Below are 72,089 nucleotides of genomic sequence, written 5' to 3'. Positions count from 1 at the left end.
AAACCCTTCCATCTGTTTCTTCCGTATTATGTCAAAGGAAAGCTTCCAACTTCTTGTGTTGTTGTTTTTTTTGAAAGGGCTGTGCCTAGTTCCCTATAAATAACTACAGATTAACATTTGGTGTGTTAAAATGTGCAGATGCTTATTCATGACTTGGAAACAAAGTCCATGTGTTTAAAGTAAAAATGGATGATGGAAGCCTGAACTCGCTGACAGCAGAGGAATGATTAAGCAAAAGTAGGACTGCAGCAGATATTTTTAGTGGAACTATGTCAATACGCCTTTTTAGCTTTTCCTCTTTTTCAGAACTGTAAAACTGTGGGCTGGAACACCCTTGTTTTGTGGGTTGTTGGGAGCAGAAGTCCAGAATCTGTCATCCTGATATTCTGGGTGCATTTCCAAAAGACGTCTGCAGTTGCCCCTGTCAGAGCGTTCCCCCCTGCTTCAAAAGTGACAGCATCATACGTTCTTAACTATGTTAGTTAGATAAGCACCATAAGCATAACTTACCCTTTGGGTGAATTTTACAGGTGCATATTTCCCCTGACTTCATATAAGAATGTAAAACCACAGGCTTAATGTTAAGTTGTGGGTGAACATATCAGACGACACAGCGATTCTTCAAACAGCTCTTGTTTATTCACAGGCCAGAACAGAACTGAACTGAAGGGTTCAGTCAGCCTGCTTATATAGAGCTCCAGTACAATGTAACTGTAACAATTTTCTAAAACTATCCAATCACTGAACGTCATTTTCGATCCCTTATTTGTATAACTATCTACAGTATCCCCCTGCTGGCCCAGGGTGAGAACTTCAGTGCATAACACTTAAGATATGAGATCACAGGTCTGCCATCATTTGACTTATGCCAAAAGAAAGGAGTTTAGGGCTTCCTGGACTTCTCACTGGTTTGTGAATTTGGTCTCCTTCAACTGCCCAAATCTCAAATAGCTATGAAAACTAGCCAGAAATCTAGGAAGTCCCCAACATCTCCCTTTGGCATGGTGGCATGCTTTTGCCAGTCTCTTGTTCAAAGTAAAACAAATTGAAATGGATCCATCAAAGTAAGAGTGAGATTGCAGTTCCTCGGACAAGAAAATTGCATATTCTAGAAAGAGAAGAAAGGGGAAAAATAAAATTGCCTGTGCCAATTATCTGGGACTCAGGGGAGGGGGGGGGAAAGAGAAATTTAACACACACAAACCCCCATTTTCAATTTGCTTCTTGTTAATTTTAAAGTATGAGTCTGAATCTATGTGCATGCTAAAATGTTGTTCTTATGATAGAATGCATGACCAAGTCTTTGGGGTGGGAGAAGGGAGCACATCACACAGTTCTCGATTTCCTCATCACCTGGTTCAGACATCACATTAAGCCACAATTAAAGTAAATTGGCTTAATGGGAGCAAGCAGTGGGTGCACACTGCTGAAGCTGCAAGCACTTGGCTTCTCCTCTACTGCTGCTGTGCTGCCATGGTTTAGCTTGTCATATTGTCGAAACCCAGGCACATGACCCATCTTCTCTCCAAAGAAGGTTTGTTCTTGGATTGGCATTCATGATTGGGGGTGGAGGGGAGAGAAGTCACAAGCCTGGGTTCAGTCAACATGACCAGCTGGATTATGTCTAGTTTTCTAGCAGCACTGCAAGAGAAGGAACAAAGCACCTGCAGTTTCTTCACATTAAACCATAGTTTAATAAACCATAGTTAAAATAATGTGGTAGGTGAACCAGGCCATCATGTGTATCTGCTAGCTACAGCAGCATTGGGGGGGGGGGCTGTTCACATGAGGGATTTGATATCCCTCTCATCATTTTGTCAGCAACACCAAAAGAGCTCTTCTTATTTAATGGAGACCTCTGCTTTGCGTCAATGGCTCCGAGAGAGAGAGAGAGAGAGAGAGAGAGAGAGAGAGAGAGAGAACGAACAAATAAATACCATTGTCGGTGTTCCACAAGATCTCCAAAATAAGCTACACTTCCCTCACTTTCTATGGGAAGGCTGTGCTTTGTATTATTTTGAAACATAACTTCCTACTAGACAGTTCACAAGGTGTAAAGCTGCTTCCTGAGACTCCAGCCATGGCGATCGTCAGTAATTTCACCCTTGCGTCAGAATACAACGTTGCTCAGCAAAGGCAAAATAAAAACACGGTCTGATGTGTCCATTTGTTCAATCGTCCATTCGCTTCTCCTGTAACGTATGAAGAAACAATATACAGGTCTCTATTTTTGTCAAACCAGAAGATCACCCTGAAATATCAATGAAAGACGGAAGTTCAGAGTCAACATAAAGGTTGGCATTTTTCTAACGGCAGAACATATTCGATTCTGCTTTGTTCCTTTGCCTGCTGTCATGGAAACCTGTGGGCATGGAGAATGACTAATGAGGTGCAGGCTAAGAGGAGAAAGTGCCTCCACCAAACAGGGCTTAGAGGAGACTGGTAATGTACGGATAATGACAGAAGTATAGTCATTCCCTGGTTCGTTTGTAAAGGATGCAAAACAGCCCACAAGAAGACAACGACTTATGCCAGAATCTTCCAAGCACTTAGAGCAGCATATTTGCATTAGAAAGTGCCTCAAAATTCTGTGATAGGAATAAAATATGAACATGCTTTATTCTCTTGGCAGAATCTGTTTGGTTCTTTGGTCCCTTAATCTTTTATAAATATACAGACCTGGTAAATGAGGAGGAGCAGGAAGAGAAGAGCAAGGCCTAGATTTGAGTTCATGGGTTAATAAAATTACCATAGTCTACTTGGTGAAAACAAATGGGGATAGATATACGGAAAGATAAATGGCCGTTGTTCCATATTGGATAATGCACATTGGGATGGCTCCATCTGATGTGCTTTCATCTGCACTGTGGGTGTAGCTGGAGAAGTGCAATTTGCATCTGCCTTAGAATCCAGCTGTGAATTTGCATCTCTTCCACTGGTGGAAGAGGGAACATAGATCAGTGGCGGACCAAATGCTTTGCATGACAAATGTTTCAAGGTTAATCCTGGAGCTTCCCGTTAGAAGGATCAGGTAGCTGGCAGAGACCTCTGCCTAAGTGCCACTCCCGCTAAGAGTAGACAGCTTGCAGCACCAGGCCACTTGCCCATCTAGTTCAGTATCCTCTTCTCAATAGTGGCCAACCAGGTGCCTGTGGGAAGTTTGCAAGCTCTTCTTGATGACTGAAAAGGTGAGGTGTATCCTGCCTTGGGTCTTGTTGCCCAATCATACCAAGCTGCTACTTAAGAAGGGGAGATAACCTGGGAGAGAAAACAATTTTCCAGGGGGGTAACTGACTGAAATCCCATACAAGCTTCTCTGGGAGCAAGTTGAATTGAACTTGGTGCGGGGGGGGGGGGGGCGGCCGCACCGGGCACAACATCTGGGGGTTAGGGTTAGGGTGCGCAAATCCATGGGTTAGGGGGTGCAAATTACTTGCCTTGCCCTGGGTGCTGACAACCCACGCTACGCCACTGCAAAGCCCTGAAGGTTAGTTATGTGACCACAGGCTCCAAAAAGCAATGGGAATTAGGAATCAGCAGGCAATTTAAGCCAGAAAGCCAATCACCTCTTAAGGAAGTGGTAGCTGGTAGGAATTTCTTTCCCCGCACCACAACCGCCCTGGGATCTTTAGATGAAAGGTGATATACAAATTCAATAAACAACAACAACAACTTGGAGTGGCCTAAGGGCAGGTTGTGTTTTTCTGCCTAGTCTTGCACTGACTGGACATAAAAAATATAGACTTAAAATTATATGACTGAAGATGGTCTGAAGATGGTCAATTCTCAGCGTACAAACAACTACCTTCTACCTTGTCAGGCCAACAATCCATCCAGCTCAGCATTGTTTACCTTGACTGTCAGTACCTCTCCAGGATTTCAGACATGGCAACTTTCCCAGCCCTACCAGACTGGTTAGTGCAGTCAGTAAAGCACGAGATTCATAATCTCAGGGTTGTGGGTTCGAGTCCCATGTTGGGCAGAAGATTCCTGCTTTGCAGGGGGTTGGACTAGATAACCCTCACTATCCCTTCAAACTCTATAAATATATGACAGGAATTGAACCTGGGACTTTCAGTGCGCAAAGCAAATACAGTGGTACCTCTGGTTGCAAACAGGATCCATTCCGGAGGCCCATTTGCAACATGAAAAGAACGCAACCCACAGCGGCACGTATGCATATGTGCGGGTTGCAATTCGCCGCTTCTGCGCATGCGCGCGATGTCATTTTGCACGTCTGCACATGTGTGAGTGGCAAAACCTGGAAGTAACCCTTTCTGGCACTTCCAAGTCGCTGTGGGACGTAACCTGAAAGTACGTAACATGAAGCGGACGTAGCAGGAGGTATGACTGTACTCTTGCACTGAGCTGCAACCTTTTCACTTTTTAAAGAAATTTTGGCAGGTTCTCCAGGGCATTAAGAGACATGACTTTGTTCTGAGAGAAATTCAGGTAAATTGTGGTTCAACCTTGCCTTTTGATGAGAAGGAAGGCTTGTGAACTTTGGAAGCTTGTTCCTGACATTTAGAAAGTCTGCTCCATCAAAAGCACCCTCTCACAAGTCTCCCCTCAGCTGCAGCAACATACCTCGAATGGCCTGGAGTGCTAAGCAGGTCGGTTTATGTATTTAGGAAAATTCACAAACCGCTTAATAAAGATAAATCTCTATAGGGTGTACCTGAAACAATATAAAATAATAAGCAGTCATGCTCAGATAAAATCAGCAAAATGGTGGGGGGGGGGAATACTAAATTATGCTAAGCAACTAACTTATGAGACCCGATGGTGAAGGTTGGGTAAGAAATTCAATTAAATAAATAAGAAGAGCCTGCTGGATCAGGCCAATAGCCCATCTTGTCCTTCCTGCTGTTCTCACAGCGACCAACCACACAACACAATATAAATAATATAACTGGATAGACTTACTTATATTATAATAAAAACTTGCCACTCCTTGGTTCTATTCAAACTAAGCCTGATCACAGTGAGGCTAAATCACTTTGAGATGTTTTTGGAGAAGCGATTCATAAATGGAGTCAAATAAATGAATAATTGTGTGGGGGGACATTGGAGCGTTCACACCCATCTTGCCCCCTACATGGCAAGGTTGGGTGGAAGGAAAGGTCTGCAGGAGGCTCCCATCTGCAGAATGTACTCTGTGACAGGGAGTCCTGAACTATCTGAGTTTCCAGTGAAGAGGAGTTTCCTGAGCATGCTCAGTCAAAGGTGCGCAGAAGCCACTTTCACATACTCTCCAAGTGTCCTGTTTCAAGCAAGACATCCCAGATTGATGGAAGCTGCCCCGGATTCCAACCCCCGGCTCCTGTGCTCTAGATGGGCATTTTTTGGGCTCCGCACTGTGGTGCAAATCAGTTGGCTCACGCCAGAGCATGAGACCAAAAATGGGGGAAACCCCTTACCTTGACTCTGCCACTCTTCTTCCTCTATCTGTCATGGTCTGCAGGGCTGGCGAAGGAAGACCAGGTGGACACCAGTGGGCAAAGGTAGGAGGGGGTAAGCAAGAGTGGGGGTGCCCCGATTTCCCCTCTTTAAATGATGGGGGTTAGGCTTTCAACACAAAGTAGGGGAGTGGTGATGTCGAAAATGTCCTTGGCTACAGTGAGGGTGGAGCCAACATACTGGGCCCTTGGACCTTACACCCATTTAGGTTTCACCTGATGAGGATGAATGATTGGTTAATGGGCAGGTTTTGGGGCTGGGCCTTGATTCATCAGCTGCAAGTGGGAGCATCCCAAATCTCTTCCGAAGAAGCTTAACTTGATCCAGTTGATAGCAGGCAGGAAGAATCATTTCCTGCTTTCTCTTGAAACTAAGGCTTTGGTTTCTTGCTAGGTTGCAGCTGGTCAGCTGATGCAGCCCCTCACAAGCTGAGAAGGCAGCCAATTAGCCCCCATGTGGGCGGGTGAACAGTTCCCCTTAAAGGAACCGCCTCTCACTGCAAACAGCCGAAATGTCTAGTGGGGTCATGTTTTCTGCTCCTTTTCATCTAGACAGTATTTTCTTCTAATGAGGGAATGTATAATTTATTGGGATCAGGGAGATGTTCTTCAATTTGAGTCTGCCGGTCTTCCTTGATGCTTGCTGGAACAGCTTCTGCCTAAAGCGCTCGCTCCACAGTTTCCCTCCGCCTTTCCACCTGGACCAGTTCCTCCTGTTGAAATTGATGAAATGAATGTCAGTATCCTACACGCCCCCCCCCCAATCCTCCGAGTTTGTCTCATCTTAAATGCGAGGGACCAAAAGCTTTTTTATTTCTATGAGCCTGCACGGATCTCCTGATCGAAGTGGAATTTGTTCTGGGAATAAAAACGCTTTGAAGACACTTTATTAATATATTAATGCACGTTTTTAAATGCAAGCGGATTGGCATTTCATCTTTCCATCTTTCGTTACATACCGTAATGTTGAGGCGTTGATTGGAATTTTAAATTGCTACTTAAAAATTAAGAGAGACGTTGACTAAGGAAATGCTTAAGCATGTTTAAAAGGTAAAGGATGGAGTCGAGCCCAGTAATAGTAGATCTCCCAGCCAGCCAGGCTATGCTCTGTGGGCCAAGGGTGTCTTGTAAGACTGTCAGCTCTGGACCCAAAGTCTGAAGCCAGTCAGGTGACCTGACAAGTCAGGGTGGCACATCAGTCATATAAAAATCTTTGCTGCCATTTATTCAGTCTGAGAAACCTGGAATACAGGGTGGCAAGCAACACAGGGGAGGGCCAAGGATCAAAGGTGGAACATCTACTTTGCATGAGGAACATCTCAGGTTCAATCTCCAGGTAGGGAAACCTTGAAGAGCCATTGTCAGTCTGGGCTAGATGAACCAACCGTCTGATTCAGTATAAAAGAGTTTCTGACATTCCTAACACCATCTTTCTGTCCTCGCCCCATCCATCTAGCCTTGCCTGCCTGCCTGTTCTAATATCTGACCACCAGCTCATCTTCCATCGGGTCATCTTGCTGCCTCTGGCTTTTCTGAACTTGTGCTGTATTCAGCTAACATTTATATATTATTTTATTTAACGGAATTGGTACACCACTTGATTGCAACAAAACCTTTACGTGGTTTACAAGAAATATTAAAAGTTACCGTTAAAACTTTCACTCAGAGTAGACCCTCTGGAATTAATGGACCTAAGTAAGTCATGACCATAAATTTCAGTGGGTCTAACTCTGAGCAAAAAGTTAGCTGACTAGAATCCCTTGTTTGCCTGGCCTCCAGGCAGACACCTGTGACCACATTGCCTGAATCTGGTCCATTCAACCCTCACCCACCCAGGTCAGAATTGAATCCCAGCCACAGCCTGTCATAAAGCTAATCTCCAGACCCCAAGCAGGGCAAGACACCAGAAGGCCACCATGTTTCTGATATCTTAGTTCCACCCTGACTTTTTGCCTCTGGCTCCTTTTCAAAACCATAAGCAGTATTCAAAACTACTGTTTTGAGGTCCCATCTGCACTATTCTTTTAAAGCAGTTTTATACCACTTTAAAATGCCATGGCTCCCCCCCCCCAAAAAAAATACTGGGAGTTGTAGTTTGTGAAGGGTGCTGAGAGTTGTTAAGAGACCACTATTCCTCTCGCAGAACTACAATTCCCAGAGTTCCCTGGGGAAAGGGATAGATTGTTAAACCACTCTGATGATTGTAGCTCTATGAGGAGAATAGAAGTCTCCTAAGGGACGCAGGTGGTGCTGTGGATTAAACCACAGAGCCTAGGGTTTGCCAATCAGAAGGTCAGCGATTCGAATCCCCCGACGGGGTGAGCTCCTGTTGCTCAGTCCCTGCTCCTGCCAACCTAGCAGTATGAAAGCACGCAGTGCAAGTAGATAAATAGGTACCACTCTGGCGGGAAGGTAAATGGTGTTTCCATGCACTGCTCTGGTTCGCCAGAAGCGGCTTAGTCATGCTGGCCACATGACCTGAAAGCTCCTCCCTCAGCCAGTAAAGCGAGATGAGCGCCGCAACCCCAGAGTCATCTGCGACTGGACCTAATGGTCAGGGGTCCCTTTACCTTTACGGATCTTCCACACCCTTCACAAACTACAGCTCCCACGATTCTATGGGGATGCCATGACTTTTATATGACTTTGCACTGCTTTAAGTGTATAAGACAGATGGTGCCTGTGACTGTATTGTTGTGCCTCAGTTTTTGCCTTCCTAAGGTAGCACAGCAAAGTGCTTTCAGTTGCCTGAAGCAGAAGCCAACAAGCTTATTAAGGAGATACCTGTGGTTTTCTGCCACCTCTCTAACTTTGCTCCAGTCTGTCTCAGACATGATCCATTTGCCCAAAATTTAAACAGTTTTGTCTTGAATTTGGATGTTTACAGTTTGATAAGCACGTATGGTGAGCAGTAATGGGCAGACAGACACTTGTGTGTGCCTTTTCCAGTCAATCATTGCTAATCATTGGTTGTTTGGTATATTCCTGTGAAGATCTAGCACATCTCCCTTCTACAAAGCAGTTTGGGTGACCTCTGGCAACAAGCAATGCTCACTCCCATCCCACTATTATGCTGTATATCTAAGAGTAGGAAAGGAGAAAGCTTTCTATTTGTGAAGCATTGCCTGAGGGAACTGCCGTCTAGGTTTTATTGCTTCGCCAAGAACAGGAATGAGGCATGAATACAGCATATACACGTTTGATTTCATATCACTGCAGATGTGGTATGAATGTCATAGATATGAAGCAAAAGAATTTCTCGCAAGTACTGACTTTTTAAATATATGCTTTCCTCTCTGGCCTCCCTCTTGTTGTCTCTCCACACTCACACACAGTAGTATTTCGTTTTGCCAGCTTTTTCATTGACTTGCAGAGGAGTGGAATCAAAATGAAATGTATTCACGCCTTGGTTCTGGTTTACTGGTTATAAATTCTATTGTGATCATGCATTTAACTTTAAAGATGTGACTGTAGCTGGTTTGAGCTAAAATAGGCTGTGCTGCAAATCCAAGTACCAGTACAGTCCATATCTATTTTATGTCCACATAGGAATTATTCTTGGCCAAAGTATATTCAACTGGGCATCTGATCTCTGCAATCTTTCCCTTCCTCCTAGAAATCCTTTATCCTTTTGCTGACCTACTGCTCTGACCACACAGCTCAGGTAGGAATGGAAATGAAATCTGGTGAACTCAGGTTCTGAATAGAACTCAGCAGGTCCAATTCACTTGTGGTTGTTTTGGGAATTGACTGCTCTGCCAGATTCCCTATATGGGGTGGTCCAACAGCAAGTGGCTACCACAGAGGGCTTCTCCTGCCATTTGCACCTTGAAGAATGGATAAAATTTCACCCTCTGATGCGATCCTCTGATGCCATCACTTCCGTGTGTGCGTGTTCCATTTGTTTCAAGGTATAAACGGTGGCAGGAGTCCTGTGTGCTAGCTACTCATCCTCATCAACTGGAAAGCTCTCAGATCACCCCATCAAAAGTGAGATGAGCGCCGCAACCCCAGAGTCAGTCACGACTGGACCTAATGGTCAGGGGTCCCTTTACCTTTACCTCTGGCATGTGGCCCCCGAAAGGTTGCCTAAAACTCAGGAAGGAATCCTAACTTTCTATGCACTGTTAGAATTATTACTTTTTTTAAAAGAAGAAGAAGAAGGATTGGGGAGGTGAAGGTGGATTTTTTGATCAGGTTTTATTTTAAGACTGAAGAGTCCCATGAGATATCAATACATACTGAGCCAACATCAAAAGTTGCTGGAAGATGTTGCAGACAGATGCAGATTTGAGTCTCACTTCCAGTTTTCACTACTTCCTTTGGCTAAAGTTCCAAAGAAAAGGGGCCCCAACAGAAGTCGTATTATTATTATTATTATTATTATTATTATTATTATTATTGCACATTCATGCTGATTTGTGCTCATGACACTAATAAGGTGGTCACACATGATGTTTAAGATAATTTTTTTTGTTAATTTTCCTGCATTAAATGTGCATTCTATAGTTACCCTTCTTTGTAATGTTTTATTTTGAAATCTTTAAGAAATCTTCAAACTCTACCTAAATGTATTTCAGCAAAGACCCAAAAGAAATGGCAAAAAATTATTCATCAGGGCAAGAGACCTAGATTGTGACTAATTGTATTGCATCAACATTCCCAGAGAGGGGGTCTGGGTCTACCACATTTGCAAAGATACCATGATGCAGCCCATATACAAAATGTCATTAGTATGATATACCATGGAAAATAGAAGATATGGATACAATTGGAATCTGAAGACCTGTGCAACACAGAATACCAGGCATCCCTTTTCAGATTCATAACAAAACTATCTTGGAAATGATAACAAACCCATTTACGAAAAAGCAGAACTGAAGATCTGGCAAGCCTGGATATCAAAATTAACACCACCTTGAATCACCATTGATTCCTCCTTCTACACACTTGATAGAAAACTGATGGATATGAAATGGAAAGAAAAAGGCTTGTACGGATTGATTCACTTTTATGAAAATGACATTTCTCTCACAGCAGCACAAATCATGGAAAGAATGGAGGGATGTAACGTGAATTGGCTATTAATCTTTTAGGTGATACAGTTAAATCTCAAGCAGCTGACACCATTGAAAAACTGATTCCGAATATGACTGAACACCCCCCAAATACTATCAGTTTTATACAAAATACTCATTGACTAATCCAGCCATGATTAAACCAACCACCGTTGTATCATCTGCTGTCAGGACTGCCGCTAGGTCCCAGCTCACAGAGGACCAACGCCCAGTGGATATTATATACAAAAGTCTTTATTGAAGTTTAGTTTCCATTTCCAAGCTCTGGGCGCGCAGGCCCACGTCTTAACGCTAGACCGGCTAAGTCCCCTCTGACTCACTGCTCCACCCACACCAGTTTAAGATTCTAGCCTGGCTCCACCTCTTGCGCTGCTCTTTCCTGCGTTGGGTCCTTCTGCCCTCTGGGGTTCCCTCCTTCCTGGACTCCTCTGACGCGGAGCCTCCTGAGTCTTGCCCCTCCCTCCGGCGGGCTTTAGGACCTGGCTCCCTTCCCGGGCTCCCCGCTGTGCCGCGCTCCTGTACATTTGAACTTGGCGCGCGCGCCCAGCCGGTGACTTTCCTTCTGACCGTTTCCCCGCTTCCTGATGTGGGTGTTGCCAAACCTGACTCCTCTCCTCCCTCTGGTGGTGAGGACACTGGTCCCGACTCCTGGGACTCCCCCTCCCCACTGCGCTCTGGTGGAGACGCTGGCCCTGATCTCCAGCTGCTGTTCAGAGACTCCCCGCTGGCCCCTCCCTCTTGAGGTTTCTCCCTTGGAATCTCCCTTGCTCTGGCCACCGGCGCTCCCTTCTGTGAGTCCTCCGATTCGCTAGAGAGGCTTGTGGAATAACTCTGGCCACTGTCACTGCCTGCGCCCCCCTCGTACTCCTCCTCCTCACTCTCCATTTGCTCCCCCTCCTGTGTCTCTCCTTCTGAACCCCTGACATCCATCCCCCCCTCGAAGCCCCCCCTTCCCCCCTCCCCCTCTTCCGGTGCGGGTTCCGGGTGCTCCATTGTTGTAGGGGTGAGTCCAGGATACAGCTCGTCCCCTGAGGCTTGCAACCATCGAGATAAGTCCGGGAAGTCCCCCATGGGCTCGTCGACGACGACCTCCTCCGCTTCCATCTCCTGCGCGGTGTGCTCGAAATCTGCGCTCGACCCCAAATCACCCAAGAGCCCTCCTCCCCCTGTTGTTTGATGGGGGTCCACCTCCCAGGGCCCCTTCGGCATGTCTCTGCGCCAGCCCACCTCGGGTTGGTCCTCCCACCAATAAGATCCCCCCGTGCCAAAACCTGAAAGTGATCCCTCTGGAGAGCTGCCTCCCGGAGCCGAGTCCTCAGCTGACGAGAAACCCCGGAAAGTGCTGGCCGAGAGTGTGGGTGTGAACAAACAATCCTCGAAAAAGCCCGCCGGCATAGGCTTGTGCGGGAAAAGTGTGTGGAATTCTTCCTTGAGCAACTGCTCTTCCACTGCGTAATCCGGCACCCACCTGTTGGCGCTGGCCGGGGTGTCCTCCGTGGCGAGAAGATATTCAATCCCGTCCTCCCCCCACCTTGAGTCTAAAATCTCAGTGGCTTCATTAAGTGGCTCCCCTTTCGGCGACCCCCCTTTTTTGGGCGCTTCTCTGAGCGGGTCTGGCGCCTTCCCCGGTGCTTGAAACCTGTGGGGCTCTCTGTAGGGCGTGAGCACTGATCTATGAAAGACCGGGTGCATTCTGGAACCCTCCGGGAGTGTCAACCGGAAGGCCACTGGGTTGATCTGCGCCTCTACTTGGTAAGGCCCTAGCTGCTTGTGCCCTAGTTTCTTCTTGGCTAACGATCTGGCTGGAACTGCTTGTGCTGCCAACCAGACCCAGTCTCCCACCTGGATGTCCTCCCCAACCCTCCTGTGTCGATCTGCCTGCACTTTGTAAGCCTGTTTTGCCAACTCTAACTGCCTCCTGAGCTGCTCGTGGATCTCCTGCAACTCCGCTGCCACTTCCTCTGCTCCCTGTGGCTCCCCCTCCCGCACTGTGTCCAGACCCGGGAAGGTTCTGGGATGCCTCCCGTAGTTGGCAAAAAATGGGGTCACCCCCGTGGACCCGTGCTTCGTGTTGTTGTAGGCAAACTCGGCCAACGGTAGATAGTCCACCCAGGTCGATGGCTGCTGGTTCGCGTAGCATCTCAGGTACTGCTGCATGATGGCGTTGACCCTTTCCGCCTGCCCGTTAGTTTGCGGGTGTCTCGCCGACGCCAGGCTGACCTTGACGTTCAGGAATCCCATCAGCTTTTGCCAGAAGTTGGAGATGAACTGGCGCCCCCGGTCGGACAAAATAGACCGTGGTAGGCCGTGCACCTTGAACACGTGGTCTATGAACATCTTAGCGGTCTGCTCGGCCGTGGCCACCTTCGCGCACGGAATGAAGTGGGCCATCTTGGTGAACAGGTCCACTACCACGAGCACTGCCGTCTTGCCCCTTGAGCTGGGTAGATCTGTGACAAAGTCCAGGGCTACCCTCTCCCACGGTACGAACGGTGTCTGTAGCGGTTCCAACAGGCCCGCCGGCGGCTGGTGCACAGGCTTAGCCCTTTGGCAGGTGTCGCACCTATTGACATAGTCCGCGACATCCCCCCGCATCTTAGGCCACCAAAAGTCTCTGGCTACTAAGTCCACCGTCTTCTCCTTGCCGAAGTGCCCCGCGCTGGGCGCGTCGTGCAGCTGTTGCAGGACCTTCGCGCGGAGGCTGTCTCCTGGTACGTAGAGGACTCCCTTGCGTAGGAGCAGGCCGTCTCGCACTTGGAATTCGTCGCCCCTCGCCTTGCCACTGCACACCTCCTCCATCTTGGCTCGGGCGAACGCGTCTGTTCGCAGCGCGCGGCGCACCGCGTCCAGGTCCACCGTGGCTGACGCGCATGCCCACGCCTGTGGTGTGAAAATGTGCTTGGCCGCCGCCGGTGCCTCTGCCTCCAGATACTGCGGTTTTCTGGACAGCGCGTCCGCCAAGACGTTGCTGTTTCCTGGGATGTACTCAATTCTGAAGTCGAAATCTGCAAAGAACTCCGCCCAGCGGATGTGTCGCTGGTTCAGGAACCTCGCCGTGCGCCAGTACTCCAAGTTCTTATGGTCTGTGCGGACCTGCACCGTGTGCTTGGCTCCGACGAGGAAGTGCCGCCACGCCTTGAAGGCTGCATGTATGGCCAGCAACTCCCTGTCCCAAATGGTGTAGTTCTGCTCCGCTTTGCTGAGTTTTCTGGAGTAGAAAGCGCACGGCCTCCAGTCCCCCTGGTGGTCTTGCTGCAACAGAACGGCTCCCACGGCCCTGTCTGAGGCGTCCGTCTCCACTCTCATGGGCCTGCTGGGATTTACGTGCAGTAGGTTCTCTTCGGAAGCGAAGAGCTGCTTGAGCTTCTGAAAGGACTGCTCTGCCTGCTCCGTCCAGATGAACCTCTTCTTCTTGGAACTGAGGGTGTCGGTGATGGCCGCTGTCTGCATGGCGAAACCCTTGATGAACTTGCGATAAAAGTTGGCAAAACCGACAAACCTCTGTACTTCCTTCCTATTGCGTGGGCTCTTCCAATCCAGTACTGCACGTACCTTGGCACCGTCCATAGCCAGTCCCTTGTCGGACAGTTTGTAGCCCAAGAAATCCACCTCCGTCTTGTCGAACTGGCACTTCTCCAGCTTGGCGTACAGCCTGTGCTCCCGCAGCCTCTGCAGAACTTCCCTAACATCTCTCTCGTGAGCCTCCGGCGATTCCGAGAAGATTAGGATGTCATCCAGGAAGCAGACGCACTTCTTGTAGAGGAGACCCGCCAAGACATGATGCATGAAGGCTTGAAAGCAGTGGGAACCATTTTTTAATCCAAAAGGCATAACTCTGTATTCATAAGTGCCCAGCGGCGTAAACATGGTTGTTTTCCACTCGTCGCCTTCCCGTACGCGAATGAGATTGTACGCTCCGCGCAGATCCAACTTGGTAAAGATGCGACCCTTCCTCACCGTCGCCAGCAGGTCATCGATCTTGGGCATAGGGAATGCTGAGGGCTTGGTCTTGAGGTTCAAGAAGCGGAAATCAACGACCAGCCTCTTTTGGGGCGTGTCCCGCTTCTTTACAAAGAACACGGGACTGCCTCCTGCCGCCTTGGACTCCCGGATGAATCCCCGCTTCAGGTTGTGATCTATGAACTCCCTGAGCTCTTGCAATTCATCCTCAGACATGGAGTACAGTTTCCCCGTCGGGAGCGTCGCCCCGGGCAGGAGGTCGATCTTGCAGTCGTAGGGTCTGTGGGGTGGCAGCTTATCCGCCTCTTTCTCGCAGAAGACCTCCAAAAACTCCTTGTATTTGTTAGGCACCGCTTGCAACATGCCCAAGTTCAGCTGTGGTCCATCCTCGTGCCCCTCATCTTCCAAGTCCGCCAGGATGCAGTGTTCTGCGCAGTAAGAGGAGCCGAAGGTCAGTTGCCGCTGGTACCAAGCTAATGCCGGGCTGTGCCTATCCAGCCAACTCATTCCCAACACTATGGGCGTGTCTGACAGGCGGGTGACGTTGAAGCTGATGACCTCACGGTGGTTTCCAATGCGCATCACCATTGGCGGCGTCTGCTGTAGCACTTGCCCTCCCAGTAGCTCCCTGCCGTCCACTGTGACGACTTTCAGAGGTACCGCCGCTGGCAGAAGGGCTATGCCATGTTGCTGGAGGAACTGCATGTCTATAAAATCTGCATTGCTCCCCGAGTCTACGGTGATGGGAATTTCCACCAGTAGCCCATTGGGGAGCTGAAGGGATGCGGTGAGCTGCACTACTGGTTTGGGTGGGAGGGGGTCGGTGGGCTGTAAGATCCCTGGGGATTGCTTCACTGACTTGTCTGGCTGGTCCCCAGAGATGCCATCTCCAGCCAGACAGTGGAGTTTTCCTGCTGCGACTCCCTCTGCTGAATTGCGTCTGTTACTGTCGCTGCGGCTGCAGTATGCTTGTGAAACCGCTGGGGACACTCTTTTGCCATATGCTGAGCACTGTCGCAGATGTAGCACTTCCTGGTTCCTCTAGGAGGCTTCATCTTGACTGCTCCCGGAGTTAGGGCTCCGACTGTGGAGTGAGCCTTAGCACCACCTATCTCCATCGGCTCCTCTCCCCCTCCCAGCGGAGGCATGGATCGAGCGCGCGCCGCCTCCTTGGGGAAGGGAGGCAGTCCTTTCGCTGGCGTGCGTCCCAAATGCCCTTCCTCCCTGCCCCAAGGGCGTCCTTCCAACCGAACCCCAATGGAGAGTGCCCGTTCCACCACTTCCTTGGTGGTTTGGGGTCTTCCCCCCCTTGCGATCTCATCTTTCACAGCTCCGCTCAACCCCTCCCAGAACAGGTCTCTGACGGCAGGCGATTCTTTCTCCCAGGCTAGTACATTCACCAATCCGAAAAAACGTGCATGATATTGCCTCACAGTGGCTTTACCTTGTCTTAGTCCGTGAATCTCCCTCCTAGCGATATCCACATCAATCTCAGATAAAAAACACGCATCCATCACTTTAATGAAGGCAGCCGCATTTTGGAGGGCTGGATCCTTGTCTCTCCATAGATTGCGCAGCCACGATTTTGCCTCCCCCCGCAAATGCGAAATAATAAATCCCACTTTCTCTCCCTCATTTTTAAAGTCTTTGTCAAGCAGCTGCAATGTATAAATCACATCTGCTCTGAAGTTAGGATACTCCTGCAGGTCCCCATTGAAGTGAGATACCAGGCTCCCTCCTCTGTTTCCCAGCCCAATCCCTTCTGGTCTGGTGGCTGGTAGCTTCTGTGTACTTAGCACTTCTAACCTGGTTCGCAGATCCTGGCAGGCAGCAGCTGCTTCCTGTTCTTTCTTTCTGGAAGCCGCAATTTCTGCAGTCAACTGCGTCACTGCGTTTTGCAAACTCGCTATCCTCTCTTCGGTAGTCATTTCCCTGTTTTTCGTGAGCTCGCGAAGCACCAATCTTCACCCCTCGCTGCTTTCCCGCACTCCACGAGGTTGCAAAATTGGTGAAAATGGTGAGAGGGGACTTACTGTCAGGACTGCCGCTAGGTCCCAGCTCACAGAGGACCAACGCCCAGTGGATATTATATACAAAAGTCTTTATTGAAGTTTAGTTTCCATTTCCAAGCTCTGGGCGCGCAGGCCCACGTCTTAACGCTAGACCGGCTAAGTCCCCTCTGACTCACTGCTCCACCCACACCAGTTTAAGATTCTAGCCTGGCTCCACCTCTTGCGCTGCTCTTTCCTGCGTTGGGTCCTTCTGCCCTCTGGGGTTCCCTCCTTCCTGGACTCCTCTGACGCGGAGCCTCCTGAGTCTTGCCCCTCCCTCCGGCGGGCTTTAGGACCTGGCTCCCTTCCCGGGCTCCCCGCTGTGCCGCGCTCCTGTACATTTGAACTTGGCGCGCGCGCCCAGCCGGTGACTTTCCTTCTGACCGTTTCCCCGCTTCCTGATGTGGGTGTTGCCAAACCTGACTCCTCTCCTCCCTCTGGTGGTGAGGACACTGGTCCCGACTCCTGGGACTCCCCCTCCCCACTGCGCTCTGGTGGAGACGCTGGCCCTGATCTCCAGCTGCTGTTCAGAGACTCCCCGCTGGCCCCTCCCTCTTGAGGTTTCTCCCTTGGAATCTCCCTTGCTCTGGCCACCGGCGCTCCCTTCTGTGAGTCCTCCGATTCGCTAGAGAGGCTTGTGGAATAACTCTGGCCACTGTCACTGCCTGCGCCCCCCTCGTACTCCTCCTCCTCACTCTCCATTTGCTCCCCCTCCTGTGTCTCTCCTTCTGAACCCCTGACATCTGCGAACTTAATGATCTTATTACTGGGGTATTTGGGGGCACAGTCAGGTGTATAGAGCGTATATAAAAGCGGGCTCAACATGCACCCCTGCGGCGTCCCTGTATTCGTGATGAGATCCGCAGAGATGTGGGAACCCAACGTGACCCTTTGGGAATGGTTTGATAGAAAATCCAGTATCCACCTGCAAAAACATGGTGGAAGTCCCAGGTCTAATAATTTGGGCACCAATCTATGCGGAAGAACAGTGTTAAATGCAGAACTAAAGTCTACAAATAACAGCCTCGCGTAGTTCCCTTGCTTCTCCAAATGAGTCAGGACAGCATGTAAAGCCATTGCCACAGCATCCTCTGTGGATCTCTTTGCCTTGTACGCAAACTGGTAAGGGTCAAGTCCCACTGGCAGACAAGATAAGATGTGGTTCCTCACCAGTTTTTCGAAACATTTCATTATAATGGGTGTCAACGCCACAGGGCGAAAATCATTAAGACTGTCTATCTTAGATGTTTATGACCAGTCAGATGTTGGACTCCCTGCCACATTTGTCTAGTATCATGATTTCTCAGATGGTCCTCAATTTTTCCTCTGTACTCCGCTTTTGCTTTCCTGATACCCCTCTTCAAGTTCACTCTTTCTATAACATACAATACCCGGTTCCCAGTGATAAAAGCAGAGTTTCTGGCCTTCAATAATCTCCTAACCTCTCCCATCATCCAGGGCTTCCTATTCAGATACAACTTAACATACTTTTCCCTGGTGACATTTGCTGTGCAGAATCTAATATAATCCAGGACCGTTGATGTATAAGTTTCTATATCTTGATGGTTGAACATATTCCATTCGGTCTCCTGGAAACAGTCCTGCAGTTGCTGAGAGGCTCCCTCGGGCCACACTGTAACCATCTGTGTTTGTATCTGGCCTTGTTTCCTAAGGGGTGTGTATACTGGTGTCAGAAGCAGGGACACATGATCTGAACCACCGAGGTGCACCAAGGTCTTGACCTCATATGCCCGTCTAATGTTCGTATACACCTTGTCAAGAGTATTTTCTCCCCTTGTTGCAGACTCAATGTGCTGATGGAATTTTGGGAGTACTGCCCTCACATCTGTGTGATTGAAGTCCCCCGCAATAATGTGCACAGCCTCTGGGTATCTGCTCAAATTAGCATTGATGTTTTCATGCATACTACATTGGAAGTCGAACGGACTTCTGGAACAGATTCCATTCGACTTCCAAGGTACAACTGTACTGTGGCTATTCTACCACTGTGGTGAAATCTGATTCGGCAGTGAATCAGAATGTTGAATGTTTTACGTAGTTTTATAGTAGTTTTATGTAGTTTTTATGTAGTTTTATGTAGGTTTTCAATTTCATTGTTCTGCATGGGACAATGACAATAAAGATATTGTATATCGTATCGTATATTGTATATCATATATCGTATTGGACAATGCTCAGGAAAAGGACCTAGGTACAGAATAAAAGGAGCAGATTGGAGCAATCTATGAAGGGTCCCTTTTAAAATTAACATCAACCTGCATTAGAGAAAATGCTGGTAAGTTAATACATAGATGGCATCTAACACCTACAAGACTCAGCTATATAGACCAAGCATCCTCTTCAGCATACTGGAGACGGTTCAAAGTAACTGGCACAACTTACCATATGTGGTGGACATGTGAATTAGTGCAACCATTTAGGGAAAGGGTATTCACATAAGCAAAATTATGAACCACGATGTAAAATTCAGCCCATGTTTAAGTTTATTAACAATTTTCAAAGATTGCACAAGGAACTTAATCATTTTTCTTCTGGCAGTGGCATAATTACCTACAGGGTCTTCTCTGTGGTGGCACCATGATTACAGAATGTCCTCCCCTCTGTGCAGTGACTAATGAAAATGTTTATTTTTTTATGGCAACAGATAAAGACTTTGCTCTTTGCTCAGGCTGTTGTGGAAGTTTGATGCAAGACGCCTAACAGGGGACCCACCTGTAGTGAGACTGTTTAATACTTTTTACATGATGCTTTCACTTTTAAATTCTATCAGTCTTGGGTTTTGATTGTGTTGCATGGTTTATGTTTGTAATTACCTTTGGTGGACTAGAAATGGACAAAATAAATGAAAAAAGTTGAACTTGACTTGTCTAGTGCCTGAGACTTAGATTAAGTAGACCCAGTGGACTGCCAACCATTTTAATCCATCCAGTTTAGGCTCCCCAGAAAAAAGAGAGAGAGAGAGATAAGTGATACAAATTAAATCAGTATCTCCCTTGTGTTCTCCCCTCCAGATATTACAGTGAATGAAAAGCAAAAGTGCAAGTCATTCATCTACTCTGCTGCGTAACCCCTGAGGCCACTCTCGGTTATGAGTCAGAGCTTCGGGTCATGGAATGTTCCATTGCCAATCAATTTTCAAACCAAACAAGAAGTCAAGGCTCTGTGCACATGTTACAGGAAGTTAGAAGTTCTTAGGTTATGATGTTTTGTTTTAAGCTCTCCTTTCTTTTCAGAAGTTTGACGTCATGTACCAGTGAGTCACCGCTCTTAACAGGGTAGCAAGCAGTGACTGCCAGCGCTGTTTGCAGCTTCTGCTGTGTTAGTCATTCATGGAAGCCTTGGAGAAAGCTCAAGGGGAAAAGCTTGTGTGAAGAAGTAATTAAATTTCTATTTTCATTATAAGAACTCATTCGATTTAGGTGCAAAGCTGAATATGGAGAAGGAATCTTTCAGAGGACTCTTCTCTTCGCACCATTATTAATAGCTCCTAGAGGGACACAAATGAGAGCTCTCTGCTAAGCAGGTTACACATTTCGGATTTTATAGAAGCTCTTGTCCTTCTGCCTTTGACAGAAGACACCTTTGCCCAATTAGCACAGTTGTAATGATGTAAACAGGAGTGTTGACATTGGCTTTAGTGGAACAGAAGAAGCTGCTTTGTAATAGTGTTATGAAGATTCACCATTTCTTATTTTCTAGCCAGTCACTCTAGTCGGTTCTGCAATTTTCAACCTTTCCAAATGCATCCATTTGAAATTCTAAAGGCTTTCTCTGCCTTAAAAAAATAAAAAAATAAAGTTGTAAAATGAAGTGATATTTTTTTTTTTTTTTTTAAAACACCCCACAGAGAGCTGAGCCAGGTGATGCCCTTTGGGACTGAAAAGGTATAAAAGAAGCCCAGCTGAGATGACTAGGAAAGGTCTGGTCATGACCAAAATACATGGTAAGCCATCATTCCTCTCTGGGAAAGATTAAGAGCAATCTTTGGTTCTGCAAAATGTGCCATAGGATCTGTGAGGTGTGCGCCACACTCCATGTGATCTATTCATTTCTAAAGAAAATGTATTCAAGGTTGCAAGTGCAAAAAGTTATATCCTTAACCGCCTGTTCTGTGGACCTCATGCTATGGTCTCAGTGGGGCGTCTACCAAAGCCAGACAACTGCGGAATGAAACATAATACTTCAAGATGTATGTGATAGAAGATTGATTTCCTTTCTTTGGGGCACTTTACAAACCTGCTGAGGGCATTATCTAGCTGAAATCAGACGCACAGAACATAAGAAGACAACAACTGAATTATCAGAGGATCTAGCTCAGCTTGGAGAGAGCCTGTACTTTTAAGAGTCTGTTCTTTATGATCAACCAAAATCTACACAGCTGTCATTTAACCCTGCAGATCTACTCCTGTCCTCTGGGGTAGCAAAGAACAAGTCATTCCCCACTTCTGGGCATTTGAAGAGTATTGTTATAAGTTTGTGGGTGCCATACCTTTCTAACTCCTGAACCCAGCAAGTGTTCAGATATAAGCCAAGCTAGCTTCCTGATGAGATCACCTTGAATGATGAGCCATGAATAATATATATATCCTAAAGACACTACAGTCTCCACTGTGCCTCATTTCCAAAAGGAAACATGAACCCTGCGTAAGCCCCAGGAATCTCGCACCACTTGGAGATTGGGGTGTCATCCAACACTATTATTTGAATCTCTGGTCCAATAGATTGAAATAACAAAGGACATACAATTGCACCTTGGTTGTCGAACGCCCTGGAACTTGGACGATTTGGCCCCCAAACAATCAAAACCCGGAAGTGAGTGTTCTAGTTTCCAGACGTTCTTTTGGAAGCCAAACGTCTGACGGGGCTTCCGTGGCTTCTGATTGGCTGCAGGAGCTTCCTGCAGCCAATCAGAAGCTGTGATTTGGAAGTTGAATGGACTTCTGGAACAGATTCCATTCAACTTCCAAGGTACAACTGTACTGTGGCTTTCTACCACTGTGGTGAAATCTGATTCGGCAATGAATCAGATGGGATTTGGTTTGTTGTTTTGCTTTGTTTTTTATTTCGAGAACACAATAGGACTGCTTTTTTCTGAAAATGTAGCAAGTAACTGCAGCATCTGTAAAGAGCCACAGTGGTGTAATGGTCAGAGTGTTAGACCTGGACCAGAGAGACCCAGGTTCAAACTTTCCACTCAGCCATGAAGCTCACTGGGAGACATTTTGACGCACCTAATCTACCTCACAAGGTTGGGTAGCAAAAGTGTGTGGCAGTTCTGTAGGATTCTCAGGTTTGCTATTTGTAAAGTAGATGTTGTCTCCAAGCCTTAGCTCTTGTTAACTATTATGGGTTCACCCACACAGTTGTTTAATGCTGGTGGCAAGCTTATTGTAGCTCTGTTATTTCTCTGTTGTCCATATAATGTTCCATATAATCTCTGGTATGAGAGAGTAGAAAGTGTGGGAAGGCAGTGATTTAGAGAAGAACATCGTATGGACAATGGATAAGGCAATATTTTGTTTTGGCTAACTCTAAGCCAAAGCAGTGTTAAAAACATAAGCTCAGACAGTCATCCCTAACTTGGTGCCCTCCAGATGTTTTGGACTACAACTCCACTCATTTCTGACTTTTGGCCGTGCTGGCTGGGACTGATGCAGTTGGAGGATAGATGGCTGTAAAAAGCCTTTGTAGCTGTATTGGGTGTTTGGGTTAAAGTTAGGAAGCTTTCCAGAGCTTGGCCAGGCAGGTTCTGTGGTTGTACAGATGCTTTCTCCCAAGGTTTGGCAATCCTGCTGGATCCCAGCTCCCATCAACTCTGACCATTGATCACATTGGCTGTGGCTGATGGAGTCCAACAAGATATGGAGGGCCACAGGTCCCCCACTCCTGCCTTAAGCCTTAAAAACAAGCAAACCTTCGGTTATTTGCTTAGCTCTGTTTTAACTAAGAATCGTTTCCAAAGCTGAGGGGAGAAAACATGGTGTTGATTGTGTGTGCGGTATTCATTTAGTTTAAAATGCCATTTTTTAAAAAAACAATTTACTAGAGCGCAGCCAAGATTGTGAGTCAATTTAGAACTCTGGGTTGTCTGTGTGCAAATAATTGATTGGCCACCTTTCCAGCACTCAGTGAGAAATAAATGGAAGCAAAGCAATGCCAATGGCCAACAATGCCATACAGCAACAACAAAAGCAAAGCAAAGCAAAACAAAGCAAAGCAAAACACCAGTACAACAAACAGCTTCAAACAAAGAGAGAGATGCATTTGCAGTCCAAACACCAGGTAGACCAATGTAGAGGGGAAATGCATCTTGGAGCCATGGGGCAGTTCTGTATAAAGCTCTGCTGTGACAGACTAGCTCCATCAGGCTTCATTTCCTTCAGCTGTCATCTGGAGGGGCATCAGACCACCTCAGCAGGAAAGATAGGAAGCAGGGCTCATTCTATCAGCTCTGCTGAAAGCCCAACTCCATCAGGTACCTCCTGTCCAGAACTGAGCTGGCTGGTCATTATAGGAACATAATGTTTAGAAATTGGTGCCTGAGTTTGGAGTTCTATTTTCCTCTTCCCGCCCTGTCCCTTTCCCCTTGTGTGGTGGAGATTGTAAACCTGTGGGTAGGAACTGTCTTGTTTTGGCTGCCCATCCTTCATCAAGATAAGTTTTGGGAACAAAGAGGGAGATCTGGTGGTGGGGTGTGTGCCAAAATCAGTCATTATGAGTTGGGCCTAATCTCTGGGACTGTTTAGAAACTTCTTTGGCTGTTTCCCCTCACCACCAAGCTGGGGAACTTTGTTACTCAACCGCCAGCCACATTTCAAAATTTGGTGATGGCTGTATCTGAGATAGACTAAATTGGAGTGCTGTTATCTTTTAAGGCACACACCAAATGAAATAAAAGCAATAATGGCTTTTTGGTAAGTTCCAGTCACCCCCCTCTTAAAGGTGAACTTTGCAGCTATCATCGTCAGGAGTTATTTCATTAACTCTCTTTAGAAAATTTAATCAAAATGGAATCTAGTTACTTGGGCTTTTAAATAAAGTGGCTAAATGCATTTTGGGGCACTCAAACTTAAATGACTCATTTCCTTCAGCTAGTCATTGAGTCAGAGCTCATCTCAGGGCTTCACAAGTGCATGGAAATGAGCCTGGTGTTCTTTCACCGCATGAACTTCAATATACTCCCCACACACACTTCAACTGCATTCAGATAAACAGGCTGTCCTTCACCTTCACAACTTGAAGGAAGTATGGCTGAAACAATTGTACATGCCTTTTCATGTTTGGACACTAGCACTTAATAAACCTGCCAGACTAGGAGAAAGAAACTTGGATGGAAGGCAGGCTAAATCAGTGCTCACCTCCATCTCAGCTAATAGCCTTGTTCTCACATAAAATTAAACCATGGTTTCTTCAACTATGGTTTATTAAAGCATGGCTTAGCATTGTGTGAACCTTGACTAGTAGCTTAACTATGGTTTGTTTACTGCCAACAAACTATGATCTGCAGCCCTGGTTTGTTGTTGGCTTTTAAACCTTTGTTTGTTTTAACTATGGCTTGACATTATGTGTAAATCCAGGCACCCACCTGGACTTCTTAACTACTTTTTTTTTTTTAAAAAAACCATCTCACCCCAAACCAAACTATAAAGGCATGAAGGAAGGGCAGCTAAAGAAGAAACCAGACCTTGAAAAAATGATCCATGGTTTGTTTGATCATCTGTGGAACAGCTTCCAGTTAACTCACAGTTAACTCGCTTAAACAAACCATGGTTTACCATTACATGTGAACCAGGTCAGTGCCAGAATGACGACAGCATTCGCAAAACATGCAAGTCTTGTTCAGAAATTCGCCTCCTCAAACAATTAGGATTGCAGTTAGGATCACATGGTGAGGGAGGGGCTACACTAGCTTGCTCTGCCTCATTAGTCATTTCCCCTCTGCTTTGCTCCACTGCCCGCTACACACTGGGAGCAAAACATCTGCAGTGGGAAGGGTAGCCAATGTGGAGCCTTCCAGAGGTTGTGGGACTACAACTCCCATCAGCCCCATCTGGCATGGTCAATGGTCAGGGATGATGAGAGTTGTAGGGGAATGCCACATAGAGGGCACCTCATTGGCTAGGTTGGTGGGCATCCATCTGTCTCGGAAGACAATGGAAGAGTGTGCCTTTGGGAGTGAGGTCAAGCTGTTGGATGGTTGCTGTGGTTGTAGAGACTGATGCAGGAGAAACATGTTTTGTCGCAGTTGGGGCAGATGAAGACGTACAGTTGTGCTGCTGCAGATGCACCATGGTGTTTCTTCTCTGTGCTCCTCCCAGCGGTCATTTCTCCTCTGGTCACTGCTATGGATACACAACTTGACAGCCTGTCTCCAGGCACTGCGGTCGTCTGCAAAGGATTCCCGCATGAAGGGGTTGCTGTTGCCAGCCTTCACAACTCATTTGCAGCTTAGAGAAACCAAAATATCATAAGCCTTAAAGAACTATAAGCCATGAAAAGTATATGACAACATAAAAACTTCAGCAGCAGAGAATTAAAGTAGTATAACCAAACTCACAAGCAAAACCAGAGAATATTAAAAAGGAAACAAAAAATAGTTTTAAAAGACCTGGGAAAATCAACAGGTCTCCCAACTGATGCTGAAAAGGCCAAAGAATGGTCCCTGGGCAAGCAGTGCCTTCCTGTGCTTTTCAGACTCTGGATGCTTACAAAGTTGCTGTTTTCAGGTGGGATTCTACCACACTGGTAAATTCGTGTTGTGAAATTAAAACTGATTTGGAGCCCTTGCACACCAAACCCACTTTCTCGTAAGATTGGACTTTTCACGATTTATTTATTTATTTGCAGTATTTCCAGCCCGCTCTTCGTTTAATGTTTTCAATCCTAGTGCAGGAAACAAAGTAATAAAAATAAACAGAGAAAAACAATATACAGAAAATTACACAATCCTAGAAACAGGTCCAATAAACAACAATTCTATCATAAAGTAAGCACGAGAAACTACAGCAATAAAAATTCCAATTTAACCAAATAACGACATCAAAATAAACAAAAACACAATCTGGAAGCAACTTCTGTTCTCACTGAGGTGGAAAACCTGTGTCTGAGTGGGACCTCTACATGTTTCATGATACTACCCCCCATCCCGGTTATCTCCGTACAGGAAATTAGGTGTCACTGAGAAGGTTAACCTACAACCCTTCTTCCTGACATGCCTGTGACAATTACCTGTGAAGGTAATTTCTTTTTCTCTTTTCAAAATGGAGCATCAGGTCACATCCATTTGTGACCTTTCTATCAGTGCTCACCTGTGTGAAATGGCATAGCTCAGACACTGGTTTATTCTTGCCTCAGTGGGAACATGGCCTTGGGGTCACCTTGAAATCAAGTTCATGCACCTCTTTCTTTTTTTTAAATACATTTTTATTAATTTTAACATACAAATTATAAAACGTACCACACAAATTATTACAAATACACTCTTTTTGGACTTCCATCAGCCCCTCCAATGATCTTCCATCTTCACCTCTTTTTATGCATTACTTAATTTTATATTGTCTTTACCTCACTTAACTTATCATCACCCCTTTTCCATTTTTACAATATTTCCTAAAATACTCCTCACAGAACTTCTTGCAAACCTGCAAACGTCGTCTGATCATCACAAATACTTTTCATATAGTTCGTAAATTTACTCCAGTCTTCTGTGAATTTCTGGTCCCGCCGGTTTCGGATCCTTCCTGTTAATTTGTCTAATTCTGCATAGTCCATCAACTTCATCCTCCATTCTTCCTCCAATCGTTGGCAATTCTTCTTGCTTCCATTTTTGGGCTAATAGTATTCTAGCTACTGTTAATGCAAAGTTTGTGCACCTCTTTCTTTGGTGAACCAGAACATCATGGTGTCCCTTCCAGAGGTGGATTTAGGAAAGTGTGAGTGGTTTGCTCACGCTGGGCTCTGAGCTGAGGGGACGGCGCAACAGTTACGTGGAACTGAAGGCGAGAGGTGAGGGGGTCTGAATTTTGGCATCACACTGAGTGCTGCTGAAATGTGAAAGCCCAAAGTCCACCACTGTCCCTTCCTGGCTGTCAGACTCCAGGGAATTCTCCCCCCCCCCCCATGGCCACAAGAAGTAGAGAAAAACAAAGAGTTCTTACTAATGAATTTATTCAATCTTCATGGCAAAAGGCAAGGAATGCAGTCTGCCTCCCATTAATAGCGTTACTCCAACTGAGCTCCTCCCGCCTCCTTTCCTAGCAACAGCACTTCCCCTTTACGGTGGATGCCAGGGGCTAATTGTCTCTGAATCCTTTGCTCTTGTATCCTCAATGAATGGCGAGTTCTGGGAGAAGGGTGTGTGTGTCAGACATACTATCCAGTGATAACACCTCCCAACTCTTCTGTTTGCCTGTCTCTGAGCTGTGACCTTCCTCCAACCACTGCTTTAATTCAATACTGCCTTCCTTTCCTCTGGAAGCTCCAGGAGAAGAGCGGGAGCGACTTCCACCATTCCTCCTCAATCTCTCCCCCTTTCAGTCCAGTTCCTGGAAGGCAGTAATAGGGAGGCAAGTGGGCAGGAAGGCCTTTTAGCCTGGGCATCAGGCTCAAGGGGGAGTTCAAATTTAGACATTTGGACACTATTTGCAGGGTGTCCATGGCTTGGCTTTTGAGAAACAGTACTTATTGGGAACCACTGAGCACAAAGCCCACCAATGTTATGTTCTTAGGCTATTTCACAATAGAGGGAAATTTCCCAATTTGTTCATTCGTCTCCTACCCACCACTCTCGATTCCTCTTTGGAATCCACAACTTTTTGCTGTCTCATATTTAAATTATAGCCATTTCTCATTATACGCAGGATCTTGAATTCTCACCCCATCCTTCTGAAATGAAAAGCGGAGGAATCAAAGTCAGGTGCCTCATTAGCAACCGGCTGTGTTTCCGGCGCATCATCTTTTATGTAAGGGAATGTGGCATCCCTCAAGGCGCCCAGATTGGTGGTGAGTATCAAGGAGGAGGAGCTCCTTTAGTAAACAACTTGCTCGCAGCCCAGATTGTGCTATACTTGGCTGCATTCTTGATGAATAAGAGCTCAAGTGGCACATCTCAAGAGAAGTCATAAGCAGGAAACAGCCACAAAATGAGAATAATAATTTTGCGATGATGATTCGCTCTTATTCCATAGATGTGCACCTTTCTCTGATGTTAAGACCAGCATCGATACCTGCTAGCCACAGTGACCATGTTCTGCCTGGGCTGTTGGAGTCAGCATGTCATTGAATAGAAGTGGTTGGAAGTCACAAGTGGAGAGAGGTCTGTTCTTCTCAGGTCCTTCTTTGCAGGATTCCCATAGACATCTGGATGGCCTATAAGAACTGGCTGCTGGACTTGATGTGCCTTTTATAGGATCCAGCAGTGCTTTTCTTAACCCACAACTCATTGAAAAAATAATGAATGCCCCAAGTTCTTCCCTCCCTCCCTCCCTCCCTCCCTCCCTCCCTCCCTTCCCTCACCCCAACACCTTCCCTACTTCTCTCTCTCCTGCCATCTACTCTCCCTACCTGTGCTGTGGCTCCCCTCTTGTGGATTTTCCTCTTTCCTATGGATGTAGTCTTCCGTGGGGCCATTGGGCCAGAGGAGGAATCAGTTCTGCTCACAGCCTCAGGCAACAAAACTCCCCTCACCTGCCCATGTCCTTTTCGGGGACCAGCTTAAGATAAAGTATGAGCAAGGGTTGTGGCTCGGTGGTAGAGAATCTGCTTAGCACGCAGAAGGTCCCATGTTCAATCATTGGCATCTCCAGGTAGGACTGGGAATGTCCTCTGCATGAAACTCCTTTGAGCTGCTGCCAGGAAGTGGCAGCAATATTGAGCTGGATGAACTAATATGCTGACTCATCCCCTTCTCCTTGTGCCCTCCATCTTTCCCAACAACAGGGTCTTTTCCAGGGAGTCTTCTCTTCTCATGAGGTGGCCAAAGTATTGGAGCCTCAGCTTCACGATCTGTTCTTCCAGTGAGCACTCAGGGCTGATTTCCTTCAGAATGGAGAGGTTTGATCTTCTTTCAGTCCATGGGACTCTCAAGAGTCTCCTCCAGCACCATAATTCAAAAGCATCAATTCTTCGGCGATCAGCCTTCTTTATGGCCCAGCTCTCACTTCCATACATCACTACTGGGAAAACCATAGCTTTAACTATACAGACTTTTGTTGGCAAGGTGATGTCTTTGCTTTTTAAGATGCTGTCTAGGTTTATCATTGCTTTTCTCCCAAGAAGCAGGTGTCTTTTAATTTCGTGACTGCTGTCACCATCTGCTGTGATCATGGAGCGCAAGAAAGTAAAATCTCTCACTGCCTCCATTTCTTCCCCTTCTATTTGCCAGAAGGTGATGGGACCAGTGGCCATGATCTTCGTTTTTTTTTTTTTGATGTTGAGCTTCAGACCATATTTTGTGCTCTCCACTTTCACCCTCATTAAAAGGTTCTTTAATTCCTCCTCACTTTCTGCCATCAAGGTTGTATCATCTGCATATCTGAGGTTGTTGATATTTCTTCTGGCAATCTTAATTCCGGCTTGGGATTCTTCCAGCCCAGCCTTTCCCATGATGAATTCTGCATATAAGTTTAATAAGCAGGGAGACAATATACAGCCTTGTCGTACTCCTTTCCCAATTTTGAACCAATCAGTTGTTCCATATCCAGTTCTAACTGTAGCTTCTTGTCCCACATAGAGATTTCTCAGGAGACAGATGAGGTGATCAGGCACTCCCATTTCTTTAAGAACTTGCCATAGTTTGCTGTGGTCGACACCGTCAAAGGCTTTTGCATAGTCAATGAAGCAGAAGTAGATGTCTTTCTGGAACTCTCTAGCTTTCTCCATAATCCAGCGCATAGGAGCCTACACAACACAAAACACTGTTGCTGTATGTAGGTTTTATTTTATTTGTTTTTTATCTTATATTTGGGAAATGTACAACCAGGTTTTTTTCTTTTAAATTTTTTTGGGGCCCCCAAGAGAGTGAGGCCCTAAGCTATAGCTTGTTTAGTTTATACGTAAATCCGGCACTGGGAGAGGGAGTGCAAGGAGAAGGTGGGTGGGACGTCTCCTAAGGACACTCCCTATATATGCAGGAATCCCTACCTGGGCCCATAATGTGCATCCAGTGCATCAACATGCTCAGCTCAAATTTTATTAATGGAGGGAAAGCAAAAGGATTGCTTTTCACTTCCTCCTGACTATTAGCCTATTAGACTATTAGACTATATTGCAACCGAGAGTGACAGTTGCTGACTTGCAATATGAAATTAACCGTAATGAACGACTGACTTCGTTTAATTAGTGAGGATTGCAGCATGTCATCCAACATGGAATCTGAACAGCTCCAGCCTAAATTGCTCTCCAAGATGAGTTAAAGTGCATTTCCAGGTTGAGCTGTTTAGTAATGCTGTCAGCGGTCTCTGCAGAAGGAGGAAGAAGGCAAGCACAAGACAGAGAGCAGTTCTCCCATATTCACGAAAGCTCCTGACAGACTCGGTGAAGAATAAGGTGAGGAAAGCAGCATTTACAGAAAGGGAAAGATGCTCTTAGTCTGGAGGATGCACAACTAAGGGTACATATCTCCTGAGGCCACCCAGCCACCCATTTAGGCCACAAGCTGCAGGTTCAGCTGCTAACATGCACTGGCAACAAGAGCAGTGTAAGGGCAGCTTTAAGAATTATATGACATGCATCAGCCTGTGTTTCTCAAACTTGGGTCTCCAGCTCTTGTTGGACTACAACTCCCATCACCCCTAGCTAGCAGGACCAGTGGTCAGGGATGATGGGAGTTGTAGTTCAACAACAGCTGGAGACCCAGGTTTGGTAAATACTGAGGCGGCAGCTATATTCTGAGTGATATGCAAGTTGCAACCTGCCATTCCTACATTTTTGGTAATGCATCATTCTCCACATATTAATGATTGCATTTCAGTTTTCAGATAATTTCCAAGGTACCCCCACCCTATTTAGCATAATACATATTTTAGCATAATAACAAGGGAAGGATTTCTGTTCTGCACTGTTCTTGTAGCCCACTTTGAGCTTATTCTTATGATGCACATTGATAGGGGATCATTGTAGAAGGCACAGTTTTCAAATATTGTCTTTGGGAGGCTGAGGTCACTGCAGATCCCATGCTCCAACATCAGGAAATGGGGCTATGGAGTACACTCAGGAGGTGTGGTGTTGGCAACACTTCCAGGGGTGAAGTCAAATGGCTGTGTTAGCAACACTGAAGTGACCTCCCTTGGGTGGAAGTCTGGGCACTGTGTAGCGAGGTCCTGGGCTGCCCCGATGACAAGACCCCCTCTTGGCTTCGCTGATGTGGTCCAAAGGAAAGCAGAGCAATACATTTGACCCCAGCTTGGCTGCAGGAATTGCTGGAAGGAGGCGTGCAAGGCCCCATCCAACTGTCTTAGGGACTCCACTCTAGATTTGTGTAGGGTTGACTCCTTAGCCCTTTCTTATCCTGAAGATATTCCACAAAGGCAACAGGATACCATCAAGACACTCAGGAGTACTATTTCCTATTAAGGAGGCAGTGACAAGCCTATCCACTCCCTAGCAAACTGCCTCCTATGCCAATCATCCCATCCTACTTCTAGCGTGTAAGATTGTTGTTGTTGTTGGAAAATGGGGAGCAGCAGCAGAGGTCTGATAATGTCAGTAAACCTCATTATAAGCCACAGCAAAATTCAGAGGGCTTTGGGGCAGTTCATAATAGGGTGGCTTCTGAACAGGATGAGTTCATAATTTGTCTTGGCTTAATCATTGAAACTAGACTAACCCTGTCCGCTTCTAAATTTCACTAAAAGTCAGTGTCACATAGGCTCTGTTCTTGGAAACATTGTGCTGGTGTAAACACTGTTGAAGTGTGCATATTGATCATTCAAAGAAGTTGCATGAGAATCAGGCTGGTCATTTCAAAAATCCCATGATGCCTTTTCTGGCATCCTGGATATGGTCCCATGGTCTCCACTCAAGAGCACAATGGTGAACCTAATTTTCAAGGATCTCATTGCCAAAGCATGTTTGCTGAGCCGGTGAGGCTTCCAAATTCTGTTTGCGGTGAGAAACAGGGTGAATGAGCTGTGTTGTGTTTCTGCTTTATGAGAAAGCTGCTTTCTGCCAGAAAGCTTCCATACTATGCAAGCTGCCAAGCTTTGGCAATAGCTGCACTGAAGGTGCTGTCAGTTTGCAAAGTTGTTTGTGTTGCTTGGGCAAAAGCTGAGGGAGAACACTGTTGTTGCCTGCTGTTTAGTCATGAAAAGGAGAAGGATTGCCTTCTGTCTACCACCTGGGTGGGAATAATAAAAACCGATGAATGGACCATTGGCTACAGCAGGCGTACCATGTTTACTTCAGTGGCCATTATAGGGAATGAGCCTAGGTACATAGTGCTTCCCAGATAGTCCCAAACCATCCATTTCTCAATGGTCAAGGTGGCTCATGTAAAATCATAACATAAAATGCTTAAACACTGATTAACACAAGAACCAGAATAACTAATGGAAAAACTGCCATCAAGGATAGGCTTGAGGAAAAGTAATTTTTATCTGAATGAAAGCAGAGATGGAGGTTTGTAGAACCTTAACCTGTGGGGCACCTAGGAGGTCATGTGCGTGGTGCCTAGGTTCCCATCTTGCTCCCTTGCGAGTAATTCCAGCTTTCTGCCCCACCTTTTTTGCCATGTGCTTAAAACTGAATGCACACACTTGCATAAGTTGCAGGCTTATGGTACTAAGTTAACCATTCTATGGCTTCTTTCCCTGTTCAATTAAGGGAGGAGCCTGATGCAACTGACTCTCAAGTAGAGGGACAGAGGATTGCAGGCAGCAAACTTTATTTACCAAAATAAAACCATAGAAATTACCCCAGTGTCATATAGTGAGCATCATGGCTGAGTGAGGTTTCGAACACAGGTCTCCCAGGCAACTTGGTCATCACAGATAAAGTTGGACCTCAAAGCAATCCCCAGCCTTCCCCTTAAGCCAGGAATAGGGAATGGGCTTGGTCTCCAACTCCCTTTGACTCCAGCCAGCATGGCCAATGGCCAAGGCAATGGGAGTTATAACACAACACAATACTTGTGTCTTGTCTGAATTTCTGCCAATCATAAAATTACTAGTCCAGTTTCCACTCCCTAGAAACTCTGAACTTGCATTACAAAAGGCCTCACCATTTCAGACGTGTTGTATAGAAAGGCTTCATTAGATGGTACTTATTCAGAAACAATACCATGAATAGTTGTCGGCTCAATATTAACTACAGAAGTGTAAGAGATCCCAGATGCTTCAGAATCTCAGGATTTGCAACAGAGGGAATTCGGAGAGAAGAGAGCAAGCTGCATATGGCTTTTCTCCTGCATTTTGAAAAAGTATTCCTTAACGTTTTCATTCTGCAGAGATTTGTAAGAGGATTTTTTTAGTACTTAATTTTTATTTTTATTTTGCATGGTAAAAGGTGGCAAATCATTGCAGCATTTGGAGAGAAAAAAGGGGCATATGCTATTTTTCCATCAGAAAAAAATATAGTCAAACAAATTATTTGTGTCAGGAGATCCTCAAATACAACAGAAGGTTTGTCATTTTTTTTTTTTTAAAAAAGAACTTTGCTTGAGTGTTTGTCTAATGATTCGCTTGGAATAGAATTTGATTTTGGAAAGCAAACCAACATGAGAATATCCAAAATTATAGCTGCCTTTTCCTCAGATGCTAGTGAATAGACTAGCGAAAACATGACCTGAACTGACCTGTGAACCACTGCCACTGACTCAACAGCCCTCTGCCAAAACTAGGCACCTCTTCTCCATATGGAGCAGTGCATTTGCTAGAAGTCCTTAGAGGCTCAGTATATAGGAAGGAACATTCCTTCCCCCCTGCCCAGAGCTGTGATGGGGAAGGTGGACGATTCGGAGGTAGAAGCTAAGGAGAATAAAATGCAGTACCATTATTGATGCTAAGCAGGTACTGACCTGAATAACAACGCCTGTATGAAAATGAAAGCAGAACTGTGATGGCTATTTGCCTTTGGGGAAAAATATTTGACTTTTATGATATTGGTTCATGGAACTGAGGTTATATAGTGTATGCTTTTATTTATGCTCAGAACTGTCTGTGATACAGTTAATACACTTGTAAGCGCATCAATATCACAGCCACACTATCAAGTCTGGAAACAGGATAGACAATCAGAAAGCCACCAAATTCTACAGCTGAAGTGTAGAAACCTAATTTTTTCTGACAAGTTAGTAAATGTGAATTACTACCATTTTTACTTGGGATACATTTTATGCATTTTCCTGTTGGGAGGTAGCTGCAGAATTCTTTGGGTATAGCTTAACAGTTAAATCAGAAAGCAACAGATAAAATATATTACTCATCTGGAGATCTAAGTGAATTACTTATCTATGTGTGGCAGTTTACAGCATCTGGTGCAGATGCAATATTGATGCTCTTCTTAAATAAATCTAGCTTTCATGAGTTAGCCTTGCCTGGAAAAAAAATGACATAAGGACTATTCTTAAATATAGTACGTTCATATCCACAGATAAATGCCAATTAAGGGATTGATGCCACTGGACAGAACTACTATGCCAGCAACCTTTTTCAGCCGTGGGCTGGTCCACCATCCCTCAGACCATGTGGTGGGTCGGACTATGTTTTGGGGGAAAAAAATGAATGAATTCCTAAGCCCCACAAATAACCCAGAGATGCGTTTTAAACAAAAGCACACATTCTACACATGTAAAAACACCAGGCAGGCCCCACAAATAACCCAGAGATGTATTTTAAATAAAAGGACACATTCTACTCATGTAAAAACATGCTGACCATCCTCAGGCTGGATTGAGAATGCGATTGGGCTGCATCCGGCCCCTGGGCCTTAGGTTGCCTACCCCTGCACTATGTGATCTGCAAATGATCAAATCCTGTAAGTGCTCTCCTTGCTTCCCTCCTTCTAAAATCAGTCCATTTTAGAGCCAACTACCTGTCGAGTCATGGAACGTGGGTGGCGCTGTGGGTTAAACCACAGAGCCTAGGACTTGCCGATCAGAAGGTTGGTGGTTCGAATCCCCGTGACGGGGTGAACTCCCGTTGCTTGGTCTCTGCTCCTGCCAACCTAGCAGTTCGAAAGCACGTCAAAGTGCAAGTAGATAAATAGGTACCGCTCCGCCAGGAAGATAAACGGCATTTCCATGTGCTGCTCTGGTTCCCCAGAAGCGGCTTAGTCATGCTGGCCACATGACCCAGAAGCTGTACACCAGCTCCCTCGGCCAATAAAGCGAGATGAGTGCCGCAACCCCAGAGTCGGTCACGACTGGACCTAATGGTCAGGGGTCCCTTTACCTTTACCTTTACCTGTCGAGTCTCCAGCCAGCCTCACTTAGATTCGCTTTTACTGAGCTGTGTTTTCAAGCTATGCCCTCTTCTGAGCTATGCACGCCACCCTACCCCAAACAGATTAGTAAGGGAGAGCTTTCATATGACTAAATGCAAAGGAGAACATGTCCTTAATGGAAGTGGGAATTAGACAAGGTGCAGCACTTGATGAAAATTCCCTATTCTGCATCTATACATATATATAAAGAGTCCTTACGCTTCCTTTGCATCCAGTCACCGTAGAGATATTTGTTCCTGTAGTATTTTTAACACAGAAGCTTTACGCACATGGAAAATAATAATGTACTGATCACTAGCACCATGAGGTATGTGCTGCAACGGCAAGTGGAAGAGGCAAGCAGAGAACTTTCTGTTACCATATAGAATGAAATCACAGTATTTTCTCTAATTGTATTGGCTGCACCTACCATTTCAGACCTTCCACCAGAAAGAGATATAATTTAGAGCTGTGGATCCAAACTGTTATCAGTATTTCTTATCCTCGGAGAGCGATTTTGGGCACAACGTGAAGATCTTGCTATCTTCACCAGTCAACGTACCACCTGTCAGCTGAGCAATAACTGAACGAGAGAGCACTCATTGGATTTTGTCTTATTGCCTGAGTGATGTGCTACCATTGAGAGTTTCCTCCTTAATAATGGTGATTTTTATTAAAGAAATCTCCAAGGGAATCATTTTCACAGACACATGAGCAACATTTTGAATCACAAAGAGGCAGGTGGCCAAAAGAAAGGCCTTCTGGGGGAAACTGAACAACTTCACTTAGAGCTTCAAAGAGCCCTGCTGGATCTCACCATCTAGTCTAGCATCCTTGTTTCACAATGACCAGCCAGATGCCTCTGGGAAACCTGCAAGCAGGACATGAATGCCACAGTATTCTTCCCACTTGTGCTCCTGTCAGAGACTAGGCTGAGGTGTACAACTCTGATGAGGAATGGTCGGAACCTACCCCTCATGGCCAGGATCCTGAAACTCCACAGGAGCAGTGGAGTAGTGTTGATTTGGAACAATGGTTTGCTGAGGGGCACAGTTCAGAAGACAACAGTTGGGCAGAACTGGGAGGTGAACAGCAAGAAGAAGAACGGGAAGAGAGTGAGCTAGCCAACTCTCACTGGAAGATGTGCAGCCTCTCAGTCCCAAAGCTAGGAGATTAGATAAGGTGGCTGCACAAAAGGTTCAAAGGTTGAGAGATCAAATGGCTAGGAAACGAGATGACAGAAGGGACTAGAGGGAAGTGGGAGGAATCTTAATTGGGAGCACCTGCACTCTGAGAAGGGTCGCTTGTCCTTTTGCTGCATTCATTAAACATTTCTGTTGCCGGTAAGAGCAGAGCCCCTGAAGTCTGACAGCTCCCCATCAACGGATCATGAGCGGCACTCTGCCCTGAAGATAGTCCACAACCATCATGGCTAGTAGCCACTGGTATTCTTATCAGCCTAACGTCTCTGGTGACCAAAACCCCATGTAAATGACCAAGTCTTGGTACACTGGATCACTGACTGAGTGGTTACTAACTCTAGCAGTGCTGGCTGGCACCCACTGGGATTGGTAGGGTGGAAGGTGGAGAGAACAATGGCAGGTGGAGTCAGAGTCAATGGCAGGCAGAGCCAATGGATTCTAGTTTCACCCATCCTCCTTCCTGCTGAGTTCTGCATGGACCACATTGAGGCTAAGGAGGATGAAGCTGACAGGCAGTGCTGCCCCCTGGCCTGGCTGCAAGAAAGAAATAAGGCTGGTGGGGGTTGGCTGAGTCGGTGGAGCAGTGCCCTAATGGACCAGCCTCCAAGGAACCCTAACCTGTATCCAGAGAAGCAGGAGCAGAGTTCTGCTTGTGGATTGGAGCTTTCCCACCCCTTGTACCCCCTGAAGAGCTGCTCTGGATAGTCAGAGAACCAGACAGAATGGCTTGGGGTTGCAGTTAGAAGGATAATCAGCAGTAGTGAAGGATAACCCCCTATACATATAAGCATATGTGCCTTCTGCTCATTTAAGAAGCTCTTTGGATCTCACCCCTAAATCTTTCCAATCCAACCTCCCATCCATCCTCTGGCATGAGATTGTAATTTATGGTTGCATGTTTCATATCTTTCCCATGAATAATAGCTTCAATTCATTAGTTTTCAGGCCACTTTCACTTGATAAATATTATGGACCAGGATCAATATGACAGAGAGGGGAATAATGAAGTAAGAATGGCATGACTCCAGAATTAAAGGTGTTTATCTAGAGAAGAATGTGGACCGGCCCTGGTAGCCTGAAATGATGCAGAGTTAATAGATACAAGTAACTCCGTGCCTTTGTAATTCTTAAACCAGTCAATTAAAATAAATGACGGTAACCTGGAATGGAGGCCAAAAAGAGCCATATCTAAAAATAATGGAATATTTCAAGTTCTGTAAATCAAATGTGCCAATTTATAAGGCTTCCATGAAAAGACAATATAAAAATCACATTTCCCCCAGGGTTTTGCAAAGCATAGTTGCTGCAAAACATTTGCAAGATCTATATGCATGGCCAGAGCTGCAAAGCTATTCATTAGTTTTGTGTTTCACCAGATAATGATGGTCAGGACGAACAGTGGAGAATTTTAACTAATGTATTTGATAAGCGCCTTTCATTCCTGATTTGACTGCAATTTGCACAAGCTCATACTCTACCAAAGCTGGGCTCCAAGATACAAGATGCTGCATGCATGTAGAGTGAACTTGCGTTGTATTGTGTGAATATGTACATGCATGTTGGATGGAAAGTGGAGGGTGTTGGCAGTGGAGAGGCAGTCCCAGAAGCATAAGCAATGTGTCCTGTGAGTGAAGTATACAGTGGCCATGAGGTTAGCCAGTTTCCCATGTGTCCATGGAGCCCCATTTGCGTGATAAGACACTGATCCTACGGCAGCAGAATATAATATAATGCAAGAGTTCCTTTGTGCATTCCCTCCAGCATTGCAACCTGGTGGGGGTACCTTTCTGTTTGAGGGAAACTCCAGTGCAGTGTAAACATACCTTGCAAGGAACTTATGGGGCCATAAGGATGGTGGGCACAGGGGGAAAGTACACAGTGGCCCCTTGTACCACAAGCTAATAGATAGTGTCAGCACAACATTTGCATCAGCAAATGTGTTGTATTTGTAGACTATAGACCTGACTGAAGCATTTTATTTGCACAAGAGCAAGATGCTTTGAATTATCATATCTGATATTGATACCAAAACCCCTGTTTCTAGTCAAATTTTGCATTCCAGGAAACATTTGAAAGCTTTGGTGAGCTTGAGAGGTCAATTGACTAATAACATTTCAGCACCCAGAGATGTCAGGCAGCAATGCCTTCTGGCAAACTTTAGTTGGAACTGTTATGTGACCAATAAAGTTAATGGGTTTTTAATGTTTATTTCTTCCGCTGTTAAATCTCCCTGTTATTATAATTATTTTATGCTGATGGTATTGTCCTTATCTCAAAAAAGGAGGTTTGGTATGTTTGTTGAACAAGGTTTCAATGTAAATGCCTCACTATGAAGAGCAATAGGTCCAAGCTGGTTGGGTTTGTCAAGCGATATAAAGATATATTGGGCAAAAGATGTCTGTACTGTTGGATACTCCAATACTTTGGCCACCTCATGAGAAGAGAAGACTCCCTGGAAAAGACGCTGATGTTGGGAAAGATGGAGGGCACAAGGAGAAGGGGACGACAGAGGACGAGATGGTTGGATAGTGTTCTCGAAGCTACCAGCATGATTTTGACTAAACTGCAGGAGGCACTGGAAGACAGAAGTGCCTGGCGTGCTCTGGTCCATGGGGTCACGAAGGGTCGGACACGACTAAATGACTAAACAACAACAATAACAACAACTGTTGGATATGTGGTTGGTTTTAGATATATCAGTATCTTGTTTCATGAACAATGTTCATGGAAAAGCAATATGCACTTATAAAGATTTCTAGATCGTCACATGCAATCTTAACATTTCATTAATAGAATCATAGAACTAAAGCATCAATGACACATGGCTATCCTACTTCTGCTTAAAAACCTGCAATGGATGAAAGCTAGAAGCATAACATTTCCGCTGTCCCACATCAGATCTCCATTCAACAGAACCTCCAAGTTGCTTGGAGATTTCCACCAACAGCTCCCCCCCCTTTCAAGAAGAGAGGTGACAATGCAGGTAAAGGTAAAGGTACCCCTGCCTGTACGGGCCAGTCGTGTCCGACTCTAGGGTTGTGCGCCCATCTCACTTAAGAGGCTGGGGGCCAGCGCTGTCCGGAGACACTTCCAGGTCACATGGCCAGCGTGACGAAGCTGCTCTGGCGAGCCAGCACCAGCGCAGCACACGGAAACGCCGTTTACCTTCCCACTATAAAGCGGTACCTATTTATCTACTTGCACTTAGGGGTGCTTTTGAACTGCTAGGTGGCTAGGAGCTGGGACCGAGGACGGGAGCTCACCCCACCGCGGGGATTCGAACTGCCAACCATATGATTGGCAAGTCCTAGGCGCTGATGTTTTACCCACAGCGCCACCCGCATTCAGTAAATAAACCTGCAACACCGAAGTCTTTCCAAATGACAAGGGACCGCTAGATAGGTCAACATCACTGAAATGTGTTATTTCTGCTTTTCAAGGTAAAGGTCAACAGCCTTTTTCAGATCTCATGTGTTCTACGCTGCACATCTATCTCACTGGAATTAGCAGTCGAGACTGTCAAATATGACCTAATGCATATTACATTTCTTCAAGGCCCAATACCAGATTCAGTCATTAATTTCTCTCACTATTGACTCCTACACAGCATTCCCGTAGTCATCATGTGTACTGAGATTTATGTTGTTTTCTTGAATTACTTTTCCTTTCCTTTCCTTTTTTTTTTTTTTTTGCTTTGCTGTTCACTATCTGCAGCTTGGTTGTCTATCCATCTGTAGGGTCAGGCTTTTCCAATCCTTCTTCATATCACTTCAAGCAGCAGAAAAACACATGAAGGACTAAGGGGCGGGGGGAGAACAGCACCCTCACCCTTCCCTGTATACCTTGCAATGCAGATCTGTTTGCTTTTTATTTATTATGTTTATTTAGCAAAATTTGTATACCTCTTAATCATCAAAACCTTTAAGCGGGTGATAAAAAAAAGGATAAAACATACATTAACATAATCAATAAAACCAGATGTTAAAAACAGGTGGGCCTATTTTTAAAAATCAGCAGATATGATAAAGGATCAAGCTGTGACTGCTAGGAGTCTTCTGGTTCTGGGAGACAAGTGGGGAGGGGACCTAGTTGCAACAGAAGGGGGAGACACCTGCAAATCTTCACCAGCCTAAATATCTGCCTCTTGGTCTTCCTCCTCCCACTCTCCTGCTTCAGCTTCTGTATCTGATTCTAGACTTCTCTCTGCCACAGAGTCTCCCTGCTCACTAAGCCATGTTACCTCTTGAGCTTTTGACACTTCCTATTCTCAGTCTTCTCCCTCTTCTCCCATCATTGTCCCACCACCACTTCCCAGACTCTTCCCTTGATGGTTCCCCAGCTGGTTCCTCCCACCATTCTTCTGCATTCAACCAGTCCATGACAGCACCCTTCTAGAGTTCAGCCCTATACATTTAAGAAGCAATTAAATGAGCCATTCAGGATACTGGAATATTCTCTCTGTGTGCTGGAGAGCTAAATATAAATGCTATTTTGATCTGAAGAAATGATTGCATCCAGCCATTTCCATTCATTCATGTTTGCTGCTTTACTTAATTCCCTGCATCTTCCGTACAGCATGACTCAGGATTTCTCATTGTCTTATCCCTTTCCCTGCTGTTTTGACTTTAAATTCAGATGTCTGACGCAAAGCTGCACTGAAACCATGACAGCTTGATTCAGTCAAGTTCTCAGGGGACTCTTGATCTTTGCTAAAGCTTGCTCATAGCAGCTATGCTGAGTAGATACTGATATGTGTATTTTTTCCTGCCTCGAGGTAGGAAGGGCATGCCATGGTTCCTACAAAGGAGCTTTCTGAAATTAGATAAAGGGAGGAAGGTGGGAGAGAAGGAAGGTTTAAAAATACATCCTAATTATAAAAGATGACACACACTGAAAACAAACACCATGTTGTCACATGCCGACTTTGGTTTGTACACGCAGAAGTGAAACTTGAGGCTTGAGACAGGGAAAGGGGAAAGTCCTATGGAAACTTTTTCTCAGGCACCTGGTTGTAGGTAATGTTAGCATGCCGGTAGCTCATGCTAGGGATTGGTCTGCTAACACTAATATATGTCTGTGCAAGCATATGTGGTAACAACAACAACAACAATGGGGGGGGGGATTGCCTCAGCCACTCTGAGAGGCTTCCAACCCTTGGAACTAGACCTCAATGTCCAGACTGAACGACGGGGGTGGAGACGCTCCTTCTGGTATACAGGGCCAAAGCTGTTTAGGGCTTTAAAGGTCAGCAGCAACACTTGGAATTGTGCCCCAAAAGGTAACAGGAGTCAGTGTAGATCCTTTAGGATAAGTGGATTTAAATATGATTTAGGACACATCAAACACCTACACAAATTACAGGGCTACCCCGACCCCTGTCATCTAGTTTTGTCTTAGAATGGGGTTCTAAATCTTTGGCCCACTCCCATTAGTCCCAGGCAGCATGGTCAATGGTCAGGGAATAATGGAAGTCCAACAACATCTGGAGGGCCACAGGTTTACCACCCCTGGTTTTGGAAGGGTGAGAAGGCTGGTGCGCTTGCTGTGCATGCAAAAGGACTCAAGTGCAGTCCCTGCCATCTCCACATTGAGGTCTGGGGCCTGCTCTAGACTCCCAGTGGCGGCTATTTCACAATTACAAGCTGCCAATGAAAATTTCCCACAATGCCTTGGAGCAGCCAGCACAGCATCACTCCTGGCTATTCTAAGAAGTTTTAATTTGTGGCTACACAGCCCTCTGCTGCTACCGCCAGGTGAGGGCATGAAGGTTTCGGACTGACAAAGGAGAGGCACTCTTTTGACACAACCACAGCCAGTTCTGCAAGGAGGCATAAACATCCAAGCAAGCAAACTACTACCTTGCTCTGTATTGTCTACTGGCTCAAGAAGTATACCATGGCAAATCAGAGAGATGTTCCTACCACACACCTTTCTTTTCCCCCAATTTAAATGAAAGGCTGTCATGCACTAAAGAACATAAGAAAAATCTGCTTGATCAGGCCAATGGCCCATCTACTCCAGCAACCTGCTCTCCCAGTGGCCAACCAGATGCCTGTGGGAAACCCACAAGCAGGATTTGAGCACAAGAGCAATCTCCCCTCCTGTGGTTTCCATCAACCACCAACCCCATGATGCTGCTGCTGCTGCAGCAGAATGTCTTCCTAGCAAGTGTGGAAATCAGTCTTTAAAAGCATAATTTCACACCAACAACAATGATAGGGTATTTGCTAGCAAAGCAATATTGGAGAACCCATGACCCTCCAGATGTTGTTGGGCAAATGACTCTCCAAAGGAGAACGCATAGTCTGGAAGCTAAATCCTTTGAGGGACGGTTGATAGAGCTGAATATATTTAGGGTGGAAAAGAGAATCATAGAATCATAGAATTGTAGAGTTGGAAGGGACTCTGAGGAACATCTAGTCCATGGGTAGGCACCCTAAGGCCCAGGGGCCGGATCTGACCCAATCACCTTCTAAATCCGGCCCGTGGATGGTCCAGGAATGAGCATGTTTTTATATGAGTAGAATGTGTCCTTTTATTTAAAATGCATCTCTGGGTTATTTGTGGGGCATATGAATTTGTTCAATTTCCTCTACCCCCCAAAAAAATATAGTCCAGCCCCCCACAAGGTCTGAGGGACATTGGACCGCCCCCCTGCTGAAAAAGTTTGCTGATCCCTGATCTAGTCCAACCCCCTGCAATGCAGGAATATGCAGCAGTCCCATTTGGGGATTGAATCTGCAATCTTGGCGTTATCAGCACCAAGCTCTAACCAAGGTTAAGGGGAGACTTAACAGTGGTCCTCAAACATCCGAAGGGTTGTCACACATAAAATGCAGCAGACTTGTTCTCTGTTGTTGTTTTGGAGAGCAAGACAGATGGGTGAAAACTGCAAGGAAGCGGGTTTTAGCTAAAGAGTAGGAATGAATTTCCTAATGGTAAGATTTGTTTTGACAGTGGAGCAGACTGTATTAGGAAGCAGTGGGCTCTCTTTCACTAGTGATACTTAAGCATAGGCTGTCTAGCTTCCTACCAGGGATGCTGTAGCTATATTCTGCATTGCAAGGGAGTTTTGGACTAGATGACATCTAAGATCACTTACTACTCTATAATTCCACAAAATACTGTGAATTCTCCACTGTACCATATGAATTTGAAATGTTGTTATTGATGTTGCCAATGTGCTCCACACTTACATTGGAATGCATTTATATATTTATTTTAAAAGCATATAATAATATTATAAATGTACCAGCCAGGGTAGTTGACAGCCTATAAAATTACAGTTTCATGGAACATCATCTGATCACTGAGCCACACTGAACTTTGGTTGGATTTTTCCCCCCCTTCCAATCTTGTGGGGTAATACAGAATTTCTGCCCTTAAACTTACACACTGGTTGTCTCTCCCACTTGGCTACTCAAGTCTAACGTGGAAGGACGGACGTTTGGTTCGCTGCTGTGAATCAGATAAATGAATATCAAAGCCTTTTTATTGTGTGTACATGAAGGTCAGAGGTATAACATTTGCATCCAAATATGCTTGATCTTTCATGCAGGAAAAAATGTGTTGAAATTAAGTGGCAAAATATGGAATGAAATACAGTAGCAGTGATTTATTGCACAAAACCTTCCCAACTACCTTCAGATCATCCTTGCCTGCAGTGACATGTTATAATGGAGGGGTGTGTGTTTTAAATCAATCAAAAAGCTGGGACTATTTTTTCCTCCCCCCCTTTTTTTTGGTAAAGAACATTCTCAAGGATGGCGGTGGTATATACACTGCAAGAAAGTGTGTATCTGAAGTAAACTGCAGATTATTTTTTCACTGTCGTACAAGGGACATAGATGCATTTTCTTTCATAAGAGCCACAGCTTTTGGTTTATTTTTAAGCAGCACTAACCTTGGGCAACATCCGTTACATAAATCAGGAAATTAACTATTCACAAACTGCCAGATCCTCTGAATTTGACCATTACATTTACATAATTTCAGTGAGCTGACACTAGCTTATTCTACTATGCTGAAATGAAAATTCCTTTTTAATAGAACCTGTATACAACGGCCCTATCTATCCAGCTGTCTGACTCTTCGCTGTGTGTATCTTGATTGATTTTTGTATGTTTAGCATGAGCACTTTCCTTCTCATGCGCTCATTCATTATGGCTGTAATATTTCATAAACATTAAAAAACCTTCCTTACACCCTCTTCACTGCAAATTCAGCTGCAGAAAGAATTACAATTAAAATTGCAAGCCAGAAGCAGTGTGGTGTAGTGGTTAGAGTGTGGGAACTGGGAGACCAGCCATTCAGCTGGGAAGTTCACTGTGTGGCCTTGGGTCCATCACCTTCCCTCAGCCCAACCTACCTCACAGGATTGTTGTGAAGATCATCATCATCATTTTACTTGTATGTAAAAACCATGCTCAAGGCAGCTTACAGCAGGACAAGATTTACACAATGACAAACATAATGTGATGGCCTGGGAATCTGATTCAGAGGCTGAACCGGAGGAATCCCAGCCTGCACAGGAGTCCCCGCCTCCAGGGCTGGCTGAACTGGGGCAGGGCCTGGATTCTGAAGCGCCTGCACCTGTGCCGGATCCTCAGGAGCAGGCACCAGGTGAATCCACTCTGGCTCCAGAGGTGGTTGAGGACTCAGTGCCTACAAGTGAGTCTTCCCCTGGGTCCAGTACCCTTCAGCCTCTCCTGAACTGCAGAGGCTCAGGGCAGAGAGGCGAAGGGAACTGGTTTCTCACCTTAAGGCCAGGAGAGGTGGGTCTCCTGGGGGCCGGGACCGCCCCTGGCCTCAGAGGAGATAAAGGCCAGTCAGCCCGGTCCCAGGTTGCGGGAGCAACGTCGTTGAAGAGCTGTTTCGGCCAGCACCCAGCACGGTTCCCCCAGAGTTCCTGTCCTTGCCCGGCTCCTCGCTGTGGACCCCGCTTCGCCCATGGAGGACTGTCTGTTGACCCTCGACTCAGGTCCTGGACCTCGCCCCACGGTAACCTCCCTCCTGGACCAGCACACATAACAAAAGTAGTAATAAACAATAAATAAAACACATCAAAAGGTACACAGCCAAACTGAACAATTTCCATGTAAATTATAATAAGAGCAAAAAATGATACAAAATAATAATAATAATAATAATAATAATAATAATAATAATAATATCAATAACAGCAATGAAAAACCCAGGTTTTGTAGTTGGAGTCAGTCAGGGCCCCGCCCTCCCAGCCAGGTGGAGAAAGGCTTGCAAGGCAAGGAACAGGTCTTCCAGGACTCACAGCCAAGATGGACTTTGGCCTCTTCAGGGTAAAATGAGGCAGGTAGAGAAGGCTGCACATCACCATGAGCTTCTTGGAGGAAAAGTGGGATGCAAATGTAGTAAATAAATAAATGCAAATGGGAAAATCAGCTGAAAACAAAGCAAGAAACCCACACACATGCAGATAAAATTATAATAAATATGCACTCATAGTGGCATTAAACTCCACAAAGACCTGTGAGAATAACTAGGTCTTAGGAATAGAGGAAGCTCAGTATTGTCTACACTGCCTGGCAGCAGCTCTCCAGGGTTTCAGAGTCTTTGCCCAGTCCTACCTGGAGAAGCCAAGGATTGAAGCTGGTAACTTCTGCATGCAAAGCAGATGCTCTGCCACTGACTGAATACTTTTCCCAGTTAGCCTTCAATGCTCATCTTAGAGGGAAGAGAGCTCCAAAGCTTGGGGGCCACCACCAAGAAGGCTCTCCCTAGCATAAAACATGGTGAGCTTCATCTTAATGAAACTGGACTGGTCTATATGGGAGCAGGTATTCATAGAATCATAGAATTTTAGAGTTCGAAGGAACCCAGGGGTCATCTAGTCCAACCCCCTGCAATGCAGGAATCCCAGCTAAAGCATCCATGACAGATGGCCATCCAACCTAGAACCTCCAAGGAAGGAGAGTCCTGAAATGTATGTTGTTGTTGTTTAGTCGCTGAGTCGTGTCCGACTCTTTGTGACCCAATGGACCAGAGCACGCCAGGCACTCTTGTCTTCCACTGCCTCCTGCAGTTTGGTCAAACTCATGCTGGTAGCTTCGAGAACACTGTCCAACCATCTCGTCCTCTGTCGTCCCCTTCTCCTTATGCCCTCCATCTTTCCCCACATCAGGGTCTTTTCCAGGGAGTCTTCTCTTCTCATGAGGTGCCTCAGCTTCAGGATCTGTCCTTCCAGTGAGCACTCAGGGCTGATTTCCTTCAGAATGGAGAGGTTTGATCTTCTTGCAGTCCATGGGACTCTCAAAAGTCTCCTCCAGCACCATAATTCAAAACCTGAAATGCATAGGGCTTTATAAACCTATATGTCAACTTGAAGAGGGCTCAGTAGCTTACTGGCAGCAAGTGCAGTTCCTTTTATTTAATACAGGATTTAGGGGATCCCCTGGCTTTAGAGTTTGGAGCTGGAATCCTATGTACACTTTCTTGGGGCTAAACCTCAATGAACACACAAAGAGACAGATTTCAAAGTAATCAGGCATGCCCACAAATGGTTTATGCAGCCTCATTCATCGATAGGAATGCCAGATGGCTCAAAGGCAGGAACAGAAAAGAGAAAGGAAATGACAAGATAGCAGAGAAGCTTGGGTCAAGTGGAGAGGGAAGGGACTCAGATGAAATGAAAGAGGAAACAAGAGTTGGGAGAGGGAAGTCTCTGCTGTGAAGACCAGAATGTACTCAAAGCTGATTTATGTGAAGGAGCCAGCAAGGCAGGGACTTAAGAAGAAAATAGGCATAATGACCATAAATGATGGGAAAGAAAGATGATTTCAAGAGAGGCAACCCGAGTCTCACATCCATCAATCCCTCTTGTGTGGGAGTCTGCTAGAGCAGAACTATTCAAGCTGCTGTTTTCAGCTATCAAAACTGGGAGCTGCGAGGTGATTTCCAAGCATTTTGAACCAAGAGAAACTCCCCTTATTATGTGATCTCTTTCCAAGAACGTTCCACTGGATCACATTCTACTTTCTCCTACAAGTTTCTTTGCGCTTCACTGCAGTTTCAGGTTCTTGGAGATCATTTGGCAGCATCTGGAACAATTACAGAGCAGGGCAGACACCGTGCCACCGTTTGTGGAAAGGCAAAAGAATATCACAATTTCCTTCTGTCCTTCTTGAGATGGAAGAGACCTTACACATAATGTAAAGAACAGACTGGCATATAAAAGCTTAAAAGTTTAATGTGTTCCCAGTACACATTTACTGTGTCTAGCATCAATTTAATTTCCTAACACTGATTGAATTGGAAGGAAGATTCAGCCACGTTTTTGATTTTATTTTATTTTATTCTGCAAAAGGTCAAAATTGTCAAGAAAAATGTATTTTGCAAGTGAAGGGGAATAAAGAAGTCGTCATGGAACAGGCAGGATGCAGGCACATTTTAATAATTTTCATGCCAGGCATTCCAAGACAGAGTGCACATGGAATGCTGTAATCTGGGCACATCTGTTAATGACAAAAGGCATTTTCCCTCGCTTGGTGCAAGAGATTTTCTTGGAACCACAAAGTTGGAAGGGACTTTGGAGGTCATCTACAGTACTTCAACGCTCTGCTCAATTCAGGATCTGCCATGCAGGATGGAAGTCCAGAATTCCTGGCCGATGGCTGTCCATCCTCTCCTTAAATCTGCCAGAGAAGAGGTCCCCAGCACTTCTTAGGGCAACCCATTCCAGTGTTGAACAGCTCTTGCCATAAGAAAGTATTACCTAATGCTTAGCCAAAATCTGCTTCCTTGCCATTTTCACCCACTAATTCTACTCCTTCCCTCTGGAGCACTATGTGGATTTTCAGGTCTGGATAAAACCCACCTAGGATGGAAGAGATATTAAGAATAAAGAGCATTCTGATCATAGAATCATAGAATCATAGAGTTGGAAGAGACCACAAGGGCCATCGAGTCCAACCCCCTGCCAAGCAGGAAACACCATCAGAGCACTCCTGACATATGGTTGTCAAGCCTCTGCTTAAAGACCTCCAAAGAAGGAGACTCCACCACACTCCTTGGCAGCAAATTCCACTGTCGAACAGCTCTTACTGTCAGGAAGTTCTTCCTAATGTTTAGGTGGAATCTTCTTTCTTGTAGTTTGGATCCATTGCTCCGTGTCCGCTTCTCTGGAGCAGCAGAAAACTACCTTTCTCCCTCCTCTATGTGACATCCTTTTATATATTTGAACATGGCTATCATATCACCCCTTAACCTCCTCTTCTCCAGGCTAAACATGCCCAGCTCCCTTAATCTCTTGGGAAAGGAAAAAACAGGATGATACATATTGCACTGTGCTCCTGTCTTAGCCCATGATGAAGACAGCAAGACCAGAGGTCATGCTAGTACTGTACAACTATTTTAGAGTGTGCTTGTTTTTTCATTGCAGTCCGAATTTGGATTGCTTTCCTCACCCCTGCTATGCACTTTCCAAGAGCCATTTGCTAACTGTGTGACTGGCACCTCATATGGTATGAGCTTCAGCCTAAAGTGTTAAATAGTACCTGTTGAAGAACAGCTGAACATTTACCCCTTTATAGTTGAGGCATCTCTCTCTCTGAAAAATAAATGACTCAGAATTCTCCCCGAGGAAGGTGGGGGACAATGCATAATCGTCTCTGCACACCACTGAGGGATCTTTCACTTTCCTCCCTGAAATGTCTCCCTTCCTTTTTTCTTGGGCAGGAGTAGAATAGGAGCAGGAATGCCCTCGCTGCCCCCAAGCAGAAGGAAGAAAGCTTGTTTTTATTCGTGCACAGATCCTGGCCCCCACTGATTTGTATTTATTTTTAAAATTTCTATTCCACCCTTCCTCCCACAGGAACTTTTAAATCAACCACCACCAGATTTTTATTCTTTGTGTTTTCACCTGCAGTTTTAAGAAACTAAGAAGAGACAAAAATACAGCACTTGCTTTAGGGATATAGAATTTATAGATGACGTTGCATCCCTCATTTAAGGTGCCATTATGATTTTTATCTAGGAATCCCTCCATCATAAGTTCACCCTCCATATGAAAACCTTCACACACACCCTAATAAGAGTCTGCTGGCACCTTAAAGATTAGTAAATTTATTGTGCCATAAGCTTTCGTGGCCTTCGGTTCACTTCCTCAAAAGTAGATTTCAAAATAGCAGTAATAGTAAAATCCGATTCAATCCCAAAGAAAGAGTCTACAGGGGAGTCTATGAACTGGCACCTATCCGACAGGTGTAATGTTCGTTTGTCTAAGGAAGATTTCACTGGCTGCTTAAACTGCAAAGAGGACTGTAGTTCTTCTTAGAGGAAGGCAGGTGGCGTGAACGTACAATGGAAACCTGTGCAAAACACCCCAAACGAAGCTAATTCTGTAGCATTCTTTCTGAACAGCTCAGCTGCGCTCCCCCCCCCCCCCGTGACCGACTGGGGTGACGTCAGTATGGCAGTGGAGAGTCAGGTGATGCACACTATAAGCGAAGGGAGCTGTCCGGGTGCTGAAAACAGTCCATAAACTTGCCGCGGACAGATAACGAAGACCATGCTTTAAATTGTCTCTGCACACAGGTAAGCAGACCTACTTTCTCTTTAATTGACAAACAGAATGGGAGACCAAATGCACACACTCTCTATGCATATACAGTTTCCACTGCAAGGATCAGGCGGGGTGGGAGGGGGAGAGCACAGCCAGGAAACGTCTGAAATTGCCACCTGATGCACTTCACTTAAGTGTACAAAAACACGGTTTTACTGGGCAATTTAAGAACATTTACTTTGCACCTGATAATGGATACTAAAAATAATAACAGCCAAAAGCCCTGGAAAAGGTTGATTCTACACAATTACTATGCAAACCAATTATACTATGGCAATATCCTAGAAAGGTGATTTTGGTAATTTCACGTGCTCTTGGTACATTAGCAACATGTGCATGAAGCTGTATGCTTCTAAAGAGCAGTAGTGAATTTAAGGAGAACTACAAAAACCAGCAAATAAGGTTTTGCTCTTCTCCTCTAAAAGATCACGGTTCTTTCTGATTAAAGTGAAAGTGTAAAATGTTCATGGTTAAGATGGGCTCACTGGATTTCTTCAAATGCTTTAAGGGAGGCTACTGTTGAACCATCTCCATAATGAGCAATGAGGTAGGGGTTTGATTCAGTGACAGTAGATTTGTACTCCATAAATGCAATGTGAATTACAAGCAAACCTCAGGGTTTCAAAATAAACAGTAATTAGGAATAATCCCATTGTGCCTGAATGCAATGTCAATTCACAGGAAGCAGTAAACTGGAAAATAATACAGCTGCCATGCAAAAACAGCTGAAACACCCTTTTCCTATCATTTCCTATTTATATTAAAAAATGTGTTCTATTTGGAACAAAATCATATCCTGAGGCAGCATAGAAAATATGCAATTCTTAAAAATATTAATTTTCAGTATACTCTGATTTTCTTTTATTTGGAGCTTAAAAGTTTAAGTTTTATCAGGGAACTAGAAAAAAAAGGTAATTTACACTTAAAGTACAAAGTTTTATGGTCCAGAGTGCAAGGTAAGACAGGGTCAATGATAAGAATTCAATATTTGGAAAGAAAGCAAAAAAAGAGAGAAATGTTTCTAAGATGCTTCTCATGACTTGATAAAATTCTGGTTAAATTGCTATCTAATAGCCACCTGTGTATGTCTACTGTTGCACTGAAAAACAGCTGTAACAGAATAAAAGTATTTCCCATTCTCTTAAGGGCACTGTGAATTGCTTTTCAATCACTGTTTTCCTCTACGTCCAGTCTTGAAAATTAACAAATTATTAGGTAGCATTTGGGGGGTATTCAAAGTTCTCATTTGTGGTGCAGCTGGGAGGAAACAAGGCAATTCTGTGGAACACGGTGGTACTTCAATTACCCCAGTATGTGAAATTATTTCATACTGTGTTGCAAAAGAAGAAGAAGAAGGAAAAAGAAGCTTTCTTGACTGGCATAACAAATCCACTGTAATTTTCTACTCAGAGCAGTGGGTGTGTACAGGCATTAGGGATTTTTCCATCTCATGAATCACAGGCATATCACCAGGATATTTTACAGAGTACAAAGGAAAGGGGGAAATGAATGAATGGAAAAATATGAATTAAGCAAAGACATAGGAAGCTGCCTCGTGCAGAGCCAGGCTATTGGTCCATCTACCTCAGTACTGTCTGCACTGACTGGCAGCAGCCCTCCAGGGTTTCATGGAAAAGTATTTCCCATCCCTGCCTGGACACACCAGGGATTGAACCTGGGACCTTTTGCATGCACAGCAGATGCTGTAGCACTGAGCTATGATTTTATGTCTGGTATAGTTTTGCTTTACCTTGGATGGTTTCTTACCTGAAAGAGAGAGAAAATAATATATTAGATATCCTATATTTCCTTCAGCCAGATTTTAACTGCATAGGGAACTTGAATAGTGCCCTTGTAGCCTGGAGAAATGATCTAAACACAGCACAGTATGCATGCATGAAAAATCTACTTGAAGTCTTTGAGAACAGTATAGGCAAAGCCTATACTCAGGGCTTAATTTGCTTATGTGTTTCCATAGAATATATTAAGTAGGAACAGATAAACATGTCCTTTGCCAGTTCATCTTTTCACCACTGAATTCCCCCAAATCAGGGATTGGGCTGAAGGGCTTCTAGATCAGACAGCATTATTTTCATGCGGTCAGAGTGCTCTAAATCTGTTGTTTTAGAAAACCCCTACTCCAGCCACAGCCTTACTATATAACATCCAATGGATGCTACTGCTTGCTACCCACTTTCATAGATAGAAGGATAAAATGCCAAATAAGCAAAAACACCTGATCAATAATGTTATAGGCTTAGAATTATATTTACTATGTGTTGTATTATAGCCCTTATGATGTAAACGGGGGGGGGGGGGTGTCACCTTACTATGCACAGACTGACAGAGATGAATTCTTGTTTACCACCAACAAAACAATATACATAACCCAGAAAAAATGTTCATTCAAGGCACTGGAAATCAGTGAGCTATTGACTGCTATCCAATACCCAATTATCTAGACGTAAGCCTCACTGAACTCATTGGGACTGATTTCTGAGCAGACATGTATAGGATTATTCTGCAAACATAAAGAAACAGTAAAGGATTTTGGTCTGTTCTGATAGTCCATCAAATATATATTTTTAAAAAATAATAATAATAAGCATCAATAAAAGCATGTACCTGATGCAATATTATGGAGAACATTTTCCAAAGTTCAATTTAGCTTGGAAGCACATTTTCAAAAAGCAATAATCCTCCAGGTTGACACAAAACCTTTTGGAGTGGGGGGGGGGGGTTCCCTAGGTTGAGGGCCACACAGGATGTTGGAAAGGAAAGAAGGAGGTGGTGCTGAAATAAGAAGTGAATGGGACATACCTTATCTCTCTTCCTTTCTTACCTTCTCCCTCTCTCCCACACCCCCCTTCATTCATCCACCATCCATTCATTGCTTCACACACATCTCACCCTTCCATTCATTTATCATCCATTCACTCCCTCCCTCCCCCCTCCCTTGGCTTTCAGCGGGAAGGGCATACCCAAGGAGCTGGAGAGGCACATATGGCATTTAGTTTATAGGCTGCCAAGCCCCCTGATGATACTGCTGCAGAAGAACCATTTTAACTGCCTCATCGCTTTCTCTCTGTAATTCTTCCATTTGAATTAAGAAATAAGGGGGGGGGGGAAGAGACATTAATAGGAATAAACTGCAATATTTCAAACAAAAATCACCCTGCAGTTTTGGAATCCTGGTTCTATTGTTTCCACTATAGTAGTCCATTTTGAGTCGGTTCTCTTCTGCAAAGTTGTGTCATTTGAACAAAATGAATCAGCAGAACATAATGCTCTATTAAACTGTATGTGGTGAAAAAGACCAACAGTTGTCAGGATCTCGGCTGAACAGAGACCTTCTCATTTCTACAGATGGATGCAATTATGATTTTCATATGCAGATACTTTATGAACTAATTTCTATTTTGATTAAACTACTAATCAAAGAGCTGTCTCAAACCATTAGGCAGTTTTCAAACTGGTCTGAGATAGCCAGGTACTTGTGAACCTATAAAGTTATTGTATGTACCTTTATTGGAAATGCTGCACAATAAATAGAATAGCCGAGCCCCTGCCAAAGGCTTAGAATCTATTATTAGAATGTAGTTATAACTACTTTATAGGGAAATGCTTATGAAGTGCCCATGGTGCCCTTCTACCATCCCTTCCACCTCTGGAATTGGGCATGAATGAAGTATTCTGTTGTAGATAGAAAATAAGTTATGGAGTGTTCTTGGTTGTGGTGTATATTACAGTGGCCTATAATAGTTTCCCCAGTTTGCAAATGTGTCCATGAGCTCAAAAAGGTTGGTGTCCTCTAGTTTACTGAATCTTTCCCCAACCTTTCCCCCTGCAGACGCTTTGAACTACACCTCCCTTCACCCCTGACCATTGTCCATGCTGGACGGGACTAAAGGGAGTTGTGGTCCAAAGTATCTGGAGGGGATCAGATTGGAGAATATTGACTTATGGGGTGAGATCCAGTGTAGCACAAAGGCAATAGTTCATTCCCCAGGAATTCTCTTCCACACTGCAGCTTCCTGCACTCCTCAGAGTCTGCTCCAGGGACTTGTGGCACCCTCCATAGCAGGTTATGGGGGGCATATGAAGGGCTGTAGGCTGGAAATGGGAAACTAGAAGTCCCCTTGCATAAGACGATTTCTGTTGCACAAGAAGTGGTCAGTATTGGATTTTGTCCACAGCATCTGCACACACAACAGACTCCATATGGGACTTCCCCTTCTTCCTCCCCACAGCCCCTTGCACACCCTTAAGATCTTCTCCAGTGGCTTAGGGAACAACCCAGAACATACTTTGATGTGGTCACAGGGCATAGGAGAGGAATAAAAAGTCTCATTGTGCAAATGGAACTCCATGCGCAGAGTGTTGGATACAACTGCTTAGCTACAGAGGTTCTATTCTAAGTTATACTCAGAGGATACCCAACTGAAATTAATAGAGTTAACTTAGCCATGTCCATTAATTTCAATGGGTCTACTTTGAATAGGCTAGCATTGAATATGGCCTATTGTGTTTAATACATCCCTAAAATCCTGATGTTTTCTAGAGATTATAGATCAAATTTTCATTGCTATGAGCTTAGATAATGTCCAAACTTTTGTGTGTTAATTTTCATTTTTTTATTTTATTTTAAGGGAACATTTCAAACATGGCCGATGCTAAAACCTCAAGGCTTGCTACAGTCTTGCCTCTTGCTCTGCTTTCTGCCCTGATCTGTTCTGCCAGTGCTGCTTCATTTCAACGTTACCAAAACATCCAGAAAGATCCAGACTACCTGATGAAAAACTTGCAAAGGCTTCCAAGCCCAGATATGATCAAAGCGCTGGAATACCTAGAAAACCTCAGAAAACAAGCCAGCAATGGAGAAACAAGCCCAGATGATAGCTCCTATCAAAGTGTCCCATTTGCTCTGCAGCCAAAGGAAAGCAAAGATCAGAACTACCTGTCGGACAATCTAAGAGAATCTTTATCAGAAGATGAGTCACAGTGGGCTAAGGCCATGTTGGAAGCACTAAGGCAAGGAGAAAAGGAATCAAAGGGAACCCTGAAAGAAGGTAAATTCTACCCCATGAGTTCAGATAACATCTTCCAAGATGGAATGACTGATGATTATGATGACCGCACCTGGCCTGAGACACGGCACAAACATTCTAAGATACCACATGTCTACTTAGAAGAAAATTCAAGAGACAGCCCTTATAAGCGGACAAATGAAATCGTGGAAGAGCAGTACACACCCCAAAGTCTAGCTACCTTAGAATCAGTGTTTCAGGAGCTGGGGAAGATGATGGGGCCAAGTAACCTAAAAAAGGGGAGGTTTGATGAGGAACAGAAACTCTATGCTGATGATGAAGATGATGCCTATAAAGGAAACAACCTTGCCTACGAAGATGTGGTGGGAGGAGAAGACTGGAACCCAATAGAGGAAAAAGTGGAAAGTCAAACCCAGGAAGAGATCAGAGACAGTAAGGAACAAATTGAGAAAAATGAAGAGGAGATGGATGACGAAGCAAAGAGGTCCAGCATCCTGGAGGATGAGATGAAAAGAGAGGACAAAGATCAAGTGTCAGAGGATGTTTCACAGCTGATGGATTATTATTTGAAAAAGATGATAAGCAGTGCCGGAAATGACAACTCAAGATTCAAGCAAAATGAAGACAAAAGGGCCGCCAGATATTCTGGAAAGCAACTTGATCCTCAGGCTATTTATCAGTTAATAGAAATTTCAAGGAATTTACAAATCCCACCTGAGGATTTAATTGAGATGTTGAGAGCTGGTGATAAACAGAGTGAAAAAGAGCAAGAGCCTGAGCTCCCAGAAGATGTTGATGACATCCCTGAAATTAATGTAGACAATTCAGATGTATTCAAAAATAAAATGAACTCTTTGAATGGTTACAGAAAGCAGCGACTTAATTTGATACCGGATAATCTACCAGAAGATCTCACTGTGGAAGATATCATCAATCTTTTGGGGACTGAAAATATAGGGAGTCAGAAACCATCATATCTGGCAAATCAACTCAAGCAAGAGTTGCCAAGAGTTTCCTACATGCCTGGAAGATCTAAAGGGCACCAGTTTCCCAAAGCTGCTTGGTTAAACCATTTGGAAAGACGACAAATGGAACAGGAATTACTAAATGAAAAGGAAGATGACTTGGCAGACTACTTAGCCAAGGTGCTGGCAAAATATCCTGAGGTTGTTAATACAGGTCAGATGAAACAAATTCCACTCGCACTTTCCTCCGAGGATGACTTGCAAGAAGAAGACCAGTTTGAGCAGGCTATCAAAGAACATCTAAACCAGCTTGGAACTCAAGAGTCAGACAAGTTGACATCTCTCAGCAAAAGGCTGTCCATGGCCCAAGAGAATGACGACACACAAAACAGACCATATATGGATGAGGATATGCTAGCAAAGGTTCTAGACTATCTAAACCAGGAAAAGTCTGAAAGGGGGAGGGATCACATTACTAAAAGGGCAATGGAAAATATGTAGTTATTTCCTTATTATTTCTCTTCATTGTATTGACTTCTACCCCAGTTCTGTTGTGATTTACCTTTCTTTAACAATTTGAGGCATGTTCAGACATTACACACAGCTGCTTTATGCACATAGGAATTCTGGCACCTGCATTTTCGTGAGTAATGTTACATCTGAAATGGGAGCTCATGGACCTCAGCTGTAGCTACCTCTGTGATCTCTGATAAAGGTTTTGGAACATGGTCACAGAGATTCCTAGAGATGATATCTTTGAGTTCCCAGCAAACACATTGTTTTGCTCATGCAAATGAACATGCCCAGAGGATCCCTGCAGGTGCAAAAAGTGGCCCAGTTCTGTGTCTCAACTGGTCCCAGTGGTACATGATTTGACATTGAACAGTCTGCGTAAACTCCTCTGAGCTGTTCTGTTGTTTATGGGTATCTTTCAATGTTCTAAATCTTGGTCATGTAACAAATTGCTTCAATTTTTTTAAGAAACAGATTTATGAAATTAAGTGAAACTATGTAAAACAATGACCACGGCAGATTATGACAATGGCAGAATGACAACTGCATTCTATGAGGTTTTTTAAATGAATTGAAATATTTTGTTATTGTGTGTAGTGTTTTTGTGGAGTACTGAATAAAAATAAAGCATATTATATATATAATATATATAGTTTTATTTATAAAGCTTTTTCTATTCTGTGTTTTATGGTTGACGAATAAATATTATTTCTGGACAATAGACTGTGTTTTACTTTGAGTTACCTATAGAGTGCTCTGCTGGTCCCAAAAAGAAATGTGTAGCCCAGTCATGTGCATTTTTGCTTGCAAGTATGTCCCAAGTGTGTACACACAATTGCAAACAAAATTGGTAAAGGAATACTGTTTGTTAGATAAGTGTCTCTGGATAAGATGGTAAAATTTTTGGAACTTTGCTCTTCTATAGCTTGAAATTCTCCCAGTAGAGGTTGGGTCATTGAAAAAGATCCAGTTCTATGAGATGTGATTGGTTAACAACCTTTACTGGTCAGTGTATTTAAAGTCAGTTTTCCCATTGCTTTCCTTGGGAGTAATGCTCAGACTCTAAAACAGAGTATCAGTATCCCAAAATCAATGCAAGAGAGAAATATGGGCCCAAGTAAGAACATCTGCAGAGTCTTTCCTGGCTGGCTCACTCACGTGAGTTAAAGAAGTTTTGAGCCTTTGGGCAACATGGCCTTTGGGATTGTAGTCAAAACAAAATAAAAAAATTCCTTCCAGTAGCACCTTAAATACCAACTAAGTTAGTTCTTGGTATGAGCTTTCGTGTGCATGCACGCGAAAGCTCATACCAAGAACTAACTTAGTTGGTCTTTAAGGTGCTACTGGAAGGAATTTTTTTATTTTGTTTTGACTATGGCAGACCAACACGGCTACCTATCTGTATTTGGGATTGTAGTCGCTGACCTTGATTCAGAAGACTCCATTTCTGCAATGGGCCCTCTTTCCATTTTAATAGATGTGAGGATACATTTATCCATTTGGGCACACACATATATCTGAATCAGAATCACATAATGTATGACTGAGGAGGGAGGAGGAATAAATCAATGGAACATATAAATAGGGTTTTTAGGACCATTTGATTCCTTGACTTAAATTCAGGCACTATAGTTTTGTGAATGGATGGCTATGGAGTCATGCTAAAAGAAGCATGTTTGCTCCCAAGTATGTTTTCTGTTTTCAATAGGTTATTTTCATTACTGAAAGGGGGGGGGGCGGGGAAGGTCCTGGTTCTTTAAAGAGAAATAACTAGTTTTTCAAGGATGCTGAGAAAGTGGAGGTTTCAATGAAGTCAATGGGGACTTCTTCAAAATCAGGGCACAAGTGTATTCATTTGTTGTTTAAGCATTTCTTAATGCATGCCTTTTGGGGTACAGTCTCCCCAGAAGATGAAGACCAACCAAGGGAGATCCTGTCGAATACACCTGAGTGGGAAAAGTGTGAGAATTCATACTTGTAAGGAACCGCCAAGTCTCAGGAATCAACGGCACAAGAGCACTGCTAAAGAAAAGCAAAGTGAACAAATGAGTCTTCAAGGCACGAGTCCTCAAGGAAGGGCGTTCCACAACCATTTCCAAAGGCATCATGCCTCTTCATGTTATGCAACAGAAAGGAGTGTGTACAGAAGCCTTTCCCAACCTATTGCCCCCCCCCCCCCGATGTTCACAAGATATGGTTCCAGGAAATGGTCTGAAAGTACACAAATCACCACCTTGCTGAAACTAAGAAGCTCTTGTGCACTGCTTTGGGCTCCATGGCTATGCACACACAATACATTTGAAGCACATTTAAAGCAACCCCAAAGGATCATGGTGACTGCAGTTTATCCCTCAAAGAACGACAGTTCCCAGTACCCTTAACAAACTTTAGTTCCCGGTATTCATTGCCGTGTTTGTGTGTGCTTTCAATGTGGTTGACTTATTTAAGTATCTATAGACTGCACTTTCATATAAAATATCTCAAGGTGGTATGAAGACTAAAAGCATAGTATTACAATAAATAAATAAAAAGCCCAAACAAACAAAAGCTGGTTGGCAGAGAGCCTCAAATTTGAAATGCCTGCCTGCCTGAATAATGCAGTTTTTAGAAGACATCTAAAAATGAGCAGGGATGCCTCCTGCCAAACCCATTGGCAAGGAGTTCCACAGGACAGGGCCTGCCACATTAAAGGCTTAGCCCCTAATAAAGGTCAGAAGAACGTCTGGGAAGCATGTGGAATCACCAGAAGTGCCCCATCAGGAGACCTCAGCTATCAAGTGAAGTATGGTATACAGCTTGTGGTGGAAGAAAGGTGGGCCAAAGATGTAATTTTAAGAACCAAGCAAATAAATGTTTAGAAACACAACTCCTGTTAGCATGCCTAACTATGCTGGGAGTCAGTCTCATTGAATTCTATAGGGCAGGACTTCCCAAATGTGAGTCTCCAGCTGTTTTTTGGACTACAATTCCCATCATCCCTTTGGTCCGGCTAGCTAGGGATGATGGGAGTTGTAGTTCAAAAACAGCTGGAGACCCAAGTTTGGGAAAGACTGCTAAAGGGCATACTTCTGAGTAGAACTGCACTGTAAGCCTAAGTTTTCAATTCTCCCTTTACAGCTCGTAACCACATAGGGTTGTAGCTCACAAAGTTACACTCAGACATTGATTTCAGTGGGTCTGCTCTGACTCAGAAGAACATCAGCACACCTATCAAACTATTAATCATTTAATGCTCATTGGCTAACAAAGTTTCGCAATGTTTTCTACAGAGTTTGTGCTGCTGCCTAAATCAATATCAGTTGGTCATCATTTTTGAAATTTTTCAGCTCAGACTCCTAAAAAACTTTTAGCAGAAGAGTTGGGTTGATTATTAGCTTGCCCTCAACATGTCATTAAAATGTCATCAAAACTGGTTAAACATACATGATGAAGTTAATGTCCTGACTATCTCTTGGCTGATTTAGAAGCAAAGATAATCTTTTATCTCTGAGGATTCAGAGGTAGCAGGTTGGGGGGGGGGATACGACAAATTCCCCTCAGATTCTGTTTTTATCCATTGCGTACTTACTTGTCAAACATAAAGTACTGCACATTTAACAGGAAATAACAAAAAGGACAATGAATCGTGCATTTGCCCTAATGAAATCTAACCAGATGTCCTGATTTCTTAATGCAGCCTTGTTTAAACAGATTTCTTATCATTTGCCCTCATCAATGGATCTCTCTAAATAAAGGCCAAGGATGTGGTGACCATTCTAGTCTCTCTTACAAGCTGGACCACATACAAGCTTTATAGTATTCAAAAAGTGACTTGGCATAAGCCCATTAAATCTTCTATGTTAGTCAAGCCACACACCAGAGTTTTGCACCTTGCATCCTATACATTGAACCCTTTCTCAAAGAGTCACTCCTTATGCAACCAAAAATGGGGCCACCCACATCCAAGAGGGGAGCATCAGCAAACCCTAAGGTTGAATATTTGGAAAAGCGTCCCTATATGTCACCCTCAAAATGTCTAAGTGAGGACCAAGACTGCTGAGTGTCTGTTGGGAGGTGGGACTGGAAAACCAAAGGAGAGGGGTATGGGGAGGAAGTAAGTATTCTGAAAGAAGACATGACTGGCTAGCTGAAACCCTGAACAAGAGCACCCACACTGCAACACTTGCTGCATGCCTGACTTGTATTTTCTGGTCTCCCAAATGTACAGTCCTGGGATATGATGCCTTACACTGGGGATAGAGCATTGGTACTACATAAAGGGAATGGAACACATTTCTCCTTTTGTGTGCAATTGTTTGGCTCTCCTCTCCTGTTGCTGTTTCTATCATTTTAAACAGGATTAGTGTGGTTTTTTTAAAATGCAGAACTCATTAGCATGGCATTCTCTCCGTTTGCTGTGATCCTTTGATTCTGCCTTGAAGCAACAGGTTGCCATGGCAGCAGGAGAAAAGCACCAAAGCCAGGGCTACATCGTTCATTGGTCGCCGTGCTATGATGTAATTGCTCATGATGTCTCCGAGAAGGGCTGGAATAACCTGTGAGACTGGCTTTGATGCGTTAACCTGTTTCCACTCCCGATAAAACTGTACAGGCGGTCTCTCAGATGGGGTCTTCCTTTCAACCTCATTTCTGCCTTTAACATTGGACAGTGGACAGAACAGCGTGGTATCTCTCTCAATTCTGTGCTTCTTTGAAATGCGCCTATCAGGCATGGCTTTCCTATTAACTTTGTGGAAAACAGCCAGAACCCAGCCATACTGAGAAGGTATAAGTACGCAAACACTATTTCAGTTTCTGAAATCGATTTATATGAGAAAATGGGTGATATCTAAGTAAGGTTCTTGATGCTGTTGTATCAGCAGAGGCATCAACTCATGGAAGAGTTTTCCCTTCCACCCAGTAGCCCCCAACACGGGGCTGGTCCAAGGACCTTTTGTTGCCTGAGGCATAGGAGCCAACTCCTAGGGGCTGTGGGGTTTTTGGCCCGCCACAATAAACATATTTGAGGGGGCTGGGCCCCCAGGAAGTTGATGGGTATTCCCATTCAAATGGTGTGTGTGCACTGTGTTGATTATGCAGGGCTGGACTTACCTAGGCCCCCACAATATTTTATTCACGTTGGCACCCCTGGCCTGAGGCAAATATGCTACCAATGTTTCCACCAGCAGCAGCACAGATCCTGATTGATGCCTTGGTGGGGTGAAAGGAGCATGCTGCCCAAGACAGGTTGCCTCAGGTTGCCTCATTGGTGCAAAAGCCATATTAGGGTAGCAAGCAAGCTAGCTTTGGGGCTGCAGGGCAAACCACAAGACACACCTTTCCGCCACTTTCCACCCCTCAAAATTTTCCATCCAGCCCCCCTTGAAAATCTGTTCAAGAATGTTGGTTGAAGAATCGTCAAAAAGTGCCCCCCTCTTCCATGAGCAGACACCTCCTGCTGGAGGAAGAGGCATTATGCTTGTGCAAGGACACCAGCTGGGTAATACTCCAACCTTAAAAAGGTAAATGGACCCCTGAACATTAGGTCCAGTCATGGCTGACTCTGGTGTTGCGGCGCTTTATTGGCTGAGGGAGCCGGCGTACAGCTTCCGGGTCATGTGGCCAGCATGACAAAGCCGCTTCTGATGAACCAGAGCAGCGCACGGAAACACCGTTTACCTTCCTGCCGGAGCAGTACCTATTTATCTACTTGCACTTTGATGTGCTTTTGAACTGCTAGGTTGGCAGGAGCAGGGACCGAGCAATGGGAGCTCACCCCGTCGCGGGGATTCGAACCGCCAACCTTCTGATTGTTAAGTCCTAGGCTCTGTGGTTTAACCCACAGCGCCACCCACATCCCACTCCAACCTTAGTTCCCTGCTATAAACAAAACACCTTTAATTTTGCAGATGTACTTTCAACCCAGCTCTACGTGCAGAAACTTTTAGTTCAACGCATTACTAAAAAAATTATCCAGCACATTTTCCTGGGTCATGGAGTTCTGCAACTGAACAGGACTTCTTTCAGTCCTACTGTCTGTCTTACATTCCCTCTTCACAGAGCGCAGTCCTCTATTTGATGGGCTGTGGGTTCAAAGTCTAGTTTAGAGATAAAGAACCATAAGGAGAACTGGGGCCTTAAACCTGCCATCAGCAGCATTTGCCCAGCAAAGAGAGCAGGAACACAGATCACCTGGTCACACAGTATTTCCCACTATGATGAAATGTACTGTTTTTCTATTTAAGTGATAGCAATTATTTCTAATTTTTCAGCTATGCATATAAATTAGTATATGCAAATTTTATGCAAACCCAGGTCCTTTTTTTGGGGGTGTGTGTGTGATACACTTCCTCCTTTTTGGCAATGTGTAAATGGCCACCATATTCCAGTGTTCTGCTCTGAATCAAGTTTCAGAAATCCAGAAACAATTCTAGCATTGCTAGCACCAAGTTGGAGCACTCATCTGAAACTTAGAATTACTTTGCTTTTTTCAAAATATTCAGCGGCCTGGAACTTCTGCCCCCAAATCCTGTCCTGATGGTACCTTGGACTCCATGTTATGTGAGAAATTTATGATTAGTTGTCTCAACTGTTTGCTGCTGCTGCTGCTGCTGCTGCTTTTTTGGTTGGTTTTTTTTTTTTTACAGAAATATAGCTGTGGGGAGATGTCAATTTTGAGAGAATGGTATTTTTCCGAGCAAATTTGCTTTCCAAGTTGCTAATTGAAAATGGTAAGCAGGGAGTGAGGGGAGTAATTTAACGTTGCCTTTTGCTGCTATTGAATCAGTAACTCCCTGTAGTTGCATCAAAAAGAAAAAACACAAGGGAAACTTTGAACAGAATGGGTTACAAAGTTAGATTATAAATTTCACAAAAAATAGAATGCTACTGTTACAATGAATCAATTCTGGTTTTTTTGTTTTTGTTTAAGGACGTACACTAGTGTGGGTAATGGTTTGGCATATTGGCACTGGGAATACCTCGTAAATTAAGGGAAAACCCCTATAGCACATATGGATTTATTGTCACTGCACTTCTTGATGACATTCAGAAGCTATTTTAAAAATAAGATCAGAAAGGAACCTGATTTACAGTGGGGCTTTAAATGGGCCAGACTTTATCTGAAGAAGTACACTTGGCCCCCAGTTTCACTGAATCCCTCTTTTGCTTTGACTGGCTCTTTTACTGCAAGATAAGTGAACCAAGAGGGAAAGTCTCTGCAAAAGCCTTTAAATATGACAAAGAAGAATTATACCTCCTGTCCCTGTCATTGCTGGGTCAGGCAAGGCAACTCAGCTGTTCTGGTATTCATTGGAACCATATACTTGTTTTTGTAGTCCCCAGGCAAAGGAAAGCTGTCATCGTCGTTAGGAACTTGATGGATGCCATCTCCCATAATTACAATGTCTCTTCCAGACAAATGAAGCTGGAACTGCAAGGAACCATAGAGGAATATCCTTATAATCAAAGCCGTGTGTGTGTGCATGCGTGCATGCACATGTACATGAGTTGTGGGTGCATATTTGTGTGTGTGCATGCACAATAGCTGCATTCATTGATTGCTGTCTTGGAAAGTGATTGATTGCTTGGTTGCAAGTCACTTTGGTTTGCCTTGGGCAAGATAAAGTGACTAACAAATTTAATCAATAGTAATAATAATAATAAGGATTAGCTACCACCTTTCTACATTTTTTCACAGTTTACAAAGAAGCATCTAAGCCTCAAATGACAATTGGAGTACTTCTCCATGCATAGATTTTCCATTGTTCCAGTTTCCTTGCCATGCCTCTATTCTCTGAAGGCTACTGCTATAGGTTTGTAGATGCTAGAATTTAATTGAGGCTTGGAGTATTAAAATCAGGAATAGCCAGACTCATGTGTATTTAGGATAGATCCATGTGTGTATTTGAGTTGTGTACTAGATGTTCCAAATCCTTTAATTTGTATGTGTGAAGTCCACTTTGTGTAATTAAGTCCACTTCCTAACCTGTTTGTTAGGCACCTCGCTAATCCCTTGAAATTAACATGTGTTAGAAAGTAATGTATTCAGACTAATTGCCCTTTGAGATTTTAGCCTGGTGTAATGGATCATGAGAGGTGGGGTATGGAAGTGAGAGCTGGACCATAAAGAATAATTGATGCTTTTGAATTATGGTGCTGGAGGAGACTCTTGAGAGTCCCATGGACTGCAAGAAGATCAAATCTATCCATTCTGAAGGAAATCAGCCCTGAGTGCTCACTGGAAGGACAGATCGTAAAGCTGAGGCTCCAATACTTTGGCCACCTCATGAGAAGAGAATACTCCCTGGAAAAGACCCTGATGTTGGGAAAGATTCAGGGTACAAGGAGAAGGGGATGGCAGAGGATGAGATGGTTGGACAGTGTTTTTCAAGCTACTAACATGAACTTGACCAAACTACGGAAGGCAGTGGAAGACAGGAGTGCCGGGCATGCTCTGGTCCATGGGGTCACAAAGAGTCGGACATGACTAAACGACTAAACAACAACAAGTGGATCGTTCATACAACAAGAGGATCAATGGGAGTGTGGCCTCTGCCTGTGCTAAACTGGGGGAAGCAGGACTCTCTTGGAATGCTGATACACTGAACCCATCCATGGCTGACTCAGGTTGCATATATGTGTAAATAAACCCTATTTCATAATGGCATCCCAGTCTTCGCTGTGTCTCATGGTCCAAAAGGAAACACAGACCCAGTGCCTGGAGCTCCCTGGAATCTCACTCGGCTGTGGAGATTGAAGGTGGCATGTAGCAGCAAATTATTCATTTTCTATTTCCTCACCTTCTTTCTCTATGCTTCGCCCTTGAAACCTCCATATCTTGAGGTCAGCTAAGACTCTGCAAAGGTCATTTTGACCTGAAAAGTATCTGTGGACAGAAACATGCCTTTTATGCAGAACAAATAAGCAGAACACACAAGAATTGTATACTCTTTTTTTAATGAGTTACCAACTCCTGTAGCATCATGACCTCTGCTTCTCATTAATCCCAGTAAATGTGCTGTTCATCACCAAAGAAGCCACAGGCATCTTCTACTAATACCCACCAGTGCATCTAGTTGGATGTGAATCATGCAGCCCATGATCACTCCTAAAAATTAATATAATTTTCTAATTGGGCATAATCAAATTAATCATCATGTAAGTGTTCAGTATAAGGATAACCTACACTATACTATGTTGCATCATCCTTTGGATGATACTCTGAGAGTGCAATGAAAAGTCACTCCTGAATTTCATTTTTCTACAATGGCACTTCAGCCATACTTCCCTAAACAGGGAGACACATAGTTATTTCAGGAGCTTTCCCTCTTCCAAATTTTTAAAGACAGGTGCCCTCCTGTCCAGCAGGAATCACAGAGAAGGAGGTGCCAATTCACAACTTTTGAAAGTTCTGCAAGTAAAGTTTTAATTAAACTTATGGGTCTTGACAATGCTTTATTTCCAAAGGGAGCCAGTTTATATGCATTCAGTCACTTCAAACTGTGCAAAATTAATATCTGCAATATGTTAGTCAGTTAAAAATAGTTAAAACTCCCAGCCCAGCTCTCTGTGAAAGGGGAACTTTAAGAGAGAGGACAGGATTAGAGAGGAAGTGGTGTGGTTGTGAGTCTGACAGCTCTAGTGTCCAACCAAGGAATATCAGGGAAGGAGAAGCAGAACTATCCTTTTGACTTCTAATCATTCTGCTTTGGGGAGGGATGTCAGAAGGACTTCTCAGCAGGTGTCATCTGAGCATCAAGCAAACAAGCAACCTCAAAAGGTGTCTGAATGCTATGTACCTTTGCTCTCATCCTTTTGGAATTTTGCAGGTTACTTACTTAGGGGTACTTCCCAAAGAATGCCAATTTCATAGTAAAGGTAAAGGTACCCCTGACCATTAGGTCCAGTTGTGACCGACTCTGGGGTTGCTGCGCTCATCTCGCTTTATTGGCCAAGGGAGCCGGCATACAGCTTCCGGGTCATGTGGCCAGCATGACTAAGCCACTTCTGGTGAACCAGAGCAGCGCATGGAAACACCATTTACCTTCCCACTGGAGCGGTACCTATTTATCTACTTGCACTTTTATATGCTTTTGAACTGCTAGGTTGGCAGGAGCAGGGACCGAGCAATGGGAGCTCACCCCGTCGTGGGGATTCGAACCACCGACCTTCTGATTGGCAAGTCCTAGGTTCTGTGGTTTAACTCACAGCACCACCCGTGTCCCTTAATTTCATAGTACCCCCATGCAAATATATGGTAACATAAGAACTGCTCCCCCCTGTTGCATGTTTGGGTTAAAAGAGGATCCAGGGTCTGAAAAGGTAGAAGACTACTGAGCAGCACAACAGAGTTAGAAGTAAAAATCTGATAGAAGCTTTGATTACTTTGCATCCAAAAAACCTGTTTGCTTACCACAGACAACTAAATCCCTTCAGGGAATTTGTTGTTTGTGTTTCATGACTTTCAGCATCTTCACAAACAAGAGAGCAAATGTAGAGACTGGAATAATGGGCCTACATGGTGTAATTGAACTGCTCTGATGGTTACATAGAGGTAAGATTCACTAATGTTCTTTTATTCTTTTCTTTTTTTAAAGAACCAAACCCACTGAAGTGATTAACTGTGAACAAGTGCTGTAAATATTTTGTCTTTAATAGCTACATCAAATAAGTGCATGTCTAGTGGTTATTCAAAGATGAGGAACACATATTTCTTATCCTTTAAAAAATAAAAAAGGCACTGTAATCGCTTGCTAGCAGTAACGCTGTAAAACCAGCCATTTGTAAATGATTTTGAGTTAGGTCAGAGTAGCTTGTAATTGAGTTTATAGAATGTGGTGATTGCCCAGGAGAATATACTTCATCCTATCTGCTTGACTGAGGTACTTCAACCTATAAAACTTCATGGCAGTAAATGGTATCTACTGTTTTTAAATACTCAAGACAGTAGTAGAAGGTCTAAATGATGCTATTTTTTAAACCCAGAAACCACTAATTATTCAACACTTCCCATTTAGCTGAAGCCAAGAAACTATATCACCAATTTCAGGTTTTTTAAACCATGGTTTGAATTGGGCTTAATATTCTAGCTCAGAGGAAATGGGAAACAGGTTTGTTTGCTAGTATATGTGAAAGAAGGAATGAAAGGGATGAGTAAGTGGACAAAAGGCTCTTTTATATCTCACCATTTGATCGTCTTGTTCTTTGTAATGCTGTAAAGGTGATGCTTTCTAGCCTGGCTTTGCTCATGCCTTTTAGATGTCGACTCGAGAACTTTAGTGACGTTCAATAATTCATATGCAGATAGTCCGTGAGCTGTGAATGTGTCTGATTAAATGCACTTAATGTTTCTCATGAGAGATCCTGTTATACAATATAAATACTGTGTATCTCTACACTGTAGAAGTGCTGTAGGATGGGATTTTAGCTTTCCAAACCAGTGTTTTCAATATGTAAAAAGAGGTCAAGGAACAACAGGCTCCTTTTGGTGGTGACATCCCATGAACATAAATATAGGAAGATTTGGGACAGAGCAAAGAAATTATCCCTTCACACAGGGACAGCTCAAAACATTTTGGCACCTGAGGCAAACCACCAATAGCACCTTCCTCCCTGCCAGGGCAGAAGTAGGGAGTGAAGATCTCTGTTGGGATCCGCTGCCCTCGCTCTGAATTTATATCAATCCCTTCCCAACTTGGCCACCACATTTCTGAACAAGCCATGTGTCTGGCATTTAGGAGAACAACAGCTGAAAAGGGAATATTGATTCTGTTGTGTTTCCAGCTTTGCAACATTTGCTGCTCGACTGTTTACTGTCAGTAACTCTGCTTCTGAGATGCATGGGCAAAGGGTTTTCTTTTCTTTTCCCTTTTTTAATATGAGTATTAATAACCTTGCTCTGGTCACATCTGCTCCTTTTTAAAAATGTGAGGCCGATGCTGCACTCTAATGCATCCGCACCTGTTCATAGATTCTAATTTGATTTGCTGCCTAAATATCGCTATCAAGCGCCACATCATCAGTGAATGTCAAAACAAGAGAGACAAATGAAAGTCAGGAAATGAAAACCAGGTACATATTTTGGCATAACTGCCCACTCCACAAGCTACTGGAGCTTCTCAAATTCTTCCTAACATGTGCGTATAAACTCATGTGACTTGAGGTCTCCATGGGCATGCAGCAGTCCCTGGATGCTTTCATAGCCCTGCATAGTATGATCAAAAGTTAACAATTCATTCCAACTTGGCAATTTGTTTTCCTCTCTCCAGGTGCATGCTTATGTGCATGTGTAATATCTAAGCTATATTCAAAGTGAACCCTAAATTCAAATGGGTGGAAAACTAATTCTGCTGCATTAAGCTATGAAGTAAGACCATTGGTCTAGGACAGGCATAGGCAAACTCGGCCCTCCAGATGTTTTGAAACTACAATTCCCATCATCCCTGGCCAATGTTCCTGTTAGCAAGGGATGATGGGAGTTGTAGTCCCAAAACACCTGGAGGGCCGAGTATCCCTATGCCTGGTCTATGACAATGCAAAATAGTAGTATTGTCTATTCAGCTTGCCAGTGACTTTCTAGGGTCTTGTTTCCCAGGGCTTGTTTCCCAGTCCTACTATCACAGAGTTGCCAGGGCTCGATCGCTTGACCTTCTAAACACAAAGCAGGTGTTATTCCTCTTCTTTCAGCACAGGACAGAGTCCACATTGATACTAAAAGTTGCACCTCCATTGGTGACTGATGCCCAATTTCGCTGGAAGGGCAGAAGGTGGGAAGGCCAGTGGTAGGTGGAGCAAGAGCCCATGATAGGTGGAGCAAGAGTCAGTGGTAGGCGGAGCCAGAGCAGATAATAAGCAAAGACAGAGCTACTGATAGGTAGAGCTAGCTAATGCCCCGCCCCATCATCCTCCCTGCTGAATTCTATAAGGGCAAAACTGAGATGAAGGAAGAGGAAGCAAACAGAGTTACACCCCTAGACTACTTAAGCAGGAAGATAGGGAGGTGGGTGATCACTGAAGGCAGACTGAGCTGAGCCATTTGTCTTAATGGATCAGCCTCCACTATACACCTACCAATTTCCAGTCCAAGTTTACAATTCTATACACACTTACCTTTGGGCCAGCTCCCTTTGAGCTGACTTCTAAGCAGGTTTGCAAAGGCTCATGTTTTAAATGGCTTGAAGCCACATGCAGCTGAAAACCTGAATGTTGTCTTCCTCCAGAACCACTTTGGTGATCCCAATTTGCAAGGTGGGGTGGATTTTCTGACGATCAAGGAAACCAAGTTTCACATTTTGCCTAAGCAAAATGTCAGTCAGTCTAAATGCTCCTAAATGGTGTATTCAAGGTGGGAGATGAACACAGGTTTCAATGATTGCTCATGCTTATCTCTTTTGATTGAACCATCTTCCCATGGTGTCTGAATGCACTTGTATGTTTCACATTTAAATTGCAGATTTCACATCTTGATATGCATGACGAGTGTGTCCATAATTAGGAATAAAAGTCAGTAGTTCTATGAAGATCTAAACTCCGCTGACACATTGTCACTATTTGCCCTCCCACACAGACTGCAAATGCATAGCGAGGTTTAGTTTGTATGACAGGACTTGCTTTTCATTATAAAAGCATATTATTTTCCCTAATAAATGACTTCCAGATAACTGAAGAAACAACCTCCCCTGCTGACACTAATAACACCAATCATTAATTCATATAATTGCAATTCTTATTTTGTTATTTAGCATATAATCTGCAAAAAGGAAACTTTTTAAAAAAGGGGTGTGGGGGACACAAAAACAGCGCATACCCCAGGAGAAACATATACAGTTTTGCCAGTATCAATTCTGTCGTGAGTTAGGGTGGGGGGGGGGTAAACTGGATGCCTGAGTCCCTTCTAATTCCTGGGTCCAGCAAGGATTCAATTGTTGGAATAGCCAGGCAAGTTTCTTGGTAATGGACCCCCAAGTATGGGTTGTTAAGGGAACAAAGGAAGTGGCTCTGTGCCAGAGAGCAAATAGATGGGCCACCTTCCCTCACCTGTCTGTTAATTAGAAAGACAAAAGTCTGAGGGGAAAATTAAATTATGTGAGCTAGGAGCTAGAAGCTGATAAGCTGAAGACTGGGAAGCTGAGAGTCAGAGCCGTGCCTGATTAATTATTATTATTATTATTTATTTATACCCTGTCCATCTGGTTAGGTCCCCCCCAGCCGCTCTGGGTGGCTTCCAACAAAACACTAAAATACAATAACCTATTAAACATTAAAAGCTTCCCTAAACAGGGCTGCCTTCAGATGTCTTCTAAAAGTTTGGTAGTTATTTTTCTCTTTGACATCTGGTGGGAGGGCATTCCACAGGGCGGGCGCCACTACCGAGAAGGCCCTCTGCCTGGTTCCATGTAACTTGGCTTCTTGCGAGGGAACCGCCAGAAGGCCCTCGGCACTGGACCTCAGTGTCCAGGCAGAATGATGGAGGTGGGGGAGGAGACGCTCCTTCAGATATACTGGACCGAGGCCATTTAGGGCTTTAAAGGTCAGCACCAACACTTTGAATTGTGCTCAGAAATGTACTGGGAGCCAATGTAGGTCTTTCAAGACCGGTGTTATATGGTCTCGGCAGCCGTTCCCAGTCACCAGTCTAGCTGCCGCATTCTGGATTAATTGTAGTTTTTGGGTCACCTTCAAAGGTAGCCCCACATAGAGTGCATTGCAGTAGTCCAAGCGAGAGATAACCAGAGCATGCACCACTCTGGCGAGACAGTCTGCGAGCAGGTAGGGTCTCAGCCTGCATACCAGATGGAGCTGATAAACAAGCTGCCCTGGTCACAGAATTGACCTGTGCCTCCATGGACAGCTGTGAGTCCAGAATGACTCCTAGGCTGCGCACCTGGTCCTTCAGGGGCACAATTGCCCCATTCAGGACCAGGGAGTCTTCCACACCTGCCCGCCCCAAAAACGGGGCGTCCCCCCAAAACAATACTTCTGTCTTGTCAGGATTCAACCTCAATCTGTTAGCCGCCAGATTTCTGTTGGAATCAAAGGCTATGGCTATGAGAGAAGCAACACCCTCTTGCTGTGAGGGGCCTCCATCGTAGGTTCGTGGGTCTACTGCCCCCCCCAAACACTCACAATGTGCATTTGCCCTGGGTTAGACTATAGGGACTCTTGACCCAACTAGATCTGTGGTTTCCAAAGAACAGGCTTGATTATAATTTACACAGATCCCATAAATTATTGTAAAACAATATAGGGCCTTGCTTCCTGGTACACTGGTAGGAATATGAGAGGACTCTCAAGTCTTTGACATGTAGTTCACCTTCCAGATTTTGAAAATTTCTTGACATTTAGAGATGTGTGCAGTGTGTTGTCTTGGAGACCCACTGGTCCTAGCAAGACTGCAGTTCCTGTCAGGAATAGCAGCAGCTGCTGCTACTGATGCATTAGTCATTCACAAAAGAAAACAAAGATGGAACCAACAACTGGGAAATAGCAACATGAGTTGCCCTCCTCTTAGCATCCATCCATTTTGCTTCTTCCACCCCCAGTACAGTCTCCAGTCCAAACAGGTTGTGTTCATGATCTTGAAAAGGACTCTCCTTGCTCCATGCCTCCTCTTCATCCCAGGCCTTGTTCACACATGCATGCTTATTTAATATTTCCCTTTTTCTTTCATTTAAGTGTACTCCTCCTTTCCACAATATGCCCAAAGTGGATAACAACCTTTGGAACCAGTAAAACAATGGTGTTAACTGTAGAAATAAAGGTCAAAATGCAGCAGATACAATCCAGTTCTTAACAGCAGCTT

At 44.5% G+C, this 72,089-nt stretch overlaps 1 protein-coding gene across 1 annotated transcript; it reads left to right on the top strand.

Annotated features, from left to right (window-relative positions):
• Positions 1 to 49,637: 49,637 nt before the first annotated feature.
• Positions 49,638 to 56,954, top strand: SCG2 (secretogranin II). The gene is made up of 2 exons (XM_083738107.1): positions 49,638 to 49,754; positions 54,432 to 56,954. Exon 2 carries the CDS (start codon positions 54,446 to 54,448, stop codon positions 56,294 to 56,296), a length of 1,851 nt encoding a protein of 616 aa, XP_083594233.1. The 5' UTR covers positions 49,638 to 49,754; positions 54,432 to 54,445; the 3' UTR covers positions 56,297 to 56,954.
• Positions 56,955 to 72,089: the final 15,135 nt, after the last annotated feature.

This window comes from Podarcis gaigeae, assembly GCF_964106915.1.
Source record: "Podarcis gaigeae genome assembly, chromosome: 5".
Lineage (NCBI taxonomy): Eukaryota > Metazoa > Chordata > Lepidosauria > Squamata > Lacertidae > Podarcis > Podarcis gaigeae.
This window is presented reverse-complemented; position numbering and strand designations above follow the sequence as displayed.

Bases quoted from the DNA above. Each gene is read 5' to 3' on its own strand.
- SCG2 (XM_083738107.1), top strand. From the start codon at position 54,446: ATGGCCGATGCTAAAACCTCAAGGCTTGCTACAGTCTTGCCTCTTGCT.